The sequence below is a fragment of the Electrophorus electricus genome, unplaced genomic scaffold, assembly GCF_041902795.1.
Source record: "Electrophorus electricus isolate QZ-2024a unplaced genomic scaffold, ASM4190279v1 Scaffold83, whole genome shotgun sequence".
NCBI classification, from domain to species: Eukaryota; Metazoa; Chordata; class Actinopteri; order Gymnotiformes; family Gymnotidae; genus Electrophorus; species Electrophorus electricus.
The window spans coordinates 296,786-368,874 of NW_027658800.1; the positions used below are offsets into that span (position 1 = coordinate 296,786).

At 40.0% G+C, this 72,089-nt stretch overlaps 1 non-coding gene across 1 annotated transcript; it reads right to left on the reverse strand.

Annotated features, from left to right (window-relative positions):
- Positions 1 to 24,527: 24,527 nt before the first annotated feature.
- Positions 24,528 to 24,599, reverse strand: trnae-uuc (transfer RNA glutamic acid (anticodon UUC)). Its single transcript has one exon. It is a non-coding gene; the product is annotated as a tRNA-Glu (tRNA).
- Between the last annotated feature and the right edge of the window lie 47,490 nt (positions 24,600 to 72,089).

Genomic DNA, 72,089 nt, shown 5'->3' on the forward strand with positions numbered 1-72,089 from the left:
TATGCAGAAATCTTAGCTGCCACTGACATAACACAGGTAAAAAATCAAATAGAAATAAATACATGGTCTTTGGCACCCTCTTGGTGGCTTTAGCAGGCTCTTGTTTTGCTTATATGGCAGGACAATTGTTCTGCTGTTATCCTACCTATAGAGCAGTCCTATTTAGATTTAATGCATATATGTACATCAGCGTTAGCCCAGGTTTCTGGTGTTTATTTTAGATGCATTTTTGGTTGTATATATTATAATTAGGCTACTGTGGACAATTTAATACCATATAGCTACAGCACCTGTACTTCACACACATGTAGTAATCGGATCTAGAAAGTTGCCAACCCTATTAAAATATTAGGTTTATAGTATAATATTTGAATTAAACAGACAAAGCGTTAATCACAATCATTTGCATGATGATTAAATCTTGAACCAAAAATGTATCAGAGAGCTCTAGTTTTTTTTACAGACACACACCCAATAAAACTGTGCTTGACCATTTCTTGCCCTCTATATCATTCTCTGCAGTTTACTGAGAAAGACCTGACACTGGGTAATGCCATTGTCTATTCGAAGGCCAAAACAACAACAATCTTGGTTATCAAAGACTCACTCCACCCTGACCACAGCCTCTTCTTTTAGAAGCCATGAGAAAACCACCATTGCAGCTTGAGAGCACAAATCAAGCCTCTTAAGAGGTGTTATGTTCCACAGGCAGATCGATATCTCAATGCGGTCCACATGAAAGCAATTTTCTTTCCATGAGTGCAAATTGCACTTTTAATGCCTGATATTTCAGCCACTCATTTCTCTCACTACATGACAAAACTCTCGAAACTTTTCTCCAAAAGCACTGAATGATATTCTAACCATTTATGGCCTTTCTCCATTCATGTACACAAAGTCCAGTATGATTCCAAATGTCATCAAAAGATATATCTGTTTGTAGCTGAACAACTTATACAATGCGATCTTTCTTCTTTGTGTCAAATGAACTTAACAATTGAAACATCCAAAACTGGCTGTGTTTCTTGCCAACATACTGGTGTTTGGACATGTGGGATTACTTGCATGTCGCTTTCAATAAGTCAGTTGGTAGAGTAGAAGTTAAAACTGTCATCCTTAGGCTGTCGGCTCAACTCCAACTCACACAAACTTTATGTTTTAATGCAGAATCTGTCATTTTATATGAGCATAAAAAGAGGTTTTTCCCTGACCAGGCATCGAACCGGGGCCGCGGGGGTGAACACGCCGAATCCTAACCACTAGACAACCAGGGACAAAGCTACTGAGTTTACATGACAAGATCATTTTTCAAAGTCTGCACTCCTACTATTCTGACAATGTTTGGATGCATAGTGGACTTGGTATGCATGAGTGGAAAAAGGCCATAAAGCGAGTTATTTATCTTTCTCTTTGTTCTACAAAAAAATGAAGTTTGCAAGAGTCAGGGCTCTTTTTTACCATCTGGGAAAAGAGGGAACGCTGGTGTCACTAACACATGGAAAGAGCTGTTATAGTATTCCCCATTTGTCTCCTTAATGTTTCTGACATTTTAGCCACTCATTTCTCTCTCTACATGAAAACACTCTAGAAAACTTTCTCCAAAAAATACGGAATGTTATTCTAAGTACTCAGAAAATAGTCTTTTCCTCCCCCTTCTGACGCGTGAACTTATAGACGCCCTTGATTGCACGGTGTCTCTGTAATTGACAGGGGAGAGAGCGTATGCCACTCCCTCTCTCCCTAAGAGTACAGCCAATTATGCTCTTCTAGACTCCCGGCCACAAATGGCTGTGACACCATCAGTTTCAAAGTTAAACAAAACTCCTATAGTACTAATAAAAGCTTCACACTCACCTCAGCTGGGACATGGCAGACACTGAAGGAAACTCCTCACTTCACTCTCTTCATCTGACCAGTCATTAAGCTCCACTGGTTTCTTCACTGTTTGGAGTTTCAGCACTTCTAGCACTTGTAATATTAGAATAGAATCCCTTTATTTACTAAAGGTACACAGAAATGTACACCGGTACACAGAAACTTACTGTATGTAAGAGTGCAATAGTTCAAAGCTGTATTAGTGCAGATAAATACAACTACAGTGCCATTGCAGCTTTTAATGCTGTTTCAGTATCAGGGTCTTCAGGAAGGCTCCACCTGGCAACCCTGAAGTGCCTTGCTATGCTTAAAACTGCACACACACACACACACACACACACACACACACACACACACACACACACACACACAAACAAACACAAACACTTAACAAGGTGAGTTCTGCTTATTTGTTATTGGAGATTTGTTATGAAGGCTGATCGCCATTTAAAATTAGGTTTCACAAACTGTAATTGTTACACTGGTGAGTTTGAGGTAGAGATGCACTTTCATTAATACTGCTTACACTTTGTTTCTTTACAACACGCATGGACGTGTTGAAGCATCTCATAAGCATGGAACACTAATACTCAGAGGTTGAAAACAGAAGCTATCTGGCTCACACAATGTTTTAAATGTGCCAAGGGAAATTCCAAGTGTGGCCATCCTTGAGTGGAGTGGAAGATAAATATGTTTTTTTTGTATTTCAAAGCGGCTGTAAGAGTATAACAGGCAGTTTAGAACATGTCAGTCCCTCCATGTAATTTGAGAGAAAATATCCTATGAAGATTGGACCAAGATTCCTGCAGAGTATTTTCAGCACATAGTGGAAACTATGCCAGAAAGAATTGCTGCAGTTCTGGAGGCCAAAGAAGGTCCAACATGCTATTAAATGGGTGTACTTAAGCCCACTGTGTCTTATAATAGGATGTTGCTGGAATGTATGTGGATGTTGTTGGAATGGCCGTAGAGTTGCGGCAGCAGTACAGGTAGTCTGTGATCCTTTCCCCCATCCGAGTGAGTTTGCCCTATTGCACGGGGTCGAGTTATGATGTGAATGTTTAATTACACAGGATGGATTGTGGGCGACAGAACCGAACAGCCTTCAGGATTCAAGTAGAGAAAGGTGAAACTTCTCCAGCCTTTGAGTTAATCACAGGACTATTGCATAGCAATTAGAGATAACAGAACAGCTTTCGGGGGGGTTTGGGTGGGTTGCCTTATCCGCCCCTTTAACAGAGTAGTCACAATTCAAATTTCCCTTGTTCCATTGTTTACAAGGCATTATACATGTGGTTTATTTATAGTGCACGGAGTAATATGCAGCAAGTCTGGTCTGTCTGCTTTGGAAGAGAAACATTTGGCCAAAAGAGCAAGACACAGCCAGGAGGATGATTGCTAAGAGCACATCATAATATGCACCTTAAAGCTGTGCTCTACAGCTAGGTCCTGTTCCATGACTGCATATATAAATTTACTACTGACATTGCCATTTATATCTGGCCATTTACAGTGCACTCTTGCTCAGTGCAGCACTTGAAGCTGATTTTCCATTGTGTAGTTATTATGTTCAAGAGATGTTTGACCCGGTCAGGGTGACACACTTTAGTGAGGGCAGCAGTATCCTAGAGGACACTACAGACAGTGACGGAGACATCTCAGAGCGCGAGGTGAGAGGTTGAGTTTTTTGTTACTCTCTCTACGACATACTTTTCATGCCAGGTACTATTGTCCAGTTCAGCCAAATTTAATTTACTGCCTTGTATTATCATATATAAATTGCTGAACATCTTATCACTCAGTTTCAAACATCCCCTCAGCTGTTTTAAGCCATTTCGGTTATTCAGAAGTACTGCTAAATGGATGTGGTGGGAAAATGAGAGCACATCAAACACAGACAGCTTTATGCATTGAGTAGTAAAGAGTAAAATTTTATTGAGTTCTGTCCCCTGTATAACAGAGTAAGAGGACTGACGCGCAGTACGGTCCCCCTCCCCTTATACAGAGAACAGAAGAAAGAGAAAAAAAAGAAAAACGACTCCTACAGAGTATCAGCTAATTCATGTTTTGGTTAGCCTGAGCGCTGAAGGCTTCTTCTATCGCTATGGTTAGAACGGTATGTGAGCAGCTGGTGTACCTGACTCACATGCTTATCTGCAGACTGTTATGCTGTGACTATAGAAACATAAAGCAAAGTAAAATAAAGCAAAATAAATTTCCACAAAATGAAGTAAGGTACATTTCCACAACATTTCCCCCCTATATCACACATTATCACACATTTATTCAGCAAATAGCACTACGATGTCTTCATGTGGATCACCAGCTCCGCCCATCTTGCGGAGCAGAATGTCTTCAAAGAGCTGGGGTTGGTCATTGGCATGGCCGCTGAGCGCTGGCATGGTGAACACACTAGAAAGACGTCTGACACGCAATGACAAAAAAGGAGGTAAACACAGAAGAAGAAGAAAAAGAAGAAGAATGAGTAGCAGAATGGGCAACGCTACAGCCGCTACTGGAACTGTAGGCTGCGGAGTGAAGGCAGATCACATAAGATTCATATAATCAGTAATATTAGCGCTGAGATCTGGAATGTAAAAACAGCAGGAAGTGTTAATCATTTTGCACACTCCTCCTTCCTTCATGGTTAGGAGATTTAATACCATTCTATGTTGAAGCACTGCTGCCCTTATCACTTGTTGTTCTATCTTTAAGGCACCTATTGCTGCTAAGGTGTCATTAACTACTTGCAGTAACTGATAAGCTAAGCCATTGATCTTTTGCAGGGCTGCTACTGTGCCACCGCCCAGGAAAAGGGACCAACCAATGGTTTCACCCGGAGTGGTCCATGGGTCCCTCAGAATTCTACCACAATAGTCTGTGCTGGTTATGTCTCTCCTCACCCTGTGCTGCTTGGCATGGGGAAGTGTATACACCTGCGTCCTTGGGCGCACTACAGCTGGATAACAACAACCAGTCCAGTTCTGTGGCAATTCACCATAGGCCACCGAACCACCGACCCACATTACATTCCAATACCCCTGCAGGGTTGTCATGGAGCAATTCCACAGGGAACTGCTATTGGAGTCACTGCAAGTGCCATTGCTGTGCACCTGCACATAATCGATGCATCTGGACCAGACTTCCGGCACCTGCTGCTTCATCTGCTATACAAATATCTCACCCTTACTAGCTGCCACATGCAGCATCATTTTCGGTGGTGCGGGGTTAGTGGGACTGGGACAGTTTGAGGTCTGGTTAATAACCTGGCACATAGAGATTGTCATATTCACTTCTCCTACGTCTGCGTTTTTCAGAGGGATTACAGTCCTTGGAACACTGGTGTGCTGGCACACCAGGTACTCTTGCTCGATATGTTGGGCATGCACAATGGCTGACATACACGCTGTATTTTGTTGGCATTTAGCTGCTAATCATTCTGCTTCAGTGGCGTTGGGACCCTGAAATGGTAACAAGTCTTCTCATAAGTCATGGGATTCTTCATCCATATTAATATTCAGTCTATGTTCTGACTGTGTTAGCTGTGTCTGATTTTCTCTACCGTCTCTTGACGGTTCCGAGTGTCGAAAGGGTAGGCCTTGCCTTTAACACCCTACTCAACACAGTTCTGACCTAGTCTGTTTGGGTGCTGCTGCTTGGAGTTGGGGCTGGTGTCGGAGCCTTCTTACGGTGTGTGTGATGTACCCAGGTTCCTCGTCCTTCTATTTTGACAGCAGCGTGGGTTGTTAACAGGAGGTTCTAGTTGTCTCCACCTGGTGCCTTCAGTGGCGGTAGCCCCTGACTGAATTTCCCGTTATGTGGCCTGCGGGGTAGCAGCGGTTTCCTGTATTGCTTGCACAGCGGTTTTAATTGCAGCTGCCTTTGCTACTCTATCTGCAAAAGTATTCCCCTTGCTGATTTGGTCTTCTGTAGTCCTGTGAGCTGCACACTTAACAACTGCAATTGTCTTTGGCAGCGAAATGGCTTCTAGCAAGATGGTGATGTCTAATATATTTACCCGAGCTTGTCAGGAATTGCCTATGTTTCCATATGGCTCCAAAATCATTAACAGTTTTGTCTGCAGCTAGTTTGCATGCTTCCGTCAGTGCTACTAGTTCAGCAGCCTGCGCTGAATAGGAGGATGGTAATACTTCTGTTTTAAGTATTTCATGATCTGTTACTACCGCGTATGCTTCCCTATTGACCCCTGTGTCGTCCCTGCATGCTGACACATCCACATAGAGGCATAGGTCTGGGTTACTTATGGCTTCTTCAAAGAGATCAACCCGCGGTATATATACTTCAGCTAAGACTGCTGTGCAGTCTTGTGGATCTCCATCCTCCTCCGTAGGAAGGAGTGTAGCTGGGTTCAGTGTTATACAGCTTTTGACAGTTATATTAGGCATATCTAAGAGGGTGGTGTGGTATCTCAGCTACCACTGGGCTGATAAGTGTGACACTCTTTGGTCCTGCAGTATTCGGTGTAATGCGTGTGGGACTAAAACAGTAAGAGGGGAGTATGCCACTATGGTTTAGGTAGCGAAATTATGGCTTGTGGTCGGTTTTGAGACAGCTTGTGTGTATTTCCCCCTTTAATGATATGCCCCAAGAACGTCACTTCCTCCTTACAATTCTGTAATTTTGCTCTACTAGGTCAGTTACATGTATATTACATCTGAAATATTTCCATGAGCTTTTATGCAACATACTAAACAAAGGTTAGGAACAGGCTAAGTCAAATCAGGCTAACTCTCAGCAGGTCAAAAGTACTTCAGACTGCAATCTATGATCTAGTATTTTTTCCAATTTTATCATAATTGTAACACAGGGAGGCTTGGCAGGATACAAAAGAGGAGCAATGATGCATATAATGATGTTTATTTAGAGACATGGAAGACAACGTAGCACTAAGGCTATCGTGGGATCAAACACTGACAACGTTAACGTTTACACAAAGGACTTATATATGCAAACAATAACAACACAATGAAGGGCAGCCGTGAAACACAAGGGAGCATGGCCACACGGATGAACACACACACACAAGCAAACACACACGGGGAGACGTTTGGGGGGGGGGGGGGGCGTACCGTGACAAGAATATGTTCACACATGCTCGCTCGCTCGCTCTCTCTCTCTCTCTCTCTCCCCATCCTTTCAGCCTTTGGGTTTCAATAATACCCCCAGGGCAGACAGAGCCACTATTCAAGCAATGTAATATTCTGTAATATTCTACTCTGGCTCCTCCTACCTCTGCAATGACATCCTCAGCTTTTATTTCAGTGGGTGGCGTGTGATGTCATAATGCAGCCGCATCAATTAAGCGAATATGATGTAGTCAAAGAACAGATTTTTCAAATGAACAATTTCTGTGACCCATTTTTAGACTACAGATCACAGATAACGGGTACACTAAATTTATTATGGGTCAGTGCGGTAGTTACAATTGCAATCCAAGACGCAAGGAACATGTTCCTTCTGAGAAGCACGGGATATTTGGTAAATATGGGAAAAAGAAAAACGAAAAAACACGAGCCCAGAACCCTTCCAGAATAGAGGATGACTTCTTGGATGAACTGTGTGTGTGTGTGTGTCTGTCTGAGAGAGAGAGATCTACGTAGCAGTGTTCTAAGTATCTATACAACGCTAATAAGACATTTTCTGTTACTTTTTAAACAGATACTAGACCAAAGCGTTTAATGAAGAAGGACTTCACTACTCAGAGAACTCAATCAGCCATAGTAAGTAAAGTAGAACCAAGACAAATGATTTAAAGCCATACTGTGGCAATGGACAAAAGCCACAAAAAATGGAAAAACAGCTATGGTGAACAGTGATGCTAATTGAATGCTTGTACTTAAGTACACTGAAATGTCTCTGAATATAAATTACAAATGCATTTCAACAAATGTTCGAGAAATTAATTAAAAACACTAATGTAAATGTATTTAGAATATATTTAGGACACATACATTTAGCATATGCAATCTTTGTCAGTTACAGGAAAAAAAAATACTGTTGGTGGGTTTTTTGTTTGTTTGTTTTACATTCTCCTTACTATAGAATTAACAGTCGACTGTTCGGTGACTTTGCATGCTGAGTTGTAACACTGATTATTAGTATAATTGTGGCGAGAATCAAAATCAACACTAGCTAAAATGACTGAATGCATTGGAATTTATTATTCCAATAGCACAATTTGAATGGGTCTACGGTACCTTAGTGTGTCAGGTCCTGTTATTTCTGTTGAACATTTGATGTTTGGGGGCACATTTTTACATCATTAGGCCTGCAGGCTATGTGATTACGGCTATGCGATAAAAATTGTATTTGTTTCCTTTCCAGTCCAATACAAATTATAAATTACAAATGTATCAAAATGTAATTAAAGTCATATTTCAATTAAATGTATTTAAATACTGTTCAACAATATTTCTACTCATATCTACAGGTGGAACCTAAAGATATGAATATCAATGAGAGGGATAAGTGTATTGAGGACCTGGAAGCTGTGTTTGCTAAAGTGAGAAAGTCTGCAGTGGAGCAGAGCAATCCTAACACTTGTTTTCCATAAATTCTCACAATGCTATGAACTATGCATTTCAAGTAGATGTAATTAAATATTGCTTAACACTGTTTCTCTTCATAGTTGGAGGTGAAACTGAATTCTTTTATAAAGATGGAATATGGTTCCTGTGAATATGATATGGGCCAACTGATTGAGGAGATGGAATCCACAGTTGCTAGAGTGAGAAAGTCTGCAATGGAGCAGAGCAATCCTAACACTTGTTTTCCATAAATACTAACAATGCAATTAAATATGCATTTCAAGTAGATGTAATTAAATATTGCTCAACACTTTATTTGTGTCTGCAGGCGGCCAAACTGTTAGGATTAGAAGCCGTACTTGCTCGGGAGGATATGGCTGCATAACCTCTGATGACAGCAATAAAGAGCATTAAAAATACTCTGACATTTTTCAGTCTAATCCCTGCCTATGTTGTCTGCAACACAGTCAATTATACCATGGATAGTAATTATATCTTTTTTTTTTTTTTTGTCTCACAAACATTCTGAATGTAACATTTCCTACAGCTTTAAAAATACAATCACCATACTTGGCACCCACACTATTTTTTCCCTTCATGTCCACTTACATCTATGTGACTTAACAATCACAATTCATTTTTAGACAACCAATTTCCAACCTCTATATATATATATCGCTCGGAATTCAACAGACACCTGACTCAAGTATTTTTATTTTAATTTCCTCCATGTTGTTTATAATAGGCCTACAGTAAGAAATCCTTTTAAAGGTGATCACCATTTCTACCACTGTATACTGTTGAAGCATACAAGTTTTTATTCAGTGAGAGATATGTCATTTATGGGGATTAGGTACAGCATGTTTTGTTCAGGACATTCACGACGATATATGTTCTAAATGGGATTGTAAAATAACTAGCTAGCTAGCCATGTATTTAGACAGAACCTGAATTGTGTTACATGGGGATTTTTATCCTATGTTTTTAAGGCTGCATTATGTACAGCCTAGCATAAATAAATACGCAAGAATGCAGAGCACAAATAGTCCATAGTTTATTTTCCCTTCTATATAAGCCCGCAGGTTCATAGGTGACTAGCTTTTATAATGTCATGTGTAATTTGAGCATAATGGTGGAAACTTCAAAGAACAATATGGAAAAAAAAGGAGGGTTGTTTACATAATTGCCCTTGAAAAAGTTTATAAGAATTAAACTCTTGTGTACCCCTCAGACATTCTCCAGAGGGTCCCTCAAAAGCATGTTTATATTTAAGTTGCAATAAAGGACAGGACCAGCTATTCTCTTCAACTAATTCTGATATCAAGTGGAAACAAGTTGTCAGGTTCTGGTCCGCACCCAACCAGGAACGCACACACAGACACGTACACACATATCCGCACAAATCACCTACCACGACCACTGCTCGGTTCACAATCACACACTTATCAACCATCACGATCACCTGCTTCTAATTAACTCTCTCCCTATTTAAACCCCTCATGTACCATCCTCCAGTGTTTCCCATTTAGCATACTGTGGACTAAAGCTGAGCCTGTCTTCATGAGCTTCCCCACATCTGTGTTTTTAAAACTTTTTGGCAGTGCTTTGTGTGACTAATATCCTGCCTTTTTATCCCTCACCCATGTCTTGCTCAGGTGTCAATATGTCACATAACTAAATTAGTGTTCTATTATTTTCTTAGTTTGTACAAGAAGTACAAATATGTAGCTATCTAACATTTATAATGTGTATTGTTTCTTATTTTGTTAACATTAAAATGTAAAACCAAATGAAAACATTTAAATGTAAAAACAGGTTTGACACTGCTTTGGATCTAGTGAAAATACTAGAAGCTGTCAAAACCATGACCTGAGCAGTCTGCATTTTACACATAGAGAGAGAGACAGAGACGATGTACGACAACAACCAAAGGTATTCAGATCTTAAGGGAATCCTTTCACTTAGTCTTCAATTATGCACTCCATAGATGTCATGAGGGACAGCCTCACAAGAAAGGAGGCCTGGTGCATGGCATGCAGTGGTGCCTATCATGCGAACACAGAGAGAGACAGAGACAAGGTAGCAGACAACAACCAAACGTGTTCAACTGCTGTCAGGTCTTTCTCAGTAAACTTCAGAGAATGAAGTACAGGGCAAGCACTTGAACATGCACATGTTCTTCCCTGGATACAGACACTTTGCCTCAAAGACAGTTGCCTCACAGGTTTGTTCCAAAATGACTTCTGTGGTGGAAATTCAGCAAACAAGGAGTCAGATGTGGATAAGAAGATTTTATTGAGTTATTAGTTTCAAAAAATGAGCGTGCCTATTTGCTTCGCTCCCCTTTGGGTGATTTCCCTCCCCTTATATACTAGCCGTAGCGTTCGAGAGAACGAGGGAGGGTTTGCTTCTGCTGAGACCAGATAACTCCTTGGAAGGAGTGTATTTCTTCAAGGACGTTCTCTAGGGAACGTCCTGTTCTTCTAATCTTATGCTAAGCTTTCTCACGCTTTACAATGATAGAGAAAGAAACACAACAATATTTCCTTCACACTTCCCCCCTTTGATTCTTTGTCAATCATCAACATCATCTAGACTTTAATTTTCAATGAATAGTGCCTGGAGGTCATTAAATTCCTCAGAATCCTCATCCACCCCCTCTGGCAGTTCTTGCAACAGTTGATACTGTACACGAGTAAGATTAGTCACCCAGGTGACACAACAATTCATAATACATGGCAGGAAACACATAACCATCAATACGACAATGAGCACAGGAAAAAGCACCGTCATTGCCCAGTGTCCCCACGGGCCCAGGGCCGAGGTGAACCATGAGAACCATGAATTGTCTGCTGGGGACGGCTCCTGGATGTCCTGTTTCATATGTGTAATCAGGTCTGTTATATTATCATAATAATCTGGGATGTGAAAACAACATGATACATTTATCTTCTTACACACCCCACCTTCCTCGGCTAGGAGCAAATCTAAGGCCATTCTATTCTGCAGGACTACTTGGCGAATCTGGTGCAATTCTTGGTTTAGGAGTGTAAAAATCGTCTCAGTCCTATTGGCCAGAGTTAGGACTTGCCACGCTAAACCATTAATCTTATTCAAGGCTGCAGTGGTTGCCGTCACCAATGCCATTGCACAAGCGATATTGCCTTTGCATCTTTCCTCTGGCAGGAGTTGTCGTCCCGCGATCGGGGCGAGAGTAGTGAGTAGGATAGTGACAAACAGAGAATTCATCATGAGTCCTCAGGTCGTTCTGGCGCCTTCTTGCAATGAGTGTGGTGTATCCACGTTGCTCGTCCGTCGGTTTTGACGGCGGTGTTAGTCGTCAGCAGCACTTGGAATGGTCCTCTCCACCTGGGCTGGTTCCACCGCTTCCTTCTGAAGTCCTTTATCAGCACCCAATCACCTGGTTGGTGGGTGTGGAGTGGAGTATCCGTCACCTCGGGAAGAACTGCCTTCACCTGCTTAGACACATGGGAGAGAGATTTGTGCAGAGACACACAATACTGCAAAAGTGATTCATTGATCAGGTTAGTATCCCAGTCGGGCGGTCCTAGCCCCGTGTTGGGAGGCCGTCCAAACACTCTCAAAAGTTGATAAGCCTGTTCGTGCCTGCGGTCTGGTTCGGCATTGCCACAGGACGAGGGGAAGGCATTTTACCCAATTCATGCCTGTTTCCTGCGTTAATTTAGCTAGACCTCCTTTAATGGTGCCGTTTGTCCGTTCTACTGCCCCTGCACTAGCAGGGTGATAGCTGCAGTGTTTTCTCATATCTACCCCTAGGTATTTAGTCAGAGCTTTTAGTCCTTCGTGTACGAAGGGTGTCCCATTGTCACTGGACACTCGTTGTGGTAACCCCCACCGGGGAATAATTTCTCTCAGTAGCGCTTTTGCTACTGCATCAGTATCTTGTTTTCCCATTGGGAAGGCCTCCACCCACTTACTAAACATGCACACACACACAAGCATGTACCTCTTTCCTTCAGCTGGTGTTAGTTCTACAAAATCTATTTGCCAATGTTGAAATGGCTCACTAGGCGGCGGGTGTCCGGCGGGTGCGTGTTTGGTATGATTGTCCCCGTGTGGTGTGTTTTGTGCACATACCAAGCATCGGGAACAAAATTTACTGGTGTGTGTGTTTATTCCTGGTGCATACCAATATTTTGTTATACTTTCCACTATCCCCCCTTTGCTCATGTGACTCCTCCCATGAGCAATCTCAATTAGTCCTTTCATGTAAGCCGTGGGGAGACAGGGTTTGTTTATCTCTGGGTGTACCCATATCCCGCCTATTTGTTTGCACCCCCCTTTTTTCCATTTCACATAATCTTGTGGAGTAGCTTGTTTTTGGATATCTTTGGTTGTTATCCTGGTTCCATTATCTATTTGTGCCATTTGTGTATGGACTGGTTGTGTGGCTGTGAGTTGAGCTACTTTGTCTGCATAAGCGTTTCCTCTCGACACAGGGTCCCCTGCTTTTGTGTGTGCTGCACATTTTATGATGGCCACTTTCTTTGGTAGTTGGATTGCTTCCAACAGTTCTGCTACTAGGCAATGGTTCTTTATCTTTGCTCCTGAGCTCGTAAGGAAGTTACGATGTCTCCAAATAGCCCCAAAGTCATGTGCCACTCCCCACGCGTACCGGGAATCGGTCCAGACGTTCACGGTCTTATCTTGTGCTAGTTTACACGCCTGTATGAGTGCAGCAAGTTCAGCTGCCTGCGCTGAGTAATTAGATGGGAGTGGTTCTGCTTTCACCACTTCTGTGTGTGACACAACAGCATATGCTGCTCGATTAGTGCCTTGAGAGTCACGTTTAGCTGAACCGTCCACAAACAATTCCAGGTCCGCATTAAGTATTGGTTCCTCCTTTAAATCTATTCTGGGAGATGTTGCAATTTCTAACACCTGTTGGCAGTCATGGGGCTCTCCTTCCTCCTCTGTAGGCAATAGAGTGGAGGGGTTTAGAGTTGTGCATCGTTTCACAGTAACATTTGGCATGTCTAATAAGGCAGTGTGGTACCTAAGCCATCGCTGAGTGGACAAATGTGCCACTTTTTGATCTTGCAGTATTCTTGACACTGCATGAGGCACATGTAGGGTAAGCTTGGCGTAGCCTACTATGTCTCTGGAAGCCACTAGTGCCTTCTCGGCGGCTGCCACAGCTCTTACACATAAAGGTAGGCCTGCTGCGACTGTATCTAATTTTCCTGAGAAGTAGGCCACCGGCCTTTGTTTGTCCCCATGTTTTTGTGTCAATACACTTGTCATATATTGCCCTTTAACATCCACTGTCTGTTCAAATGGTTTGTTTGGGTCGGGAATGCCTAACGCTGGCATGACTTGTAACAGCTGTTTCAGTGTTGTGAAGGCCGCCTCAGCTTCCGGTGTCCATTCCGGCTGTGAGGAATTTGACCCTTTGGTCGGTATTATATCTCTGAGTGGTCCCTCATGTTCTGCATAGGATGGTATGAATGTCCTACAATAGGAACACATTCCTAAAAAGGACAACAGTTGTTTTTTCGTCATGGGCTTTGGTATAGTCAAAATGGCATTCACTCGGTCTTTAGTCAGCATGCGCGTTTGTTCAGTGATGTCATGTCCTAAAAAATGCACTTGCTGCTTACAAAACTGTAATTTGGATTTGGATGCCTTGTGGCCTTCCCCTGCTAAATGATGTAGCAGTGCCACCGTGGCTTGTTTACACGCTTCTCGTGTTCTCCCACAAATCAAAAGATCATCAACATATTGCAGCAAGGCTATTCCCTTAGGGAGTTCTAAAGCCTCTAGGCTTCGGTGTAAGGCGGCATTGTAAATGGTTGGTGATTCACAATACCCTTGACACAATCTCGTGAATGTGTATGGCTTTCCTTCAAAAGTGAAAGCAAACCAAAATTGGCTATCCTTGTGCACAGGTACGCTAAAGAAAGCGTTGGCCAAATCAACTACACTGAACCACTTACTGTCTGGTGGGATCTGAGAGAGAATGGTGTGCGGGTTTGGAACTTCTGGGGCTCTAGGGTGTACTGCCGTGTTGACAGCCTGCAAATCCTGCACAAATCTCCATTCATCTCTCCCTGGCTTTTTAACTGGGAAAATTGGAGTACGTACTGGTGAGTCTGGGCATGGTACGATAACTCCTGCTTGTTTTAATGATTGGAACACAGGCCTGATACCCTCCACTGCCTCTGGTTTTAGAGGGTATTGGTGCTGGTGTGGTCTGTAATCAGATTTTGGGGTGATGTGGACAGGCTCACATCCTTTTATTAAGCCCACATCATTTTTTCCCTGTGCCCATAATCCTGCAGGAACTGTTTTCAATTCCTCCTCCTCTTCCTCTGAGAGGGTAACAGAGGCTGCCATAATTACTATATTAGGACTTACAAGCTCAACCCCCCTTTTACAATTTAGCCTATACGGGGTTGGCATTTTCCACACATCTATGCTTGGGCTGTACATGACTTTACACTGGGGTCCTTTTATCCAATCAGTTGTGCTCAACATGCGTTTTGTCCACAACCCTACTCTCTGCCAGTCTGGGTCAACATGTGCGCTAGTCAGCTCACCAGGTAGCGTGTTAGTAACTTCAGTCATAAAATGTGTTAGTACTTCCCCAGCAGTGCACTGCAATTCATACACGTACAAAGGGACTCCTGCCTCTAGCTGGACTCCCTGTGTAGGTGTTTCCCACATAACAAATAACCCCTCTGGGTTGCTGCTAATTGTGCACCCGAGTTTACACATTAAATCTCTAGCTAACAAATTAATTGGACAGGTTTCTGACACCAAAAAGCTGTGTTTGAATTGGCTGCTTCCTAAACTACATTGGAGAGGCTCGGACATCCTTTCATCAATGGGATGACCCCCTACTCCAATTACTGTTATCCCATATCCTGTTCTCATTTTACATTCTATTAAACCTTCTTTTAACACTGAGTGGGTGGCACCACTGTCAACCAAAAACCTAACATTTTTTCCCTCTACTTTCACAGTTACCTCGGGGAGGCCTCTTGGCCCTTTACTAATCTGCTGTAATAGTTGGTAATTTAAATTTGTTACTTCCCTTTTGCCGTCTTCACTCAGTGGTCCGCTGCTGTCCTGCCTCTCCACCGCCCGTCATTCGTGGATAGTGGGATCCAGGTCTGTGCCCCCGTCATATGAGTTATCCTCCTCCGGACAGTTTCTGGCAAAATGTCCAAGCTTTCCACAGTTGTAGCATTCCTGCTCTTTCATCCACTCGTTTTTCCCTCCTTTTCCTCTTCCTCTGCTTCTTCCGCATCATCAACAACCGTCTCAGTTCAGCCTGTGTTGGTCTGCAGGACTGCACGAATGCCATCAGTTCTTGTCCGAAGCGTCGTCCGCCGATGTCACCTGGCTTGCTCAGGCCGTCGGCCGCTTTCATGATGTCGTCTGTAGTCCAGTGACGGTGGACCATAATCACTCCCTCAGGTCCTGACACTTCCACCATCGGGAACTGTGGGGCATAGCCTCTGTCAGGCCCTGCGGATGGCTTTATAGTGGCGTGACTTCGAGTGTGATGAGCCACTGGTGAGGTTATTGTCTCCAGTTGCCGTCTTGGTTCGTCATATGGAGACGGCTTTGATGTTAGCGATGAAGTCCCTGGTTCGGGATAAGGAGGTGGGTTTCCTGATGCTTGTGGTTGTTGAATCAGCTGGGGGCTCTCGGCGGGGCGGCATCGAGGTCAGGATCAGCTAAGGAAACACACTGAGACACTTCATTATTACATTTCTTTTGCCCTTCCTGTTTCTTCTGCCTTTTCTCAGCTTCTTCTAACCACATTTTTGCCTTTTCTAGCATATCCTCACTGTTTTTGTCAAATATTTCCGTGCTTTCTTATCAGCTTCTCTAGGTTTGACCTCGACTCTCTTAATTAATTTTAACAGGTATGCAACACTCAGCGTCCCTGAGGTATTAAACCCATAATGTTTAATCCAAAACGGGACATGTTTGTTTACATGTTCCCCATAATCTTTACTCATTTGAAAGAATAGGCTACTGGAGAGCTTGTCCTTACCGAACTCATACTCCTTACTATTGCCCGCACCCATTTTTTTTTTTTTTTTTTTTACTTTTGGATTCAGGTAACAAACGAACAAAGGAAACTTACCTACTCTCTACAATTTTCCTATTTTTTATCTTATTATCCACACCATCTACCCCCGATATGGATTAGTTCCACTCCAGCAAATCGTGCTAGTATACTGAGTCCACTCCTTTCCCTGCGGGGTGTTCTGTCGGCCCGGGCCTATTTCTTACACTAGTACGTCTACTCAGTGTGCCTATTCTCTAAGGCTGGCGGAGTCCCAGACTCCGGAGTCCTCTAGACCCTATTTTTAAGCCCTAGTATCTCATATACTATGCTACTTTACAGACCCACCCCAGGGTAGACTCAGGCGGATCACTATGTCACTTTCTTCTAGGATTAAATTACTGAACTTCACCACTTACTTTCTGTTCGTTAGATCAGGCGGAGCACACCACCGGAGTCAAGCGGGACATCACTCCCTGGTTAGGTACTTTCCCGTATTCTTGTGGGTTTCCCTCTTCCTCCAGCTCAGTTTTCTCTCTGAGGAGCGTCCTCGAAGTTTAGTCACCGCCGCTCCGCATGGTGCCTCTCGCTGATCCTGCCGACTACGCCAAATTCTGTGGTGGAAATTCAGCAAACAAGGAGTCAGATGTGGATAAGAAGATTTTATTGAGTTATTAGTTTCAAAAAATGAGCGTGCCTATTTGCTTCGCTCCCCTTTGGGTGATTTCCCTCCCCTTATATACTAGCCGTAGCGTTCGAGAGAACGAGGGAGGGTTTGCTTCTGCTGAGACCAGATAACTCCTTGGAAGGAGTGTATTTCTTCAAGGACGTTCTCTAGGGAACGTCCTGTTCTTCTAATCTTATGCTAAGCTTTCTCACGCTTTACAATGATAGAGAAAGAAACACAACAATATTTCCTTCACACTTCCCTTGTCCCTTATTCCCTTATGCAACAGGAATTGAAAAGAAAGGTGTGAGCAAGTATACCCTCCACTGACAAGCTCCTGTTGTTTAAGTTTGAATGGATTCTGTGACTTGAACAAGTCTGCTCCTTCTCTCATCCAATATAGAAATTGCTCACCGAACTACAATGAGTGAACAAGGTCTAATGAACTTGCTGTGAGAATGATCTCAGTAATTAACTCAAAAAGGATAGGCTCAGAAGTGATTTTTTTTTTTTAAGTAGGAAGGATTTTGATATTTCAAGCTTGCCAGCAGAACTAGCTAGCCTAACCTGGGATGACAGCCAATGCACAGCATCACAGCTGGGGGAAATGGATGTGAAATGTCAGTTTAATCGGCAAGGCTCAAGGCAACAGGGTCCTGTCCCTTGACTTAGGTTGATCTAGAGGTATTTCAAGAAACTTCTCAAGCGCACTTTAGTGGCAAAGAACAATATTTTCACTTGAACAGGGACCACAGATTAAAAGTCTGATGCTCTACTGACTGAGCTATTCAGGAGAGAAGCAATATCAGAAACATTACAAGTGCAATGTACATGTATGCAAAGAAAATTCATGTGTATCGCATTAAGATGTCAATCTGCCTATGGAACATAACACCTCTTACGAGGCTCGATTTTTGCTCTCAAGCTGCGATGGTTTTGTCATGTTGTCTAAGAGAAGAGGCTTTGGTCGGTGGAGTGAGTCTTTGATAACTAAGATTGTAACTAAGATTGAAACTGCTCACCGCACTACATCGAGTACACAAGGTGTAATGAACTTGCTATGAGAATGATCTCAGTAAGTAACTCAAAAAGGATAGGCTCATCATGATGCATTAGCTAACAATCGGCACTCATACACAAGTGTGAATGTTCAACATTCATTCAAGCATCTCGAGGTCACAGTCTGTAGTGTGTACAAAAGGAATCTAAAGGAAAGGTTTGAGCAAGTGCTATAGAGCAAGAGATATAACTTTAGACTCCATTTGTAACATTAGAAAAAAGATGTACATACAGTCCATTTGTTTAAAATGTTCTTTGATGTGAAGGTCATATTATTTTGCCCCCACTTACGCAGAACTTGATTGTTGGAAGAATACAACAGGGGAACTTTCAGTTGTACTTCACATGACTGACACTGTGTAGACTTTAACTAATGTCCAGTTGTGTAGCTTTAGAGTTGTGTACAATTGGAGCAATTGACCTAAGCAACATGTATTGCATACACAGTTTGCCTTAACAAACCTATCACTTCATCATGGTCAGAATATGTGTTATAGATACATGTAATGCTTCAGCATTGCTACTAGTTCTAATACACTCAAACTAGTGCACCAGAGTGGGTGATGGTAATGGTACTGTTAGAAGCAAACCTATATGACTGGGGTTGGGCTTCCACACACTGTCCCTTTCTCCCAATTCACAGAGCGGAAACGACTCGTTTTCAGCCTGTTTTTTTTTTTTTTTTTACACAACCAATTTCCAACCTCTATAGATATCGCTTGGAATTCAACAGGCACCTGTTGCTACTGCACCTTTAAGACGGATGTAAGATAAATGAGCTCCTTTATGATTGGCTGCCCTGTATTGTGCTTCATTCAAAAGGTACTCAGAGCTGAAATGCCTGAGAAAGGCAATTTAAGTGGGTGTGCTAAACCTCTATAGGCTGAATAGGCAGAGATAGGTCAATAAAGTGTTCTTGTGACATTAGAAATACAAATTTCAAAAGGGGCATTTTTGGCAGCTTAACTGACATAGTTAAGAATTTTAACATTTAAAATATATATATATTAAAAGGAGAATGTTACTTATTTCACTCTGACTGTAAAACAGTGCATATTTTGTTAAATGGGATTTCCATCCCATGTTTTTTAAGGCTGCCTTATGTATAAATAAATATGCAAGAATGCAGAGCATGAATAGGTCAGTCTTCCATTCTGTATCACATACCTACCCTTGATAACACCGTGGTAACTGGAAAAAAAACAACCCTTTTTACTCAGTTGTCACTACTTCCAATAGACTTCACGCTAATCTCATAGAAGTCCACCCCTTTCCGTGTCCTCCGGAAACTGCACTTCCGTTGTGTTGTGACAGGATTTGTTCCTGAAGTTGTATGCGTTTTCTAAATTTGCACCGCATTTCTAAAGTGTGTTACCACTTTGATGAATATGCTTTGTGTATTTGCAGCACGATGGGTTTTCCAGGACACCGTAATTTATGCATGTTTAATTCCATCTTTTATTCACGTACTAAGCCCAACTCTATAGGCTAATATTTATAAAACCGAGATAACCATAGAAACGTCTTCATCTGTGCTTGATACTTTCACGGAAATACGGAACTGCTGCTTGTCAAGCTTGTTTCATCAGGTTTTATATCATCGTCATGACGTGTTTGAATTGATCCCAGGCATATGCAGTCCTCATCAAAATCCATGCATGTCCTAGGCTGTGAGTAAGGTATGTTCTCTCTCTGGTCACAGTTGGCAAATAAATTATGCATATAGATTGTGGGGAAAACACTTTAGCACGTGTTCTCCAAAGAAGTGTCTTAATATGAGCTATCTAGCTAGTTCCAATGTCAACTGTACTCATAACACTGGGTTTCTCTCTGTGCTCAGGTGTCTTATTCGCATGCCAGTAACATGTTAGCGATATTGCAGTAGTGTGAATTTTTATGTTGCCCGTGATGAAAGGTGACAGGAAATAAAAATCCAAACATTTTTTTTGTTCAGGTCTTTTTAACGGTCATAACTGACACATATTTATCTAACAAAAAAATCAGGTTCCTCTAAATGTGTGGAAGAACTGTTGTGTATATTTTTGTTTCCAGTGGCCTGAGTACCTAAAATATGTCATCATTTTAGGAAGCAGGAAAGCAGGGCTGCTTACAAACATGACATTAGTATATTATTTTTGGGATATTTTCATTTATGATTTTCCCCTTTTTGTTGTTTGTTTGCTTTTTTACTTTCATTTTTTGTAGGGACTGTGATATATATTTTGTTATTTGAATGCATAATATAGCTTTGGGGCTCCCACAGACACTTGTGTATATAAACATATTAGGGGAGATTTTTTCATTGATTTGTATATGTTTGTGAAGGAATGCACATAGTTCTCATGTTTGACCCACTTTAAAGATATTTTTTGACTTGTATCAGAAAGGAATACAAGCATTTATTCATATCAACATTTTCCTTGCAGAGTCATTTCAAAGATGATGCAACAGAATAGTTTTGCTTATCTATTCTGTACTTTGTTTATTGACAGGTAATTCCACCCTCAACTTTTTAGGGTGCCTCCCCATAATTGCTCAGCTCTTCTGTGTAATAAAAGCAGGATTGGTTTGTATATCACATTGGTGTAGGTCATTTTCACCTGTTATATAAAGAACATTCTAATGGCTTTGGGGGAGACAAACCAAATTAGTCCTTTATAATTGTAATTATATATTACTTTGCTTCATTAGAAGTTTGTGATTATTCCTGTTATTCATCAACTTAGGTACCGTGATTTACTGGGGTAGGTCAAATTAAAAGATAATTGCCTGCTTATATTAGGTAAAGAAAGTTTTTTATGTCATAGTTTTCACTTACTATGATTGGGACAATACATCTTTTACATGAGGATGGATTTTATCAAAGCTTATAGGGATCTGTATGCCATGCATAGGACGCTTATGCTTTATTTAGTTCACTAAATACAAGCAGTTCATTTTTGTTTTAAATGTTGATGTTCCACCTGCTCCATCAGACCCTCTGCTTTGACACTATGTCCACCTGGTGTACATCAGTAAGCACAGCCTATAACAAGGTATGTCTTAGCCACTTGTAATCTTCTAAGCATTAACTTTCACAACATTTTTATGACAATGTTAGTCTTTATAGTTTCCATAATTAGGTGCTTAACTGAAATCAGCTCCAGTGTTTCATGTTGATGTCTTTCATTTTTCATACATAGTCATGTATATATTTGTGACATGCTACATTTGTTACTGTTTTCACTTGAACAAGGAAAATCATACTCAAAACAGATATATAAGTGGACAGTCAGGGTGAAATAAGTAACATTCTCCTTTTAATGTTATATTTTAAAAAAATATTAAAGGTCTTAAGTATGTCAGTGTTTTCGTTAGTCTTTTGGCCAATGTTTTTTTTAAAAAGAGATAAGGAGATACCAGAACAAAATAGAAAAGCAAATAATAGAGGAAGATGGCATGGGATGGAGGGATGGAGGGATGATAAAAGACAGGGGTAGTAACGGATAATTTATTCTATTCTCTCAGCTATTCTCTTTAACTAATTCTGAAGTCTGCATCTTTATTTTCTATTTGAATGTTAACTTTACGACTAGCTGATTGGGGATTTAGGAACGACACTAGCGTTGATTTTGATTCTAGCCACAGTTCTAGTAATAAGCAGTGTTACAACTCTGCATGCAAAGTCACTGAACAGTTGACTGTTAATTCTGTAGTAAGCATAATGCAAAAAATACAACAACATATTTTGTTGTGATTGAAAAAATTACGTCCTAAATACATGCGTTGTAAATACATTGACATTAGTATTTTTAATTAATTTCTAACATTCAGAGACATTCAGAGGTGTTTCTATTAAGCCCAGAGTCAGCTAGGTCTCCACTCTCTAATTACTCAATGAACCTCAATGGTTTCCCAATCACATCTTCTCTAACAGTTAAAGATCTTGGAGTTATGGATCCCAGTCTCTCGTTCGAAGCTCACGTAAATAAATAATGTTTCTAGGACCCCCTTTCTCCACCTTAGAAACATTTCAAAGATTAGGAGCATGCTCTCCACACATAATACAGAAAAGGTAGTCCATGCATTTATTGCTTCAATATTGGACTACTGTAATCCCTTACTATCTAGCTGTGCTATTAAGTGCCTAAAGTGCCTAGCGAGTTCAAAATGCAGCAGCCATAGTTTTTAATAGAGCTAGAAAATTTGATCACATCAATCATATCTTAGCTACTTTACTTTGGCTCCCAGTAAAATTTCGTATTGATTATAAACTACTTTTAATAATTCCAAATGTGCATTAGACTTTACAGTAACCTAAGACAACCCTTTTGCATGAAGGGAACTGGTAACTATGCTCACCCTCCATAATGTGCAAAAGATATTTAAAGTGTAGGACAGTCGAAGCATTATGCGTGCGTGTGCGTGATGTTATTAACATGACAGTAAAAGCTTATCATTTTTAAACGGGGGCTGATCGACTTTCCACTTATGCAAGACTTATGTCAAGAGTACATGTCAAAAATTAGAGACGAAATGAGGTGTTAAATGCCGCAATTAGGCATACAGCAGTCAAAGGCAATTTGGAAACACACTTAGAAAACAAAGATCATGATCTTTGATCATGATCAAACTTTCAAAAAGCCTACGAAGTAGTTGTGCTATTTGCATAGCCTAATTAATATCATTAGATCAAGTTCTATATTACCTATATTGTTATATTACAATTTTGCTTTTGCTTTTTTGCTTCACAATTGTTACACATAATTGCTGCACCTGATACAAGGATAGGAATTTAAATTTATTCATACTGGATATAAGAATCATTAATGGCTGCTGAGTGAAGCACTTTCATTGAAAATTCATCCACCAATTTTTTTTTTTTTTTTTTGGAACCAGAAACAGGGCGCATCAACCAGGAATACATTCCAGCTCTGTTTTAGAACACTGGCTGTGATTCATTACATTTTGGCAATTGTGAAAACAAACTGGATGATACTTCTAAAAGTAATTGTGTTTGCAGTTTATTTGCACAGTTACATCAACAACACTGGTAGCATAGTCAACAGGCTTGATGGTTTTCCAGTGCACGACACCGTGATACCAGGGCTGGCCCAAGCCTGTGTGGGGCCCTATGCAGAAATCTGAGCTGCCACTGACATAACATCGGTAAAAAACAAATAGAAATAAATACATGGTCTTTGGCACCCTCTTGGCGGCCTTAGCAGGCTCTCATTTTGCTTATATGGTGGGACAATTGTTCTGCTGTTATCCTACCTATTGAGCAGTCCTACCTAGATTTAATGCACTTATGTACATCACCCTTAGTCCAGGTTTCTGGTGTTTATTTTAGATGCATTTTTTGTTGTATATATTATAATTAGGCTACTGTGGACAATTGTATACCGTATAGCTACAGCACCTGTACTTCACACACATGTAGTAATCGGATCTAGAAAGTTGCCAACCCTATTAAAATATTAGGTTTATAGTATAATATTTGAATTAAACAGACAAAGCATTAATCACAATCATTTGCATGATGATTAAATCTTGAACCAAAAATGTATCAGAGAGCTGTAGTGTTTTTTACAGACACACACCCAATAAAACTTTGCTTGACCATTTCTTGCCCTCTATATCATTCTCTGCAGTTTACTGAGAAAGACCTGACACTGGGTAATGCCATTGTCTATTCGAAGGCCAAAACAACAACAATCTTGGTTATCAAAGACTCACTCCACCCTGACCACAGCCTCTTCTTTTAGAAGCCATGAGAAAACCACCATCGCAGCTTGAGAGCACAAATCTAACCTCTTAAGAGGTGTTATGTTCCACAGGCAGATCGATATCTCAATGCGGTCCACATGAAAGCAATTTTCTTTCCATGAGTGCAAATTGCACTTTTAATGCCTGATATTTCAGCCACTCATTTCTCTCACTACATGACAAAACTCTCGAAACTTTTCTCCAAAAGCACTGAATGTTATTCTAACCATTTATGGCCTTTCTCCATTCATGTACACAAAGTCCAGTATGATTCCAAATGTCATCAAAAGATATATCTGTTTGTAGCTGAACAACTTATACAATGCGATCTTTCTTCTTTGTGTCAAATGAACTTAACAATTGAAACATCCAAAACTGGCTGTGTTTCTTGCCAACATACTGGTGTTTGGACATGTGGGATTACTTGCATGTCGCTTTCAATAACTCAGTTGGTAGAGTAGAAGTTAAAACTGTCATCCTTAGGCTGTCGGCTCAACTCCAACTCACACAAACTTTATGTTTTAATGCAGAATCTGTCGTTTTATATGAGCATAAAAAGAGGTTTTTCCCTGATCGGGAATCGAACCCGGGCCGCGGCGGTGAAAGCGCCGAATCCTAACCACTAGACAACCAGGGACAAAGCTGCTGAGTTTACATGACAAGACCATTTTTCAAAGTCTGCACTCCTACTATTCTGACAATGTTTGGATGCATACTGGACTTGGTATGCATGAGTGGAAAAAGGCCATAAAGCGAGTTATTTATCTTTCTCTTTGTTCTACAAAAAAATGAAGTTTGCAAGAGTCAGGGCTCTTTTTTACCATCTGGGAAAAGAGGGAACGCTGGTGTCACTAACACATGGAAAGAGCTGTTATAGTATTCCCCATTTGTCTCCTTAAAGCTTCTGACATTTTAGCCACTCATTTCTCTCTCTACATGAAAACACTCTAGAAAATGTTCTCCAACAAATACGGAATGTTATTCTAAGTACTCAGAAAATAGTCTTTTCCTCCCCCTTCTGACGCGTGAACTTATAGACGCCCTTGATTGCACGGTGTCTCTGTAATTGACAGGGGAGAGAGCGTATGCCACTCCCTCTCTCCCTAAGAGTACAGCCAATTATGCTCTTCTAGACTCTCGGCCACAAATGGCTGTGACACCATCAGTTTCAAAGTTAAACACAACTCCTATAGTACTAATAAAAGCTTCACACTCACCTCAGCTGGGACATGGCAGACACTGAAGGAAACTCCTCACTTCACTCTCTTCATCTGACCAGTCATTAAGCTCCACTGGTTTCTTCACTGTTTGGAGTTTCAGCACTTCTAACACTTGTAATATTAGAATAGAATCCCTTTATTTACTAAAGGTACACAGAAATGTACACCGGTACACAGAAACTTACTGTATGTAAGAGTGCAATAGTTCAAAGCTGTATTAGTGCAGATAAATACAACTACAGTGCCATTGCAGCTTTTAATGCTGTTTCAGTATCAGGGTCTTCAGGAAGGCTCCACCTGGCAACCCTGAAGGGCCTTGCTATGCTTAAAACTACACACACACACACACACACACACACACACACACACACAAACACTTAACAAGGTGAGTTCTGCTTATTTGTTATTGGAGATTTGTTAAGAAGGCTGATCGCCATTTAAAATTAGATTTCACAAACTGTAATTGTTACACTGGTGAGTTTGAGGTAGAGATGCACTTTCATTAATACTGCTTACACTGTGTTTCTTTACAACACGCATGGACGTGTTGAAGCATCTCATATGCATGGAACACTAATACTCAGAGCATTGGAAGGTTGAAAACAGAAGCTATCTGGCTCACACAATGTTTTAAATGTGCCAAGGGAAATTCCAAGTGTGGCCATCCTTGAGTGGAGTGGAAGATAAATATGTTTTTTTTTGTATTTCAAAGCGGATGTGGATGTTGTTGGAATGGCCGCAGAGTTGCGTCAGCAGTACAGGTAGTCTGTAATCCTTTCCCCCATCCGAGTGAGTTTGCCCTATTGCACGGGGTCGAGTTATGATGTGAATGTTTAATTACACAGGATGGATTGTGGGCGACAGAACCGAACAGCCTTCAGGATTCAAGTAGAGAAAGGTGAAACTTCTCCAGCCTTTGAGTTAATCACAGGACTATTGCATAGCAATTAGAGATAACAGAACAGCTTTCGGGGGGGTTTGGGTGGGTTGCCTTATCCGCCCCTTTAACAGAGTAGTCACAATTCAAATTTCCCTTGTTCCATTGTTTACAAGGCATTATACATGTGGTTTGTTTATAGTGCACGGAGTAATATGCAGCAAGTCTGGTCTGTCTGCTTTGGAAGAGAAACATTTGGCCAAAAGAGCAAGACACAGCCAGGAGGATGATTGGTAAGAGCACATCATAATATGCACCTTAAAGCTGTGCTCTACAGATAGGACCTGTTCCATGACTGCATATATAAATTTACTACTGACATTGCCATTTATATCTGGCCATTTACAGTGCACTCTTGCTCAGTGCAGCACTTGAAGCTGATTTTCCATTATGTTCAAGAGATGTTTGACCCGCTCAGGGTGACACACTTTAGTGAGGGCAGCAGTATCCTAGAGGACACTACAGACAGTGACGGAGACATTTCAGAGCGCGAGGTGAGAGGTTGAGTTTTTTGTTACTCTCTCTACGACATACTTTTCATGCCAGCTACTGTTGTGCAGTTCAGCCAAATTTAATTTCCTGCCTTGTATTATGATATATAAATTGCTGAACATCTTATCACTCAGTTTCAAATATCCCCTCAGCTGTTTTAAGCCATTTCGGTTATTCAGAAGTACTGCTAAATGGATGTGGTGGGAAAATGAGAGCACATCAAACACAGACAGCTTTATGCATTGTTTAGTAAAGAGTAAAATTTTATTGAGTTCTGTCCCCTGTATAACAGAGTAAAAGGACTGACGCGCAGTACGGTCCCCCTCCCCTTATACAGAGAACAGAAGAAAGAGAAAAAAAAGAAAAACAACTCCTACAGAGTATCGGCTAATTCATGTTTTGGTTAGCCTGAGCGCTGAAGGCTTCTTCTATGTCTATGGTTAGAACGGTATGTGAGCAGCTGGTGTACCTGACTCACATGCTTATCTGCAGACTGTTATGCTGTGACTATAGAAACATAAAGCAAAGTAAAATAAAGCAAAGTAAATTTCCACAAAATGAAGTAAGGTAAATTCCCACAACATTTCCCCCCTTTATTCTATATCACACATTATCACACATTTATTCAGCAAATAGCACTACGATGTCTTCATGTGGATCACCAGCACCGCCCATCTTGGGGAGCAGAATGTCTTCACTGAGCTGGGGTTGGTCATTGGCATGGCCGCTGAGCGCTGGCATGGTGAACACACTAGAAAGACGTCTGACACGCAATGACAAAAAAGGAGGTAAACACAGAAGAAGAAGAAAAAGAAGAAGAATGAGTAGCAGAATGGGCAACGCTACAGCCGCTACTGGAACTGTAGGCTGCGGAGTGAAGGCAGATCACATAAGATTCATATAATCAGTAATATTAGCGCTGAGATCTGGAATGTAAAAACAGCAGGAAGTGTTAATCATTTTGCACACTCCTCCTTCCTTCATGGTTAGGAGATTTAATACCATTCTATGTTGAAGCACTGCTGCCCTTATCACTTGTTGTTCTATCTTTAAGGCACCTATTGCTGCTAAGGTGTCATTAACTACTTGCAGTAACTGATAAGCTAAGCCATTGATCTTTTGCAGGGCTGCTACTGTGCCACCGCCCAGGAAAAGGGACCAACCAATGGTTTCACCCGGAGTGGTCCATGGGTCCCTCAGAATTCTACCACAATAGTCTGTGCTGGTTATGTCTCTCCTCACCCTGTGCTGCTTGGCATGGGGAAGTGTATACACCTGCGTCCTTGGGCGCACTACAGCTGGATAACAACAACCAGTCCAGTTCTGTGGCAATTCACCATAGGCCACCGAACCACCGACCCACATTACATTCCAATACCCCTGCAGGGTTGTCATGGAGCAATTCCACAGGGAACTGCTATTGGAGTCACTGCAAGTGCCATTGCTGTGCACCTGCACATAATCGATGCATCTGGACCAGACTTCCGGCACCTGCTGCTTCATCTGCTATACAAATATCTCACCCTTACTAGCTGCCACATGCAGCATCATTTTCGGTGGTGCGGGGTTAGTGGGACTGGGACAGTTTGAGGTCTGGTTAATAACCTGGCACATAGAGATTGTCATATTCACTTCTCCTACGTCTGCGTTTTTCAGAGGGATTACAGTCCTTGGAACACTGGTGTGCTGGCACACCAGGTACTCTTGCTCGATATGTTGGGCATGCACAATGGCTGACATACACGCTGTATTTTGTTGGCATTTAGCTGCTAATCATTCTGCTTCAGTGGCGTTGGGACCCTGAAATGGTAACAAGTCTTCTCATAAGTCATGGGATTCTTCATCCATATTAATATTCAGTCTATGTTCTGACTGCGTTAGCTGTGTCTGATTTTCTCTACCGTCTCTTGACGGTTCCGAGTGTCGAAAGGGTAGGCCTTGCCTTTAACACCCTACTCAACACAGTTCTGACCTAGTCTGTTTGGGTGCTGCTGCTTGGAGTTGGGGCTGGTGTCGGAGCCTTCTTACGGTGTGTGTGATGTACCCAGGTTCCTCGTCCTTCTATTTTGACAGCAGCGTGGGTTGTTAACAGGAGGTTCTAGTTGTCTCCACCTGGTGCCTTCAGTGGCGGTAGCCCCTGACTGAATTTCCCATAATGTGGCCTGCGGGGTAGCAGCGGTTTCCTGTATTGCTTGCACAGCGGTTTTAGTTGCAGCTGCCTTTGCTACTCTATCTGCAAAAGTATTCCCCTTGCTGATTTGGTCTTCTGTAGTCCTGTGAGCTGCACACTTAACAACTGCAATTGTCTTTGGCAGCGAAATGGCTTCTAGCAAGATGGTGATGTCTAATATATTTACCCGAGCTTGTCAGGAATTGCCTATGTTTCCATATGGCTCCAAAATCATTAACAGTTTTGTCTGCAGCTAGTTTGCATGCTTCCGTCAGTGCTACTAGTTCAGCAGCCTGCGCTGAATAGGAGGATGGTAATACTTCTGTTTTAAGTATTTCATGATCTGTTACTACCGCGTATGCTTCCCTATTGACCCCTGTGTCGTCCCTGCATGCTGACCCATCCACATAGAGGCATAGGTCTGGGTTACTTATGGCTTCTTCAAAGAGATCAACCCGCGGTATATATACTTCAGCTAAGACTGCTGTGCAGTCTTGTGGATCTCCATCCTCCTCCCTAGGAAGGAGTGTAGCTGGGTTCAGTGTTATACACCTTTTGACAGTTATATTAGGCATATCTAAGAGGGTGGTGTGGTATCTCAGCTACCACTGGGCTGATAAGTGTGACACTCTTTGGTCCTGCAGTATTCGATGTAATGCGTGTGGGACTAAAACAGTAAGAGGGGAGTATGCCACTATGGTTTAGGTAGCGAAATTATGGCTTGTGGTCGGTTTTGAGACAGCTTGTGTGTATTTTCCCCTTTAATGATATGCCCCAAGAACGTCACTTCCTCCTTACAATTCTGTAATTTTGCTCTACTAGGTCAGTTACATGTATATTACATCTGAAATATTTCCATGAGCTTTTATGCAACATACTAAACAAAGGTTAGGAACAGGCTAAGTCAAATCAGGCTAACTCTCAGCAGGTCAAAAGTACTTCAGACTGCAATCTATGATCTAGTATTTTATCCAATTTTACCATCATTGTAACACAGGGAGGCTTGGCAGGATACAAAAGAGGAGCAATGATGCATATAACGATGTTTATTTAGAGACATGGAAGACAACGTAGCACTAAGGCTATCGTGGGATCAAACACTGACAACGTTAACGTTTACACAAAGGACTTATATACGCAAACAATAACAACACAATGAAGGGCAGCCGTGAAACACAAGGGAGCATGGCCACACGGATGAACACACACACACACACACAAGCAAACACACACGGGGAGACGTTTGGGGGGGGGGGGGCGTACCGTGACAAGAATATGTTCACACATGCTCGCTCGCTCGCTCTCTCTCTCTCTCTCTCCCCATCCTTTCAGCCTTTGGGTTTCAATAATACCCCCAGGGCAGACAGAGCCACTATTCAAGCAATGTAATATTCTGTAATATTCTACTCTGGCTCCTCCTACCTCTGCAATGACATCCTCAGCTTTTATTTCAGTGGGTGGCGTGTGATGTCATAATGCAGCCGCATCAATTAAGCGAATATGATGTAGTCAAAGAACAGATTTTTCAAATGAACAATTTCTGTGACCCATTTTTAGACTACAGATCACAGATAACGGGTACACTAAATTTATTATGGGTCAGTGCGGTAGTTACAATTGCAATCCAAGACGCAAGGAACATGTTCCTTCTGAGAAATATGAAAAGGAAAAGCACGGGATATTTGGTAAATATGGGAAAAAGAAAAACGAAAAAACACGAGCCCAGAACCCTTCCAGAATAGAGGATGACTTCTTGGATGAACTGTGTGTGTGTGTGTGTCTGTCTGAGAGAGAGAGATCTACGTAGCAGTGTTCTAAGTATCTATACAACGCTAATAAGACATTTTCTGTTACTTTTTAAACAGTTACTAGACCAAAGCGTTTAATGAAGAAGGACTTCACTACCGAGAGAACTCAATCAGCCATAGTAAGTAAAGTAGAACCAAGACAAATGATTTAAAGCCATACTGTGGCAATGGACAAAAGCCACAAAAAATGGAAAAACAGCTATGGTGAACAGTGATGCTAATTGAATGCTTGTACTTAAGTACACTGAATGTCTCTGAATATAAATTACAAATGCATTTCAACAAATGTTCGAGAAATTAATTAAAAACACTAATGTAAATGTATTTAGAATATATTTAGGACACATACATTTAGCATATGCAATCTTTGTCAGTTACAGGAAAAAAAAAATACTGTTGGTGGGTTTTTTGTTTGTTTGTTTTACATTCTCCTTACTATAGAATTAACAGTCGACTGTTCGGTGACTTTGCATGCTGAGTTGTAACACTGATTATTAGTATAATTGTGGCAAGAATCAAAATCAACACTAGCTAAAATGACTGAATGCATTGGAATTTATTATTCCAATAGCACAATTTGAATGGGTCTACGGTACCTTAGTGTGTCAGGTCCTGTTATTTCTGCTGAACATTTGATGTTTGGGGGCACATTTTTACATCATTAGGCCTGCAGGCTATGTGATTATGGCTATGCGATAAAAATTGTATTTGTTTCCTTTCCAGTCCAATACAAATTATAAATTACAAATGTATCAAAATGTAATTAAAGTCATATTTCAATTAAATGTATTTAAATACTGTTCAACAATATTTCTACTCATATCTACAGGTGGAACCTAAAGATTTGAATATCAATGAGAGGGATAAGTGTATTGAGGACCTGGAAGCCGTGTTTGCTAAAGTGAGAAAGTCTGCAGTGGAGCAGAGCAATCCTAACGCTTGTTTTCCATAAATTCTCACAATGCTATGAACTATGCATTTCAAGTAGATGTAATTAAATATTGCTTAACACTGTTTCTCTTCATAGTTGGAGGTGAAACTGAATTCTTTTATAAAGATGGAATATGGTTCCTGTGAATATGATATGGGCCAACTGATTGAGGAGATGGAATCCACAGTTGCTAGAGTGAGAAAGTCTGCAATGGAGCAGAGCAATCCTAACACTTGTTTTCCATAAATACTAACAATGCAATTAAATATGCATTTCAAGTAGATGTAATTAAATATTGCTCAACACTTTATTTGTGTCTGCAGGCGGCCAAACTGTTAGGATTAGAAGCCGTACTTGCTCGGGAGGATATGGCTGCATAACCTCTGATGACAGCAATAAAGAGCATTAAAAATACTCTGACATTTTTCAGTCTAATCCCTGCCTATGTTGTCTGCAACACAGTCAATTATACCATGGATAGTAATTATATCTTTTTTTTTTTTTTTTGTCTCACAAACATTCTGAATGTAACATTTCCTACAGCTTTAAAAATACAATCACCATACTTGGCACCCACACTATTTTTTCCCTTCATGTCCACTTACATCTATGTGACTTAACAATCACAATTCATTTTTAGACAACCAATTTCCAACCTCTATATATATATCGCTCGGAATTCAACAGACACCTGACTCGAGTATTTTTATTTTAATTTCCTCCATGTTGTTTATAATAGGCCTACAGTAAGAAATCCTTTTAAAGGTGATCACCATTTCTACCACTGTATACTGTTGAAGCATACAAGTTTTTATTCAGTGAGAGATATGTCATTTATGGGGATTAGGTACAGCGTGTTTTGTTCAGGACATTCACGACGATATATGTTCTAAATGGGATTGTAAAATAACTAGCTAGCTAGCCATGTATTTAGACAGAACCTGAATTGTGTTACATGGGGATTTTTATCCTATGTTTTTAAGGCTGCATTATGTACAGCCTAGCATAAATAAATACGCAAGAATGCAGAGCACAAATAGTCCATAGTTTATTTTCCCTTCTATATAAGCCCGCAGGTTCATAGGTGACTAGCTTTTATAATGTCATGTGTAATTTGAGCATAATGGTGGAAACTTCAAAGAACAATATGGAAAAAAAGGAGGGTTGTTTACATAATTGCCCTTGAAAAAGTTTATAAGAATTAAACTCTTGTGTACCCCTCAGACATTCTCCAGAGGGTCCCTCAAAAGCATGTTTATATTTAAGTTGCAATAAAGGACAGGACCAGCTATTCTCTTCAACTAATTCTGATATCAAGTGGAAACAAGTTGTCAGGTTCTGGTCCGCACCGAACCAGGAACGCAGACACAGACACGTACACACATATCCGCACAAATCACCTACCACGACCACTGCTCGGTTCACAATCACACACTTATCAACCATCACGATCACCTGCTTCTAATTAACTCTCTCCCTATTTAAACCCCTCATGTACCATCCTCCAGTGTTTCCCATTTAGCATACTGTGGACTAAAGCTGAGCCTGTCTTCATGAGCTTCCCCACATCTGTGTTTTTAAAACTTTTTGGCAGTGCTTTGTGTGACTAATATCCTGCCTTTTTATCCCTCACCCATGTCTTGCTCAGGTGTCAATATGTCACAGAACTAAATTAGTGTTCTATTATTTTCTTAGTTTGTACAAGAAGTACAAATATGTAGCTATCTAACATTTATAATGTGTATTGTTTCTTATTTTGTTAACATTAAAATGTAAAACCAAGTGAAAACATTTAAATGTAAAAACAGGTTTGACACTGCTTTGGATCTAGTGAAAATACTAGAAGCTGTCAAAACCATGACCTGAGCAGTTTGCATTTAACACATAGAGAGAGAGACAGAGACGATGTACGACAACAACCAAAGGTATTCAGATCTTAAGGGAATCCTTTCACTTAGTCTTCAATTATGCACTCCATAGATGTCATGAGGGACAGCCTCACAAGAAAGGAGGCCTGGTGCATGGCATGCAGTGGTGCCTATCATGCGAACACAGAGAGAGACAGAGACAAGGTAGCAGACAACAACCAAACGTGTTCAACTGCTGTCAGGTCTTTCTCAGTAAACTTCAGAGAATGAAGTACAGGGCAAGCACTTGAACATGCACATGTTCTTCCCTGGATACAGACACTTTGCCTCAAAGACAGTTGCCTCACAGGTTTGTTCCAAAATGACTTCCCTTGTCCCTTATTCCCTTATGCAACAGGAATTGAAAAGAAAGGTGTGAGCAAGTATACCCTCCACTGACAAGCTCCTGTTGTTTAAGTGTGAATGGATTCTGTGACTTGAACAAGTCTGCTCCTTCTCTCATCCAATATAGAAATTGCTCACCGAACTACAATGAGTGAACAAGGTCTAATGAACTTGCTGTGAGAATGATCTCAGTAATTAACTCAAAAAGGATAGGCTCAGAAGTGATTTTTTTTTTTTTTAAGTAGGAGGATTTTGATATTTCAAGCTTGCCAGCAGAACTAGCTAGCCTAACCTGGGATGACAGCCAATGCACAGCATCACAGCTGGGGGAAACGGATGTGAAATGTCAGTTTAATCGGCAAGGCTCAAGGCAACAGGGTCCTGTCCCTTGACTTAGGTTGATCTAGAGGTATTTCAAGAAACTTCTCAAGCGCACTTTAGTGGCAAAGAACAATATTTTCACTTGAACAGGGACCACAGATTAAAAGTCTGATGCTCTACTGACTGAGCTATTCAGGAGAGAAGCAATATCAGAAACATTACAAGTGCAATGTACATGTATGCAAAGAAAATTCATGTGTATCGCATTAAGATGTCAATCTGCCTATGGAACATAACACCTCTTACGAGGCTCGATTTTTGCTCTCAAGCTGCGATGGTTTTGTCATGTTGTCTAAGAGAAGAGGCTTTGGTCGGTGGAGTGAGTCTTTGATAACTAAGATTGTAACTAAGATTGAAACTGCTCACCGCACTACATCGAGTACACAAGGTGTAATGAACTTGCTATGAGAATGATCTCAGTAAGTAACTCAAAAAGGATAGGCTCATCATGATGCATTAGCTAACAATCGGCACTCATACACAAGTGTGAATGTTCAACATTCATTCAAGCATCTCGAGGTCACAGTCTGTAGTGTGTACAAAAGGAATCTAAAGGAAAGGTTTGAGCAAGTGCATCCTCCACTGATAAGAGATATAACTTTAGACTCCAATTGTAACATTAGAAAAAAAGATGTACATACAGTCCATTTGTTTAAAATGTTCTTTGATGTGAAGCTCATATTATTTTGCCCCCACTTACGCAGAACTTGATTGTTGGAAGAATACAACAGGGGAACTTTCAGTTGTACTTCACATGACTGACACTGTGTAGACTTTAACTAATGTACAGTTGTGTAGCTTTAGAGTTGTGTACAATTAGAGCAAGTGACCTAAGCAACATGTATTGCATACACAGTTTGCCTTAACAAACCTATCACTTCATCATGGTCAGAATATTTGTTATAGATACATGTAATGCTTCAGCATTGCTACTAGTTCTAATACACTCAAACTAGTGCACCAGAGTGGGTGATGGTAATGGTACTGTTAGAAGCAAACCTATATGACTGGGGTTGGGCTTCCACACACTGTCCCTTTCTCCCAATTCACAGAGCGGAAACGACTCGTTTTCAGCCTGTTTTTTTTTTTTTTTACACAACCAATTTCCAACCTCTATAGATATCGCTTGGAATTCAACAGGCACCTGTTGCTACTGCACCTTTGAGACGGATGTAAGATAAATGAGCTCCTTTATGATTGGCTGCCCTGTATTGTGCTTCATTCAAAAGGTACTCAGAGCTGAAATGCCTGAGAAAGGCAATTTAAGTGGGTGTGCTAAACCTCTATAGGCTGAATAGGCAGAGATAGGTCAATAAAGTGTTCTTGTGACATTAGAAATACAAATTTCAAAAGGGGCATTTTTGGCAGCTTAACTGACATAGTTAAGAATTTTAACATTTAAAATATATATATTAAAAGGAGAATGTTACTTATTTCACTCTGACTGTAAAACAGTGCATATTTTGTTAAATGGGATTTCCATCCCATGTTTTTAAGGCTGCCTTATGTATAAATAAATATGCAAGAATGCAGAGCATGAATAGGTCAGTCTTCCATTCTGTATCACATACCTACCCTTGATAACACCGTGGTAACTGGAAAAAACAACAACCCTTTTTACTCAGTTGTCACTACTTCCAATAGACTTCACGCTAATCTCATAGAAGTCCGCCCCTTTCCGTGTCCTCCGGAAACTGCACTTCCGTTGTGTTGTGACAGGATTTGTTCCTGAAGTTGTATGCGTTTTCTAAATTTGCACCGCATTTCTAAAGTGTGTTACCACTTTGATGAATATGCTTTGTGTATTTGCAGCACGATGGGTTTTCCAGGACACCGTAATTTATGCATGTTTAATTCCATCTTTTATTCACGTACTAAGCCCAACTCTATAGGCTAATATTTATAAAACCGAGATAACCATAGAAACGTCTTCATCTGTGCTTGATACTTTCACGGAAAAACGGAACTGCTGCTTGTCAAGCTTGTTTCATCAGGTTTTATATCATCGTCATGACGTGTTTGAATTGATCCCAGGCATATGCAGTCCTCATCAAAATCCATGCATGTCCTAGGCTGTGAGTAAGGTATGTTCTCTCTCTGGTCACAGTTGGCAAATAAATTATGCATATAGATTGTGGGGAAAACACTTTAGCACGTGTTCTCCAAAGAAGTGTCTTAATATGAGCTATCTAGCTAGTTCCAATGTCAACTGTAGTCATAACACTGGGTTTCTCTCTGTGCTCAGGTGTCTTATTCGCATGCCAGTAACATGTTAGCGATATTGCAGTAGTGTGAATTTTTATGTTGCCCGTGATGAAAGGTGACAGCGAATAAAAATCCAAACATTTTTTTTTGTTCAGGTCTTTTTAACGGTCATAACCGACACATATTTATCTAACAAAAAATCAGGTTCCTCTAAATGTGTGGAAGAACTGCTGTGTATATTTTTGTTTCCAGTGGCCTGAGTACCTAAAATATGTCACCATTTTAGGAAGCAGGAAAGCAGGGCTGCTTACAAACATGACATTAGTAAATTATTTTTGGGATATTTTCATTTATGATTTTCCCCTTTTTGTTGTTTGTTAGCTTTTTTACTTTCATTTTTTGTAGGGACTGTGATATATATTTTGTTATTTGAATGCATAATATAGCTTTGGGGCTCCCACAGACACTTGTGTATATAAACATATTAGGGGAGATTTTTTCATTGGTTTGTATATGTTTTTGAAGGAATGCACATAGTTCTTATGTTTGAGCCACTTTAAAGATATTTTTTGACTTGTATCAGAAAGGAATGCAAGCATTTATTCATATCAACATTTTCCTTGCAGAGTCATTTCAAAGACGATGCAACAGAATAGTTTTGCTTTTCTATTCTGTACTTTGTTTATTGACAGGTAATTCCACCCTCAACTTTTTAGGGTGCCTCCCCATAATTGCTCAGCTCTTCTGTGTAATAAAAGCAGGATTGGTTTGTATATCACATTGGTGTAGGTCATTTTCACTTGTTATATAAAGAACATTCTAATGGCTTTGGGGGAGACAAACCAAATTAGTCCTTTATAATTGTAATTATATATTACTTTGCTTCATTAGAAGTTTGTGATTATTCCTGTTATTCATCAACTTAGATACCGTGATTTACTGGGGTAGGTCAAATTAAAAGATAATTGCCTGCTTATATTAGGTAAAGAAAGTTTTTTATGTCATAGTTTTCACTTACTATGATTGGGACAATACATCTTTTACATGAGGATGGATTTTATCAAAGCATGCTACATTTGTTACTGTTTTCACTTGAACAAGGAAAATCATACTCAAAACAGATATATAAGTGGACAGTCAGGGTGAAATAAGTAACATTCTCCTTTTAATGTTATATTTTAAAAAAATATTAAAGGTCTTAAGTATGTCAGTGTTTTCGTTAGTCTTTTGGCCAATGTTTTTTTTAAAAAGAGATAAGGAGATACCAGAACAAAATAGAAAAGCAAATAATAGAGGAAGATGGCATGGGATGGAGGGATGGAGGGATGATAAAAGACAGGGGTAGTAACGGATAATTTATTCTATTCTCTCAGCTATTCTCTTTAACTAATTCTGAAGTCTGCATCTTTATTTTCTATTTGAATGTTAACTTTACGACTAGCTGATTGGGGATTTAGGAACGACACTAGCGTTGATTTTGATTCTAGCCACAGTTCTAGTAATAAGCAGTGTTACAACTCTGCATGCAAAGTCACTGAACAGTTGACTGTTAATTCTGTAGTAAGCATAATGCAAAAAATACAACAACATATTTTGTTGTGATTGAAAAAATTACGTCCTAAATACATGCGTTGTAAATACATTGACATTAGTATTTTTAATTAATTTCTAACATTCAGAGACATTCAGAGGTATTTCTATTAAGCCCAGAGTCAGCTACGTCTCCACTCTCTAATTACTCAATGAACCTCAATGGTCTCCCAATCACATCTTCTCTAACAGTTAAAGATCTTGGAGTTATGGATCCCAGTCTCTCGTTCGAAGCTCACGTAAATAAATAATGTTTCTAGGACCCCCTTTCTCCACCTTAGAAACATTTCAAAGATTAGGAGCATGTTCTCCACACATAATGCAGAAAAGGTAGTCCATGCATTTATTGCTTCAATATTGGACTACTGTAATCCCTTACTATCTAGCTGTGCTATTAAGTGCCTAAAGTGCCTAGCGAGTTCAAAATGCAGCAGCCATAGTTCTTAATAGAGCTAGAAAATTTGATCACATCAATCATATCTTAGCTACTTTACTTTGTCTCCCAGTAAAATTTCGTATTGATTATAAACTACTTTTAATAATTCCAAATGTGCATTAGACTTTACAGTAACCTAAGACAACCCTTTTGCATGAAGGGAACTGGTAACTATGCTCACACTCCATAATGTGCAAAAGATATTTAAAGTGTTGGACAGTCGAAGCATTATGTGTGCGTGTGCGTGATGTTATTAACGTGACAGTAAAAGCTTACCATTTTTAAATGGGGGCTGATCGACTTTCCATTTATGCAAGACTTATGTCAAGAGTACATGTCAAAAATTAGAGACGAAATGAGGTGCTAAATGCCGCAATTAGGCATACAGCAGTCAAAGGCAATTTGGAAACACACTTAGAAAACAAAGATCATGATCTTTGATCATGATCAAACTTTCAAAAAGCTTATCAACGTGACGAGAATGTGAGGTTTAGGTTCATCTATAGTGTTACAGTATCAATGTGAAATATGGATATCGAGGTCAGCATCACGTAAGAATGTATATGTGTGAAACATCTTCGTCGCCATAAATGTTGTGTTGTTACATAATTAAGCAGTCCATCCAGTTTCATTTACTTGATTTATTAGCAACCTGTGTCCACTGTCTAACTCAAGTATTTTTATTTTTATTTCCTCCATGTTGTTTATAATAGGCCTACAGTAAGAAATCCTTTTAACTGATTAATAATTAAAAAATATCTTTCTTGACTATAAGAATATAGCTTAACCACTAGAAAGATTAAACATCCAGTGAGTGTGTATCCTGGCATGTTAATGTAAAAGGCAGCTCCTACTGGATTTGGGGAAAGATTTGTAAAAGATTTCAAGTATCTGCAAAGCAGAAAACTGCCTATTCAACAGGCATAAATGATGTGCTACCGAAGTAGTTGTGTTATTTGCATAGTCTAATTAATATCATTAGATCAAGTTCTATATTACCTATATTGTTATATTACAATTTTGCTTTTGCTTTTTTGCTTCACAATTGTTACACATAATTGCTGCACCTGATACGAGGATAGGAATTTCAATTTATTCATACTGGATATAAGAATCATTAATGGCTGCTGAGTGAAGCACTTTCATTGAAAATTCATCCACCAATTTTTTTTTTTTTTATTTATTTTTTTTTATATAACCAGAAACAGGGCACATCAGCCAGGAATACATTCCAGCTCTGTTTTAGAACACTGGCTGTGATTCATTACATTTTGGCAATTGTGAAAACAAACTGGATGATACTTCTAAAAGTAATTGTGTTTGCAGTTTATTTGCACAGTTACATGAACAACACTGATAGCATAGTCAACAGGCTTGATGGTTTTCCAGTGCACGACACCGTGATACCAGGGCTGGCCCAAGCCTGTGTGGGCCCCTATGCAGAAATCTGAGCTGCCACTGACATAACATTGGTAAAAAACAAATAGAAATAAATACATGGTCTTTGGCACCCTCTTGGCGGCCTTAGCAGGCTCTCATTTTGCTTATATGGTGGGACAATTGTTCTGCTGTTATCCTACCTATTGAGCAGTCCTACCTAGAATTAATGCACTTATGTACATCACCCTTAGTCCAGGTTTCTGGTGTTTATTTTAGATGCATTTTTGGTTGTATATATTATAATTAGGCTACTGTGGACAATTGTATACCGTATAGCTACAGCACCTGTACTTCACACACATGTAGTAATCGGATCTAGAAAGTTGCCAACCCTATTCAAATATTAGGTTTATAGTATAATATTTGAATCAAACAGACAAAGCATTAATCACAATCATTTGCATGATGATTAAATCTTGAACCAAAAATGTATCAGAGAGCTGTAGTGTTTTTCACAGACACACACCCAATTAAACTGTGCTTGACCATTTCTTGCCCTCTATATCATTCTCTGCAGTTTACTGAGAAAGACCTGACACTGGGTAATGCCATTGTCTATTCGAAGGCCAAAACAACAACAATCTTGGTTATCAAAGATTCACTCCACCCTGACCACAGCCTGTTCTTTTAGAAGCTATGCAAAAACCACCATCGCAGCTTGTGAGTACAAATCTAGCCTCTTAAAAACACTCGCCTGGAATTAAACCTAGTAGAGTTCCACAACGAGGTGCAATTTGTAAAATGACGTCTTTTTCTCTCAGAGTTAGAAATCTGCAGAAATAAATACATCAGTTAAATGTTTAAATATGTAGGTTAGAAATCCAAGTATAAAGAGCAGATATATTATCTGTGCTAATTAATGAATGTATTTAAAGTATACATTTAGTAGGCCAAAAAATAGAACTCGTATGTAAATCATATCTAAATATTTTTATTTAGAGTAAATTACATGCGACATTTTGAAGATTTTGATTTTTTGGCCCGCTACCACCACACCGCCTCATCGGGAACTGTTACACTTTATTTTTATTTATAACTTAAAAATAATCACCTGGAATGTAAACCTAGCCGAGGTCCACAACGAGGTGCAATTTGTAAAAGGACGTTTTTTTTCTCTCAGAGTTAGAAATCTGAAGAAATAAATATATGAATTTATTACCCCCCATCAGTGGACCTTTAGAGCTTTATTATTAAAAATAAGACAGACAGATGAACAGACAAACGCAAAATGTATATATAATATTTTTAAGTATTCGCCATCTGCACCATTACAGGAATGATGTGTGTGTGTGTGTGTGTGTGTGTGTGTGTGTGTGTATGTATGTATGTATGTATCTATGTATATGGTTATGTGTGAGTACATGTATGTTGGATTGTATATGTACACGTATTAGAGTGTGATATTTAGCGTTTATGGATTGGCTCTGTATGGATTTTATCAAAGGTGTCCAGTCTGGATTATTGGTTCTGTTATTTATTAATTCTGAGAATTATTCGATTGATATATATACTCTATCAATAGATTTTTCTATTGGGTGACACTAATATTATTTTTTGTTTTCCAGTTCATGAATATGTTTTTTTGTTTGTTGTTTTTTTGCAAGAATATTTTTATTATATCAATATAATAATGTTATACATAGTATCCTGTCATATTGGTTGATGATATGTCTCCTAGGAGACATAAAGATGGTGTTGGATGGATATGGTTATTTAAAGCATGGGATATGTTGGTGATGCACTATATTGGACTGTTTGCACTTGTGTAGCATGTTGTCTGTTGCACTGTTGTTTTTATGTTGCACCATGGCCCTGGAGGAACGTTGTCTCGTTTTTGTTGTGTACTTGTGTATATATACCTGAAATGACAATAAAACCACTTGAACTTGAACTCGAACTTGATGACGACTTGCCAAAATTGCTTGATAGGTGTGCTCTGCCACGTGGCGTGAATGTAATCGTCAACTGTGATTTGAGTAAAGTATGTACAGATTGCTGAGCTTGTGAAACCAATTTTAAACATCCAATGTGTAGTATAATGTACTCTGTATTATTTTGTACTGAATGCATTGTAGGTTAGTGTTGCTGTCATGTGGTAATTATTATTACACATTTTAATCCAAACTGCAGCGTCGGGGGCATAGTAATAAATGTTCCTCCTATTGTCTCGATGGGAGAGTAACTGTGAGATTTGATTTCACTATTATTTTGTATATCTTAGATAATAGATTTTTTGTATTAAGAATGCTTGTTTATAAATTCTGATATGGATGTAGGTATCAGAATTGATTTTTGAACACATAGGTGATCTTAGCTGATGGTATTGTAGGAACTGGGGGCTTTCTATAGCATATTTTGGGGCTAGTTGTGGGCGTGACATGAAACAAGTCTTAGGATAAATATGTTTAAGGTTTGTAATGCCTTTTTCTATCCAAGATGTAAAGTTTAATATTTTTGTTCATGGTAAAGCCTGGATTGTTCCAAATGGGAGAATGAATAGTTCGTGTGAGTGTGGAGTTTGATATCTTGTGGAATTTCCACCAGACTGTTAGTGTCATGGCCACCTTCAAACTGTTGAAACATGGATATTTTTGAATATGAGTCTGGGCACATTTGAAACACCTGCCGCAAACATTACTGACATTATATCTTGTTTATGTGATTGGCTGTGCTTCTCTAGCCACAAGTACTTTTTGATTTATTTATTTTTTAATTTGGTAATTTTATATATAACAGCAACAAATGACATCTTAAGTTTTATGACAAAATGTGCAAACAAGCTGGTCTGAGAGGTGTGTAGTGGGATATGACTCAGTGCATCTCTGGTGCTGCTTTTGATGAGTACAGTGTCATAAGTGTGTCTGTCCAGCAGCGCAAAGAGGGGATACAGCTTCTTCTCCCAGAGGTTTCCGATAAATATGTAGATATATTAGTATGTAACAGAAAGACAGCTGTCCATCCTCATAGTCTAGGTACATGCCCACATTCCTGGGCAGTTGTGTCAGGGGCAGAGGGGTCTCAGGCATGGTGCAGGTGTACAACTTCTGGGTGTTCCTCCAGAGCACCCAGAAACACTCACAGTGGCTTTCTCAACTTGCTCAGACTCAAATCTGAATATCGGCATCCGAACCGTCTTAGAGAGGACCAAAAAACACAACTCATTTGATTAAATTGTTCCAGTATAAATATGGTTATCAAACATGCTTTTAAAAATATACTTCCATGGAGATGGTGCCCTACAGGGTAGTGTTGGAACAGTGTGTACAGGCTTAGTGTCATGTTGTAGCCCCGCCCCCTCCTCAAAGATCTTGGTGTGTGTGTGTTCGTCTGTGTTGCCACACCCTCTCGTGTCGTTCGCCTGTTCTCTGTTATGTGTAATCGGCTTGGGTGTATATATGTCTCGTGTGTCATAGTACGTGTGTTGGTGTTTGAGATGTGCATAGTGTTTGAGCTTTGTTGTATGTTTTGCATGTTTGCAAAAACAAAAGTGCGTTTCATCGTGCCTCGTCCCCGCATCCTGCTTATCCTCGCAACGTCACAACTAGACCACTTTAGATGTAACTTAGAACCTCCAGTGACCTCTGTATGTGTTTCTTTAGTTGTATGAGCTCCACTGGAGGACTCTGAATAGTTGACAATGGAAGAGGGGTATATCAGATTCACCCCTTCTGCCTCGGTGTGACAGATTAACACACTGCATTAACGTTTAGAAATAAAAACATATGGTAAACACAGTCTAGAAAATATTACCTTGTAACAATTCATTCAGTATATGAACTGTTTTCTGTGTCCTTATGTCTATAAATTAAAAGTAATAAAACATTTAAATGATAAATAAATTACAATGAATGTATAAATGTTCACAAATAAGAAACTACATTGATCTGCACTTTTCTCCACAGATTCAAGGAACTCATGAAAGTTGGAAGCTATAGAAACACATAATACAGAATTATAGACTGACTGATGTGTGAGCAGAAAGATCACTGTGATGTTCTCATATCTAAAGCACTCAAAGCATTGATGTTATGTAAATTAACTGTGATCTGATTGGTTTAAGGGAATAGATTCACCTACTTTGAAGTTCAAGTTTTGATCTAAAGGTTAGAACTGGTTGACTATACTTTGTCTGTTCTGCAACAGGAAATTGAAACATTTATATCCAAAGTATTACGCGATAGAAATCAAGTCGACTACCCGTTATTGACCGCTAGATGGCGGAAGATACGAAGAAATAAATGAGTCCAGATCCTCCTGCCCGACTGTACGGTGCGACTCTGCTTTTACGTCATTAAAACGCTAAAGAAAAAAGGCCGCCATATTTGTAGTTCCACAACGTGAAAAGGCGTCATTTTGTATGCCAAAGAATGAATAAACACTATGCCATGCCTTGAAGACGACGAAATTGCAATCTATTTAGCTAGCCATAAGAATAAGAATAGCTGTTTGATTTACATTCTCACAAATATATTGCATGTACATACATCTACATTTCAGTCGATCAAAATGTTTCACGTACTTAGAACCGCAACTTTATGTTACAGTGGTCATATCAGAGATATAATATAAAATATAAAACGCAATAGGTGTCGTGTTCTGTAATAGAACATTTTAACATTTATATCCATATTACACTGCAGAAATCAATTCAAGACTGTAGAGTCGTCGTACCAAATGACGTAAACTCAATATAAACCGCTGACTTAATTTAATGAACAGTATTAAGATAATGAGTGAGTACAGCGAGTATTGTCTTACTGATGCCTGTTCTAACTGAACATAGGCAGACTCCTGCGGGACCTAGGCATCGGCTGCCAGATCGAACATAGCTCACATTTTATAGTGTTTGCATAGCATATCAGAATTTGGTATGATCTCCTAGAGAATTGCCATTCCACTGTGTCTTCAGCTTTTGTCCGATCTGCAAACAAGTCCCACTCTAGGAGAACTAGCTCAAGTGGTAGAGTGCTCTTTTAGTATGTGAGTGTTACTGGGATTGATGCTCACATTCTCAAGTCTAGAATTTGTAGTTTTTTTCTATGATGAAATCATTTCTGATAGCAAATGTTTTTGGGATCTGCTGATATGCTTATGCCATGCACACATTACGTAACTTTCAAATTTTCAAATTGATGTATCGCTCACACTGCACAACTCTATGTCTTGGAATCTGGAGTGCTTAATTTGTGGTATTTCAGTGGCCATGCACACATTACGTGACTTGAAGTTTTCAAATTGATGTATGGCTCACACTGCACAACTCTATGTCTTGGAATCTGGAGTCCTTAATTTGTGGTATCTCAGTGGCAGGCATAATCAGTGATAAACCACTGATATGTCAACTGGTCTTAACACAGACAGATTTAACTTACTCTGTGGAGACTGTGTCTAACTTAAACCTTTCCTTCAAATAGAAGAGATCCTTGTTGCAGAGGTAATGTTTTTACCTTTATATGGTTTTTCCACTCATAGTCATGCAACACACACAAATGCAAACCTCTCACAGACTGTCTCACACACATCCAGTTATTCATCTGAACACATGATGTTTCTGTCTCTGTACCGCTATTAGTTATGCAATGTTTCGTCAATACTAGCACTAACTGAACAGCGTTCTGTATAAATATGATCTTTATAACAGCTGCCATAACAGCAAAAATGTAATGTCTGATTCTGTGAGCCAAGGAAGTATTATTGATATTGTGAATATTTAATAACTTCCAATGCCAGCAAATTAAATTTTCACAATATTGTGAAAATTGTAAAGGATACTTTATTCATGTCCTCATTGCTAAAGATTGTATCGCTTTATCACAGCGATAAGCTAGTTAGCTAGCTAATAGTTGAGGTCAGCGAGTGTCAAACTCGGGGCTATAAACCATTCCTTGTGGAACCATTTCATTGTTCAGCTTTCAACTTTGATCGTTTAGGTGCTGGTAGTTTGTTAGCTAGCTAACTGTTCAGCAATAGAAAACCTACTTTTGTATGATTTAGAGACCCAAATTCACAAACCTGTGGGTTTTCAAATTGATCGTTCTCTCTAAATAAGCAAAATGAGTTAAGCCATTACTACAGATATTGGACTGTTTGAACTACAATATTCGACTGTTAATTTATTGTTAATTAGATTAAATTAACTTTCATAAACACTCTGTATTAATAGAATGTAGTTTTTAATGACTGATTAACTGTGTATATTCAACATGAAGCTATTCATATAAATTTTCAAGTTTGGTTTATTTGTAACATACATTTATTTGTCACTTTCATTTTTAGGCTGTAGAATGAAAGATCCTTGCTCACAATCATTGCTACAGTTTGATCAAATTCAGTTATATATATAAACTCCCTATTCAATGGGAAGAAACCAGTTCATGCCATTGTGAATTGCTTTTTCTGTAATCAAAACACTGAGGTTCCATATCGGAACAGAAACTGCTGGGACTGTCCATTCTGTGTGCAGTACAATGGCTTCTAAGAGGTATTGCTGTATTTGAGACATGGTGAGGACATATTTTAGTGAAAGTCTTCCAATGATGCACCCTTAACTGAACCATTTTATGCTGTTCCTGCTGTTAAAAAATGCAGAATGGTGATTATAACGAACCGATCCTTGCACAATATATGGAGCACCTCAACCATGGGGTATCAGCTGGTGTCCCTGTGCTTGATGCACCCAAGACTCAACCAGACACTGAAGATCAAGCAGCTGGCTTCCTTCACTCCCAGAAAGGAAGTAGGTTTTCCATTTGAACTGTTGCCTTCTTAGTTAAGACGTATGCAGGGTTCATTGCAGGGCCAGAGTTGTGAAACTGTGCAAGGTAATGCATGTCCAGTGCTGGAATTAAGATCATAGCTCTAAATAGTCTCTGACTTGGGCAGAGATTGTGAGTGGGTCTTCAAGGGCAAACACGATCTGATGGCCCACATGTAGTTTGATATTATTCCTAAATAACTAAGTTGACTAAGTTTACATGGCTATTTGAAAGAAGCTGATCATGTAAGCAGCAAAGACAGAATATCATTCTCTGACTAAGGATTTAGTTGACTCATGTTTAGCCCAACTAAACTGTGGTCCTGGCTGATTTTAGTTGGACTATTGAGCCACTGACTCATGCACAGAGTTCTCTGAGTATTTTGCAGTTTCTTACTGTACTGAGTTCTTACTGAGTATAACGCCAACTTTGATGCATTTGTTTTCTTTTCACCGAACAAAGCCTTCAACTTTGACTGTGGTGACATGAATTCCAGATCTGCAGAGTATTTTTTTAGTAATGCATCTTTTGCCCGTGCATTTTGATTGCAGTGTTAGGAGGTCATAACTGCTGATCAGAACTTTGGACAAGAGGGCTTATCCTCATGGCTCTCTGACTTTCATGTACAACAACAAACAATATTTTCTTATTTATTTTTTTCCAGTTGTAACAAACCGTTCTGCTGTTTTTTAACTTCTGTCAAATTTTTAATGGTTGTACAGGACAATTACGATGGAAATTGAGGTGTACAAGTGCCACCTTGAACAGACCTACGAGTTGTGCGGGCCTGTCAGACAGCTAAGCAGTATGACATCCAGCACCAGAACCGACAGCTGCGGGCCCTGCTTTTCAACCACCAGCTCAGATGCAGCCAAGATGCAGACAAAGCATTCATTAAGGTGAGTAATTATTGTCAATGGTTGTCTTAGAATGGTGCTGAAGTGCTTAAGATACTTTTTGGCGATTCCATAGCCAAGAATTCTCAAGGTCACAACTAGCTGCATTCCTGTTGGGTGTGAATGACAGTTGCTCCTTCCCGGTTGATACAAAGTCACGATAGAAAAAAAGGCGTACACAGAACTGCAGTGAATACTGTCCTTCAAGTGCATATAAGTGCATACAGTGTTTGAGCCTGCAATCCATTTCATTACCCTGTCCAACAGCCTCCCAGGTTCCCCTCCACATCTTCCTTGTCAGAGATGAAAATTGATATAAAACAAATGGGGAGCAGTTGAAATGACTGAGCCAATACACTGCACATTTCACCTTGAATACTTTTGGTTACTTTTTTGTTCCTGGCTACCATGCTTTTTTAAGCATTGATTATCTCAAACATTGATTTATCTAAGATAAGCAAAGACCTGTTCTCTCTTGCTGCATTTTGTGGGTTTTTTGTTTTTTTTTGTTTTGTTTTGTTTTGTTTTTTTCCAAATGAAGCTGTTGTTTTCATTTTTGGTGGGTTTCATACTATCCACACCAGCTTCCAGGTTTCTGTCCTTTTACATACCAAGCAATCAGCTTCCTTTCTCTTTGCTACAGAGCACCTCTTTTCTGTCCACACCTGCTTGGCTGGTAGCTCTCAGAAGCCTTACCTTCCTCACCTGTGCTTTTCTGGTTGCGGTGGCCATATGTGGGTCTGGATGTGACTCTGGAGACACATCCTCTCTCCACAACAGCCCGCACACTCTCAGCGGGGGAATCATCCCACCCAAAGAAGCCCACCAAAGTGACATTGAAGCCAAAGCAAAGAGCATCACCAAAACTATGCAAATGTGGAATGACCTGGTGGGTCTTCTGCCAGAGAGAGGCAATAGAGAATATCAAGCTGATCTGGTAGTCTGGAAGCAACCACCAGATGGCTGTTGCTTCTGTTGCCCTTTTGACTTCCATCAACATCTACTCAGGCAGTAAAAAGAAATGGTGTACTGGGAGGTAGTAAATCTTGCTAATCAGTACTTGTTTTTGGCCTGTGAAAATACAAACAAACAATACACATATTCAAACACTTCTGAACTACAATTGCTTATCAGGATTTACACAGGCTTATGTTCTTAATAGCTCTTTGCTTACAACTTCATCAAAGCGGTTTTGTTCTACAGTATGTGCAAAGTCTACTTTCCCACACAGTTCACATCAGTCTTGGTTCGTCCTGCTGGTTCTTCATGTCTGTGAATGTGAAAAATCAAACTTTTTTGCTTGGCTTCAAGCAGTGATCTTTTGATTGCATCATTCATGATTCATTTAGGATTACAACCAAGTGGTTCAATATCCAGCCAGAGGTGTACTCAAGTGAGGTAATAAAATGAAATTATTAATGTAATAATATGATGGCAGGAATTGTAAAAGACCAAATTAGGCTTTTGAAGTAAGCAGGAAGTGAGAATGACCAAATATGGCCTCTGTGGCAAGTCCCGCATTGAGGCCAGGATACCACCTAAAGATACAATTTTAATAAAAAAATGGTTTTGTAACTTGATGAAAATGTATAAAGATTGAACCCACCTGAGACTGTTAGACATTCTGTGGACAATACCTCGTCTGTATGCAACATTGAGCTCAGAATAAAGATGGCACCAGCTATTCTCTTCAATTAATTACTGCATCTATATCTTTATTTACTTGAGAAAATTAATGGAATGTGGGAAAAATCTAGTAACCACACAAGAATGTCTGGAGGTAAAAAGTCAAGGCGGCATAGCCATACCTTAATGTGAGAGATCCTCCATTTCAGAGTCTACTGTGTGATAGTCCTGTGCCTTTTTTCTCTAGCTTGGAATAGGACTGTTGCTTCTGCTTCTTAAGGTTTTCAATCAACAAGGACGGTGGCTCCACCTGCAATGAACCATGAGCTTGTTATATTGACTTGCACAAGACACTAAATTAACTCTTGTATTCATTCTCAAGTTTCAAGTTTCAAGTTTCAAGTTTGGTTTATTTGTCACATACACAGTACAACACGCAGTGAAATGGTGGAGAGTGCTCTGTCCAAACTGAGGAAGAGAACCAGGGGTGCATAGAGAAAAAAATATATATACAGATAAATATATATTCTATGTATGTACAAAAATATATTAACAATGTATGTACAATATATGTATATTATGATTATATACACAATGTACAATGTATATGGTTGAGTATATATGTACACAATCTACAGAATGTACAGATCCATTGTATAGTACCATATCTACAGTTGTTGTAACAGGTTAATTGAGTATAAATCTAAATCTATATATACAGATGTACAGATATACAGTCATGTTACGTGGTGGTGGTCCCCACAGTTTATCAGTTTCCCTGATTCAGGGCCCGAATGGCCTGTGGGAAGAAGCTCCTCTTCAGCCTCTCTGTCTTGGCCTTCAGGGAGCGGAAGCGCCTCCCTGACCTCAACAGAGAGAAGAGTCTATTGTTGGGATGGGTGGGGTCCTTCACAATTTTCCTGGCCTTGGTTTGGCACCGCTTGTAGTAGGTGGTCTGCAGGTCAGGAAGTTCCGAGTGAGTGATGCGCTCTGCTGAACGCACTACCCTTTGTAGTGCTTGTCTGTCCTGCTTGGTGCTATTTCCAAACCAGACTGTGATGTTCCCCGTGAGGATGCTCTCGATAGTGCAGGTGTAGAAGTTCCGCAGTACCTTGGAGGGCAGTCTGAAGTCCCTTAGGCGTCTGAGGTGGTAAAGACGCTGACGAGCCTTCTTTGCCAGGGAGCTGGTATGGCGGGACCAGGACAGGTCCTGCGAGATGTGAACACCAAGGTACCTGAAACTATCTACTCTCTCCACCGTGGTTCCACTGATCGTCACAGGTTGGTAGTGCCGCTCCTGCTTCTTGCTGCAATCCACGATCAGCTCCTTTGTCTTACTGACGTTTAGGAGGAGATTATTTTCCTGGCATTCTGTATGAAGTGCGCCTCAAAGACCAAATTAGGCTTTTGAAGTAAGCAGGAAGTGAGAATGAACCCACCTGAGACTGTTAGACATTCTGTGGACAATACCTCGTCTGTATGCAACATTGAGCTCAGAATAAAGATGGCACCAGCTATTCTCTTCAATTAATTACTGCATCTATATCTTTATTTTCTATTTAAAGTGTACTTGAGAAAATGAATGGAATGTGGCAAAAATCTAGGAACCACACAAGAATGTCTGGAGGTAAAAAGTCAAGGCTGCATAGCCATACCTTAATGTGAGAGAGCCTCCATTTCAGAGTCTGCTGTGTGAGAGTCCTGTGCCTTTTTTCTCTAGCTTGGAATAGGACTGTTGCTTCTGCTTCTTAAGGTTTTCAATCAACAAGGACGGTGGCTCCACCTGCAATGAACCATGAGCTTGTTATATTAAACTGCACAAGACAGTAAATTAACACTTGTATTCATTCTGTATGAAGTGCGCCTCACTTGAGATGTCAGCCAAAGTTTAGCAGTAAATATGGTTATCTGCAGTTAAGTGTGTTGCTATTGATAGACATCTTCAGCTAAAAATAAGTCTTCCTTGACCCTAATCCACCAAGCCCAGATACAACACAGACATGCATGTGCTGTAGTTGGCTTCAAAACATTCAATGAACTTGTCAGCAACATGGTCCAGATTCCTGCAGCATGTGACATGCGTCTGCACGCATCCTGCCCCCACAGTCTCTGCCTGGCTCCCCCCACCCTCCTCCACCCCCAGTTTGCTCTCTCATCCTGCCCACCAGCAGCTAATGTCCGCCGCCGCAGCGCAGCACCTCCCACTGTATGCTGCATGCTCCTCTGTGTGCCTGTGGTAAAACCTCGCCAAGTTTAGTGTTCTAGCCACTGCACTCCCCTCCCCAACTCACACATCAATCTCAGAGGCAGATGGATTCCTGTCTCCCAGCCGCATCCCAACTTTTTGACCAGTACACATACTTGGATAAATGTTCTCTGTGAATACAAAACAGCAACATTTGTCTAGTGTACCGGAGACCTCTTGGAAGTTTTGTAGACAGATGAGGCCGGGCTGTGCTAGCTGAGAGAGACGATATTTGAGCTTGAATCTGACTAGCACATGCACAGAAGCATAGGGTATTATGAAGGCTCTGCATGATATCGTGACCCAAGGTTGAGCTTACAGTAGGTGGCCATATTGCCTCATATCAAGGGCAGTGTACGTTGGAAGACCATAGCAGAGACGTGTGACCGAACTATGTGCACGAGCGCATAACATGCCGCATTCCTTGTTTTCTCCCATTTTTGAGTGAAGCTAATTGATAGTGCCATCTGCCATCTCCTTTTAGAAAGGCAGTGCAGTGCCTTGGCTGCTGATGTGAGTTGTTTTGTCAAAGGAAAGAATTGAAAATGTGAGCGGTGATCTCCATGTAATACTTAGGCTTTAATGCCCTTTACCACTCATTCAGTGCTTGTCTGTGTTTATGTTTTCAGTGTTGCAGTGTGATTTTATTTAGGTGAAATTTGTTTTCAGTCTATCTGCAGTAGTGCACTTAAAGGGCCAGGAAGGTTAGTGGAACACATTTGCTCTGCCTCTGACCTCACAATTCCACTGTAACAACAGTGTTCAATTCCGTCATTTAAAAAAAAACAAAACTTGGTTTGGTTTAAATTTGTTTAAAGATTTGTTTAAATTGTGTGTGCCAGTGTATGTGAGCGTGTTGAAGTCTCTCTGACCCTCCACACCCATTAGTGCGTTCTTCCACTAGCTTCTCTCTCGTTCCTGCTTCAATATTCAAGGGAGGATTGAGATCCATTCAGGTAATTTTGCAGTCTTCAAAAAATGCATTGAAAGACATTCCAGTAGCTCAGTGGTGCACCTGCGCGCCACTCTGCTCCCCAGTTCGGAGGATGCCAGCACCTATGTTTAGTCTTTTATGTTTAGTCTTTTTTAGTCTGTTTCTCTTTATTTCCTTTGGACTCCAGTGCTTTTTAATAATCTGTTTTGGACATGGTATGGCTGCTCCATTACCCAGGAGCCCATACAAAGGTTCATTTCTGCCTGCCTGCATAACTGCTGGAGGGAGGATTTTATGTCCAGAAAATGTTAAGATGGCAACAGCTCGGTGGGAGACAGTATGTGAGAATCACCTCTTAGGCTCATTTTACTGTTTCTCATGTAGAAGGAATTCCCTCACTATGTTCCCATTCTGAGCATCAAAGCCAACTGGGATGGGGTTTTGTCACATTCTGAATTCTAGCTCATGTCATATTTTGTCAGCATTGGCTTTGATAGACTCAGGTTATCGGTACAAATTTACATTCAAGATTAGTTGTTTTTTACATATATATCCCCTCTCCTGCAATCATGGCTAATTAGCTGCATCCATCATTGTAATTGTTTAATTTTTCATGCTAGTTCATTCACCCTTGTATTAGTGCCATGCATGTGAAACAGACTCTTGAAAGGTTTTCTTTTTGTATCTTGCATGCCTAGCATAATAGGACATTCAAAATCCCTTGAAAATTTTAAACTTTTTTTTTTTTTATGTATATATCTCCTCAACATTCCCAGTACAACTGCTGTAGAGTCCACGACTCAACTCTTGACTAAAGTCTTCACTCCGAGCGTCTGAGCCGGCTGCTGCGGCATACGCCACGCTGCTCTGTGACCCTCACTCTCCACTCCTCTCCTCTCCCAGCTTTTCCAGATCCCTCAGATGCAGACAGCCCAGCCTGCCATTCCAATTAACAGCGCTTCCTTTCGACCGGTGTCCGGCCAGCCCATCATGATGTTCCTGACACCCATGCCCTTCACCTCATCCCAGACCGGCCAGTACTACGTACTCCAGTACTACGTGCCTCAGGTACCCAGAGCAGAGAAAAGCGCCTGTGCAAATATGTACACAGTGTAGCAAATGGGTTGAAAATCTGTCTATAAACAGGTTGGCCAGCAATAAATAAACTGCTCCTAAAATGTGTAGATAAAAATATGTTTTATCTTGGAAGCAGAAATGAGAAGTTCTAGTTTAGTTTTTTTTCAGTGTAAAAACTAAAAGTTTTTGTATTTTTTGTTTGTTTACTGCTTTGAATATCTCTTAGGAGTGTCCTATATGAATGGCCATGTCTGGTGCTAGGCCCTTTACCTCTGCTGTTCTGTTTCATTCTCAGTATCACCACAGTGGCCTTCCTTACGTGGGACATCCCCAGCAGTACTCCGTCCAGCCCACAGGACCCAGTACATTCTACCCTGGGCTCTTTCCTGCAGACTGCCCACTAGCATATGGTGAGTTTGGACTTCCCTTTCTCTACCCCCACCTGGGAAACCCACATGCGTGCTCTCACCGATAAAGAGACCTTTCTTCTGGGTATTCCCGCTGGCTGAAACTGGTTTTTCGTTTGCTCTTTAACTGAAACCAGTGCTTTTTTTTGGTCACCACTAGTGGCAGGGCCTTCATACTATCCTGGCCAGACCATATACACCAAATCTCCATCCATAATAGTGCATACAGCTCAGCAGCCTCCACCCACTAAGAGAGTAAAGAAAACAGTGAGTATTCCCCCTGCCTCAGAGGTGAAATTAATTTAATTGTGGATTGACTTAATAGATGCAAATAACTTGCTGTTCGCTAAGATCCGTATCCGAGACCCTAACCAGGATGGCAAGGATATCACAGAGGAGATCATGTCAGGAGTAGCCATTAGCCAGAACACAAGCCCACCAGTGGGACGTCCCTGCACTACCCCTACTGCTCCACAGGTAAGCCATTCAGTCCCACAGCCCGAGCCCCTGATCGGCTGCAGGCCGCTGCTTCGCGTGATCCACTCCACAGGTCAAAGTACTCTCTCATCTAGTCCTCCCTCATAATAAGCTCTGAGCTGATTGTTTGGTTGTTTGGCTGGCTTTCATTGTCTTGTCCTATTAAAAGCATCATACAATCAGCAACAAAATCTGATGGTGTAGTTTGATTTCCGGCCATTCTCTCTTCCTTCTTCAGTGATTCTCGGTCACACCGTTGACCCTCCTCCGTCATATTTGACTGGTTGCAGTAGCTTGTGTGATTGTGGCTGTTCTGATTTAAGAAGGCTTCTCAGATGTGTTTTGATGTTCCGACTTGCCGTGCCTATTCTTTCGTCTGCCTCCATCTTAGTTCTCCCTCACAGCCACTCGAATCCTCCTGATCTTCCCTCGTGTTCCCTCTACACAGACAGCCCACGTAAAGGCCCTGTAAGAAGGATTCAGCCAAACCCTGAGCACCTCAGCTCCTCTGAGGAAAGGCCTCTCTGTAAAGGGAACACTCACTACTGCGATGTTGCACTTACTTTGTGTCCTCTTTCCCTAAATGTTAACAGTGTTCCTCTTTCCTCTCTTTCTCTATTTCTCCTGCCCATTTATTTAAGCACCCCATGCTTGTCTGCTGTCTCTTGCTGTCTTTGTGTCTTCACCCCCCCCCCCCACCTCCACACACACACACATTTTGTGCCTTTGCGGCTGGATCTTTTGCCCTCTTGTGCTTTTTCTTTGCCTCTTTCTCTACTCACTTCTCTAATTATGCTGTGCTGTGCTGTGCTGTGCTGTGCTGTGCTCACCCCCCCACCCTCATTGCCATTCCCCTTCTTCTGCATGTGTGTGCAGTATCTCTCTCTCTCTCTCTCTCTCTCTCTCTCTCTCCATCTTTTCTGTCTTTTGCTAGTTTTTATGTCCACACCCTCATTATCCTCGCATTTTCTACCTCAAATCCCAGCAGCTGAACAGCCAGGTAGCAGAGCAGGGGAATGTCAATGTCGGCCTGGCCCTGGAGGCCCACTGTCCGGCGAAGGCTGCAAGTCCAGCAGCCGGAGAGGCGGTTGCCTCAGGCACGCTGACGCCCTCATTGCCTTCCAGCACTGCTGCTCCTTCAGGCCTCACTCTCCCAGGCCAGGCTGTTATAGAGGCAGTCCAGGCCTGTGGAGCCTCCACTGGGGCAGAGCTGAAAGAGACTGGCGAGGAGCCAGAGGTCTTGCTGGAGGATAAAGTGGAGCCCATTTTACAGTCCAATCTTAGGCAAAGCTTGAGTCAAGGTAAATAACCACATGCATGACATGCTATGTTAGGACACTAAAAAGACACCAGACTGATTTATGATTTACAGCTATTAGTTTATCCAACACCTGGAAGAAGCCAAAAGAGGACACTCCTGTGGGGCAGGCCCAGTGTCCTGACAGAGAGGTGATTCCTCTCTCCAGGTGCTCACTGTACCCCTCTCTGCATGCAGAGCCAGAGCTGAAGGATGGGAAGAGGCAGTATGATAGAGACTTCCTGTTGGCCTTCCAGTTCATGCCTGCCTGCATGCAGAAGCCAGAGGGGCTTCCTCCCATCTCTAATGTGGTACTGGACAAGGTAAGCCTGCTAAAACATTGGCCTTAGGGGACCTTTAAAACCATTCCATGGAGAGGGGCTGATGGACTTCGACTTGACTCTGTTGTTTTCTAGATCAAACAAAACAAGCTGCCCCTGCAGCAGGTGGGCCCTCGCATTATCGCCAGAGACCCAGGCTTCAACCCAGCCTCTGCAGACTTCAGCAGGGCAATTCCTGGAGGCAGGGGTGCACCGGTGGGTCTCTCCGCTCATCCCTTCTCTTCTGTCACAAATGAATGAGCGCCTGGTCATCTTATGTGACCGAGGTCTTTGTGACATTGTTACCGCCCATAATAAAGAGCACCCATTCGTTGCTTCAGCTGCTCAGTGTAGGCCCGAGACGGCTGCCTCCCCGCAAGATCATTACCAACGTGTCCGTGAATGACGAGGTGCAGCTGAAGAAGGCTGAGAATGCCTGGAAACCTGGCAGGAAAAGGGAGAACACCCAGAACCCCGAGACCCAGAAAACTCAGGTCAGCACCTCACTCCGCTGTGGCCTGTTTTCAGATTTCAGAGTCACAGCCTGTTATGGTGGTCTTGAAAGCTACTTAATTTTTTTTGCGATATGCTCTTCAAGAATTGGATATTTAAATTATAGAGTCGTTGTTTAATTGGGTGGGTGTGCGGGGAGTGTGCAGGAATGTAGCTATGCAGGGGGACATTGGTTTCTAGTGTAAACAGGGGGTGTGATGATACTGAGGACCAGATCTTGTGTGCTTGTTGTTCCTTGTGTTGATTGTGGTGTTGATTTTGGTGAGAGAGTATTGTAGATATTGTAGTGTATTCTGTGGATGATCTTGTATATATTATAGGTTAACACCCAGTGGTTGTGTTAAAAATATTCTTGCAAATTTGTGTGCAATTCAGCATTTGGAGAGATTGACAGATCTTCATTGCATTGTCTGGTCGGTAGGGTTATTATTGGATCAGATTTGGTTATTATGTATATATTTTTTTTGTTTGTAGGAGTTATATATTGATTAAATCTAAAATTCTTGTAGCTGGTTCTAATGGGTTTTCTTTTAATTTGAATTTGGAGCACATGAGGGGTTTTAGTTGATAAGATTTGATAAACTGTTTGCTGCCAGTGCTACACTTCTCGGAAAGTGTGATTGATGTATGATGCCTTTATCGGTCTATATAGCAAAGTTGAGTGATTTTTGTTCATGACGAAGTTCCAAATGGCAGAGTAAATATATGGTGAAAGTGAGGAGTTAGTCATTATGTGGAAGAACTGCTGAATTTAACAAAAGATTGGGATCTTTGTAATGGAAAGCTTAGTCGGTAGTCTGTTTTCCTCTCCAGGAGCTTTTCCAGAAGGTGCGCAGTATCCTGAACAAACTGACACCGCAGATGTTTAACCAGCTGATGAAGCAGGTGATGGACCTCACCATCGACACGGAGGAGCGCCTCAAAGGCGTGGTTGACCTGGTTTTTGAAAAAGCCATCGATGAGCCCAGCTTCTCTATGGCCTATGGCAATATGTGCAGCTGCCTGGCTATGGTGAGTAACATGTTCCCATACATTGCTGCTGAAGTTCCATACAAAAGCAAATACCACACAGAAGTGAACTCTGTTTGAACCACTCTAAACTGACATGGAGCTTTAATCAGCTTCTATTTAGTAACAGAACTCTCAACACTGTCTTATACCCAAGTGTTTCTCCTACATGTCTTTCCTGTGTAGTTAAAAGTGCCCATGGCAGACAAGCCCACCAGCACTGTGAGTTTCCAAAAGCTGCTGCTGAACCGCTGTCAGAAGGAGTTTGAGAAGGACAAGGTCAAGGATGATGTTTTGGAGAAGCTGCGGCACCAGCTGGAAGCGGCCACTTCAGTAAGCAGCACTCCTGTCTAGTTTACCCGACTCACCAACCCACAGATCAGGAGAAAGGGGACTGAAATCGGCAGCAGTGCTGGGAGGCGGCCTGGTCGTTATCGGGTCCAAACGCACTGTTTCTTGCTTTTGTCTTTGTTCTGGTTACTCCTCGCAAGGCCAGCGAGCGGGAGAGGCTGGAGGAGGATCTGGGGGAGGCGAAGGACAAGGCCCACAGGAGGTCCATCGGCAACATCAAGTTCATCGGGGAGCTGTTCAAGCTGCACATGCTGTCAGAGGCCATCATGCACGACTGTGTGGTCAAGCTGTTCATGAACCACAGCGAGGAGAGCCTGGAGCATCTGTGCCACCTCCTCACAGCCATCGGCAAAGACCTGGACTTGGAGAAGGCCAGGGTAAGCAGGCCGCGGGCCTGGTCTGGGTTGATTTAATATTCTCAGCAGATGCTCAGCACTTGCATCGGTTTATCTTTAATATGTCATGTAAAGGTTTACGGCGCATGTGTACATGAGTGCTAGTGTGCAGTGCAGCGACTGTGCGGATTTTGTCCAGATTTGGTCTGTGTTGCGTTTTTCACAACAAGTACTTTACACATCGAAACTGGATGAAGAAGTTTTGGATATTGTATATTGACTGTCAATTTTGTCTCTAGTAGGAATGGCAGTTGTGATGTTGACAGTTCAGTCACCAACTAGTGTGACAGTTATTTGTGTTCAAGTTTCCTGGTCTTTTTTATTGTATTTTTTTTTCTCCATGCACGTTTTTAACCAAAAAACAAGCATGTTGAAATGTTGTTTATAAAAGTTTATAAAAGCCTGCACTCTGACTACAGGGTAGCCAACTAATTAGGATCATCATCTATAGTGCGACTAGCATGCTGTGCTGATATCAGTGTATTATTAGGCCTTGGCAATGATTTTAAAAGTGTCCAAGTTCATGTTGTTTAGTGAAGTTGTTAGTGTGGTTGTTAGCTCTGCTCCTACTGCAGCTGACAAAATGAAAGGCTTTTATTGAGGACTGGTCAGCTGTTAGAAGGTTTTGCTCTCACAGCCTCCTCCACGTTTGCCGCCTCCTGCTGCTGCACCCTGGATTCCCCAAAGCCAAGTGCAGCTGATGACAGCACAGCTACACCCACAGTGGCAGTGAACTGCTTTACAGCACTGACCAACGTGCAAGGCAGCAGGGTTTACATAAGAGTCATAAACGTCTTGTGACATGAGTTCAGCTGAGAGCACACCTGATCGAATCGAAAGGTGAAGAACATCTGAAATTTGTCGACGTTTCTCTTACACTCTCTCTCTCTCTCTCTCTCAGCCAAAAATGGATCATTACTTTAAATATATAGAAAAGACAGTGAAGGAGAGGAGGGGTTCCTCACGCATTCGGTTCCTGCTCCAGGACGTCATCGACCTGCGACTGGTTAGAGACTCTGCCTGTGTTTGTGTGTTTGTGTTTGCCATTCCAGCGCATGGTGATGCAAAAGTATGCATCTGCTGATTTTGCTTTTCTAGAATAACTGGGTGTCGCGGCGAGCTGACCACGGGCCCAAGACCATTGAGCAGATTCATAAGGAGGCCAAACTTGAGGAGCAGGAGGAGCAGAGGAAGGTGCACCAGCAGCTGCTGTCCAAGCACAAGAAGACAAGTCCAAGGACAATCGACAAGAGGATGGACACATTTGCCAACGTGTGCTAAAAGACAATGCAATAATTCAAAAAAAATAATAAAACTGTGTGACAAAGAAACAAGTTCTGAGTCTAATGTATTTTTGCTTTTTCCTTTATGAACAGCAGACAAAACTATATTTAACATTTGCAGATGTTCAAAAGAAAAGACAGAGGTGAATATAGAAATAATATTTATTTTTTATTTTATTCTTCCTTGGCTTCTCGTGAATTCAGATAGGCTCTGCCCATTAGATTTCACTTTTTTGTTTGGTTTTTTTTTTAATTTTTTTTTGCTAATTTCAAACCTGTCCTAGGATTTTCACACAATCTGAGTGAAATTGGTGTCAAAATATTTGCAAGAGTCTGAATCTCAATAATTATTTAAACAAAAACCTGACATAAAAAATACAGTTGTCCTATTCCACTCTAATATTAGTAGTACAAATTAGTAGTACAAAGGTCAGGCTTTAACTTTAACTAGCTGTCACTCCTGAAGGACATGTTCAGATTTCATGAAATTTAAAAGACTTATACCAGTATTGACTTTGAGGTAGCTTACCAAATGTAGCAGTTTTGTCAATATGGGGCATTATAATATTGCAAATAACTGTTTCTCAACGACTGCTCTTCTGATCAAGATGAAATTTTGCATACTGCTTCTGTAAGCAAGCTGAAGGATTCCTAAGGATGACTCAAACATTGGCTAATGTTTTTCAGGTAATTGGCTAATCATAGAACTGGCTTCAGTGGACTGCTATAACGTTGATTCTTGTAGAAATTACTTTAAATTTAAATATCCTACTACTTTTTATGTTGCTGATGAACTGTAACACACTAGTCGTAGGACCTTTCTCCAATCTTCACCAATTTGGTATCAAAATGTTGATGAGACTGAAACATGTTGATATTTGTATGGTATATGGCCCTTACATACCTATCAATCCTTCCAAGGTGTACTGATTCATTCAAAACAGCTGAAAAAAAATTAAGACTTCTTTGAGTAATTCTTATGAAACTTGACATGAGTATTGATTTATGGACTTTGAGCTAGAATGGCAATTATAGGACATTTTTGCCAACAGAGCCCCTCTGACATATGAAAAGGTATTTAAAAAAAGAAAAAATGAGTCAATCCCATTGTGTACCAATTGTGCATGAGAAATGCAGTTTATACAGTGCAATACTTTGTGACTATTTCATAAAAAAAGTTCAATACGTTTCGTAAACCTTTTTTTAGCCTGATTTTTGATACCTAAATTAGTTGGGCAAATGCACCTTTCAAACAAGTCAGTGACCTTTTGATCTAGAGATACCTTTTAAATATAAAAAATGCAGATCTTCTTGTAAATAATGATCAAAAATATGTGTATTTAACTATCAATCCCCAAGAGCAGGATTTTTATTAATAGGCTAAAACTTAGCCATAGAGTGTTAGATTATCACCAAACTTCAATGGTGTATATGAACATACTGTGAATGCAAGTACATTTGGGGTGAACTGACCTTCTGGGGAAACTATATTTCTTAGTCATGTCGAATCAGAAAAATAATATTTATATAAAGCAATTCAGCAGAGAAAATTGAGAGATTGGTTTCAAAATACAACATTCCTGGAAACAAAACCTCAAAACCAACCACAAAGGCTGGTGAACTTTATATGGGATGTCATCAGCAACCAAGTTGTGCAGATGTGATAAAATGATTGGACCCTTTACTTGCCACCTGCAGCTATAATAAATGTAATTCTAATGTATGTCATGAATTCCCTAGATGAAGGAAGTTAGACATTTCAATAGCAACACACCTCCCTTGATGAAATGACTGGGTACAGAAATTAGTTGACCAGAAAGGCCAGAAAAATAGCACAACCACAGCCTTCAAACCTGACAACAAACCTGCTTAATGCTGACAGTTTTATTTTTTTTCAAATACAAAATACAGACTCACTCTCAATAAATAACCATTTGATGAACTAATGCAGAATATAAATTAAGACACTGACACAAGCTTTACTTTAGTTACTAAGCATTTAGGTTTGGGTGTTTTTAGTACTTGGTGGGATGGTTACGAGAAAATATTGGCATATTAGATAAGCAGAAAAATACTATGGATGGGTTCAACACATGATGTGCGTACTCGTTTGACTTTGGATCTATTGGATCACGCCAATAACTGTTGAAAAGAAAAATGACCACCTGATGGCTAAAACATATAATGGAAATAAATGTCTTATGCAATACGAGAATTATGGAAATCGTGTCAGCTTTGGAATAGAGAGGAGCGTTAGGCACATACTAATAATATTAATACATTTTCAGAGATACACAATATCCATCCTGCCAAGGACAGGCAGTGATCAGTGAACCAGGCAGCCAGTAAGAGAAATAAAATCACCAAGAAAGTCAGGCTTTTTGCTGTTTGTTTTCAAAACAATGTCCTTGACAGAACACAAGATATGACTGAATGAGCAAAGTTACATTTACATAGAGCCTTTCAAAGAACATACAATGTTTGAACTAATAACAGACACCTGTTCATTTCAACACAATGGGAGAAATGACTCTGCTCACAGAGCTTAGTAACGCGTTAGATCAAAATTCGCTGCTGCTCTTTAAAACACTGAGCGTTTTTCTTAAAACACATAAAAGGTGCAAGATCACGCGTTGTCGTGTGAGCACCTCAGTCGTAAAAAGGGCTGAGTTGTCATGAATACGTTATGATCAGGAGTAGTCGGCCGTACTGCTGCGACATCCGGTCAAATCAACTGTCCTCTAAGAATCAGCGCAGTACTAGTTTTGGTAATAGCAGCATCTATGGACATAAACGGCGGCGAAACGGATGGTTTCTTTCTCGTCAACTTTATAGTCCATCACACCTGCTCCTATAGATCGGGATAAAATCTCCATACCAAAACCTCTGTGCATTGGCATGATGAAAATTTAGAGCACGCAAATCCTTCACTTCTGAAACAGCAGAAATTATGTAATTTTACACAGATTAAAAAAACCCTCAACGCTGAAGACTGCTGTTGACGGAGTTTTAATGTAAATATAGTAGGTTGGGGAAGTGTAACGATGAGCAGTGTGTGGAAAAGAGTGAGATTTATTAGGGGCAAATCCAAAGTCCAGGGTCAAATTATTAACATGGAGAGTCCGAGAATTCATGATAAACTAAAGTAAAGAAAAGTGCACGAAGACAAACCAGGGATGCGGGCTATAACATTGGGGCGAGGATAAACATTCAGGCTTATATTCACATGCACGGAAGCCTCGATTAACAAACAGCAGCTGGACTTACAATAAATAGCAACAAGACTAAACTAAAACAGGGCTTCAAAACATGGTCACATGAGCATTAAACCAGACACAAGTGCAAATTATGAGGGGTGCAGAAAACGAAACGAAGGAATGGAACCACAACAAGGGAGTAAATCAAAATAAAGACACTAGACAGGGAAACCGTGGAGACATGAACGCTAGGAGGGTGGTCAGTGGTGACAGGAAGCTTGTTTCAGTCATGGATGTCTTTGGCAAAATGAATGCAACTAAAATGCTTTCCTCATGTGTTCTAATAACCAAATAATAACCAAGTTCTTCTTTATTTCTAAATAATATGCCTTTCGGAAATTGTATAACTGCTTGTGTTATATTACTTTCTTTTATTCAGAAACACAGGAGACTCAGGTGAAAAGTGTGATGGAAATTATACACTTATTATTATATCCTAAAACTTGTCTCACCTAATCGTAGTCATCAGTTTATTAGATAAATGCATACCTATTTTTATGTTTGTGTTTCACATGTTCCATCCCTTTTCTCTTCTTTGAAAGAAAAATTCCTTAACTTAATCAAAGACTAGGATTAAAAAAATAAAATAAAATAAAATCATAGACAGGTCAGCTGAGCCCACTCCCTTGTCGTAATGTCCCCATATTGACAGTTAAATACCACATATTAAATACAATAGAGACTGGAGTGTCTTGTTTTTCTCTGAACATTCCACAGTGCATCTAGAATTTTAATAGTTGTTTATTTCTGCTCAGTTTTTCTGCTCTTATTTTAATTTGTTTTTGTCTTAAGGAGAAAAAAAAGGCGACAAACGAGACCTGTGACCCCAGGGGGAAATCATGGATCAGATGCCTCACACCAAGTCACTGTGTAAACAACACCAGGTTCATGTTTTAGTGTGAGGAATGAGTGCAGGAGTGTTTTGAAAGAGCAAATACAAACACTAACAAGAAGAGAACAAAGAAAACAGGAAGGAGAAGCTCCTTTCCTTTTTGAGTTACTTACTGACATCATTCTCATAGCAAGTTCATTACACCTTGTGTACTTGTTGTAGTGCAGTTTGCTGTTTCTATATTGGCTGAGAGAAGGAGCAGACCTGTTCCATTTACATTTAAACAACAGAATCTTGTCAGTGGAGGATGTACTTTCTCAAACCTTTTTAACTGGTATCTCGCCTCTGTGTCTCTCTGTGTTCGCAGGACAGGGACCACTGCACGCCTCGCACCAGAACACCTTTCCAGTGATGACTCCCCTCGTGTGGAATTAGTTCACAGCTGTTTAGTCTTATACTTATCCACAACTAGGATTAGTCCATTTACTATTTCTTAGAAGTGGGGATCAAGAACATTGGAAGACGTGAGTAGTTTTTTGGAGCAATACAGATCAATACATAAAAACAGGCAAATGACCTGGTTATACTCAAATACATCCATAAACATATCAAACAAAGTAATGCTTAGGTATGAATTTTCTTGACTTTGTGACCTATTATGAAGCTTAACTTGTTATGAACTGACACGTGATAATGTTCACACATTTAGCTGCAATTCTTTGTTTAACTTCAGAGGGTTAAATGGAGCTCACCCAGATGATGGTGTTGACTGCTTCAAGGATTTTCACTAGAAGTTATATAACTGCAAGTTATATTACTGATGTCTAAGTGTATGCAGCGCAGAATTCTTTATTCGTAATGTAATACATGTCCTATTTAATTCTACAAGATAAACAGGTTGGAAAATATTTGTGTAAAATAGATTATGATTATTTTTGGAACATAAAGCCATGCAAACATTGTAAGTGGACATCAAGGAAAAATATAAAATAAAAGAATAGTATAGCATACAGTTACAGGGTATGCCTGTTTTCATTGATTACTAGGGAAGCTCTTTGTCTCCCTCTTGTGGCCATTGTTGTCTGAGCCAACAACCATATCAGCATAAGTGACATGAAGTTACAGAAATTAATTAAAACTAAAACGTATTTTTATAAACACGATTTGACAGTGTGTTTTACATATTCTGGTTGAATATGACATTTATGTGTACAAGATTATAAAAAACACAATCATACATTTACCTGATACTTATATCCAAAGTGACTTACGAGTGAGTATAACTTGAGCAATTGAGGGTTAAGGGCCTTGCTCAGAGAAGCAACAGTGGCAACTTGGCAGCAGTAGGGCTGGAACAGGTAAGCTTCTGACTACATGTCAAGTATCTTTACCACTGAGCTACCACTGATCACTGCTGGGGGTAACCATAAATGTTAGAATTTAAAATGTTGGATACTAAACTATTTAAAAAACATTTTGGAACATTTATTTATTTCATTTCCCCTAACCTTTGACAGCACGGCTAGTCCAGACCTCTGTATATGCATCTTCTTACCCCTTCTCTCTGCACACAAAAAATAAAACGCATTGAGAAGAGACTAATTGCCCAAAGGATAAAAAATAAAATGACATATATAATGATAAAAGGAAAAGGTAAATAGATAACAGTAGATGTGTTAATATAAAATCAAAAGTCACCTAAACAGAACTCAATGCAATAAGTGTGTTTTGAGATGTTTTTGTTTTGCTGTTGGTTTTTTTTTTTGTTTTTTTGTTTTTTTTTTCCTTTCAAGTGCTAATGCCATTATGAGTTGCTAGACCATGAAGACATTTAAAGACATTTAAAGAATAATAAAATAATTTGATTTTGCTGTAAAAGACAGATGTCATGTTCACACTGCACAACTGCACTGCTTAATGTGAGCAGACATCTGGCAGACACGCTTATCTATAGCAACTTACAGTTTCAACTATATTACAGAGCTAGGTCCATATAGCAGTAGGAGTTTGATTCAGTTCAGTTCAGCTCACTCAGGCTTTCATTTCTGTTTTCTTGTCTTCAGGTTTTGTTTCATTGTTCCTAATAGGTCCAACTTGTGCTTGTCTACTCATGTCTCACTGTCCTCCTTTGCTTGATGTCACAACTTCATTGATACCTAAAGTGAATGTTGGAAATATCACATGTTCTTTGAGTAGGAATCAAACATCATTGCTCTAATACACTGGACTGATAGTGGACTCTGCCGAGGTACACCTACCCCTGATGTTGTGATGTTACTGAGCCTCATCCTGTCTCAGATGCCTTGGCTACTCCCATCATCCCCTGATGTCCCCTGTTGTAGCCCACACCACCTCCTCCCCAACCAGCTACTCTCTGTTGCCCTTAATGGACGTTCTCTTGCGACTTGGGTCTCGGACACATGCACACAAGTCTAGAACCTCCAGAAAGTTGGACTAAACATTAAATGCTTATTTCATTTTTTAATTTATGTCTCTCTTTAAACAGCCAGAGGAGGATGGGACCCCCTTTGAGTCTTGGTTCCTCTCGACGTTTCTTCCTCATGCTCTAGGGAGCTTTTCCTTGCCACTGTCACCCTTGGCTTGCTTACTGGGGGCTTGGACTTGGACATTTGAAAAGCTGCTTTGTAATAGCACCTGTTGTAAATAAAATAAAATAAAATACAATTTTAAAAAGTACTTTATAAATAAATTTTGAGTATTTGATTTTTATATGTAATCTTAAAATGTATAAGATAACTAAAATTTGTTTTTTAATCATTACATTTTTTCACTTAAAACAAAAATATAATTTGGATAGTCCCAATAATCTAGAAAAATCAAATCTCATCATTACAGTGCCAACAACACATCAACATCACCAGACTTCAAAGCACTTGTCTGAGAGGAAGATTTGTATGCGTGTAATTCTGTTGTTGAAGAGCCTATAAAATCAAAATACGCTTTTAAATTTGAAATTTTAAACTAAAATAAATACAGCCTTATTTTAAATGCCTAAACACACACACACACACAGTTACCTCACAGTGTGAATATTGTTGTTGGTGGAGAAAGTATCATAGATCCTCTTTGCTGACACATCAGTGGTGTCATTGTGACTGAGGTTGAAATTAGATGGATTATAATTACCACATTGTTCAGGATTCCCAAACACACCTCCCTCTACTAAATCACCGTGTAGTAGTACAAACACCTGTAGATTTATATATCAATGAATTAAAGTAATGAACGAATGAATGAATAAACGAATGATTGAATTAGCAAATGAATGAATAAGCAAAGCAATAAATAGTATATTTGTGTCAGTGGACCTGAGTCATTAATGGCCAGATAATTATGCATTTTGACATTTTAAACAAAATATCATTTCTTTCAGTTCTTGTACACTGTTATCTATCAGGCATGAAACTGTAAATCATAAAGAGTCTGTTATGCCTTATTTCTCTTTTTAATGAGAACATGTGTTTCTACAAGCAGTCTGGATATTCTGTAGACCACAGAGATCCATCCTGCCAAGTACAGGCAGTGATCAGTGATCCAGGCAGCCAGTGAGAGAGGTCGTCATTTCCAAATAAAATCACCAAGAAAATCAAGCTTTTTGCTGTTTGCTTTTGAAAAATAAAGTCCTTGAAGGAACAAAGGATATGACTGAATGAGCAAAGTTACATTTATATAGAGCCTTACAAAGCTGGAGCTCAGCCTGGGGAGAAGGCACACACACACACACACACACACACACACACAAAAACACAGACACAGACACACATTTCCAGGTCTCATACTGTACAGTATAATTAAAGTGTTTGGACTGTTACTAACTGTGTGAACAATCTGAGCCACACAACACATGACTGTATTCTCTCACCTTCTGATCTGAAGTCTGGCCAGCACAGGCAGAAGGTCTCTGGGATTTTGTTACTTAATGTTGGGGATGTGTAGTGGTCCCATGAGCTGGTGGAAGCTCGTCTACTTTGCCGTAACGTCACCCTTTCGCCTTGCTGTCTGGATGCGTACTGTCTGTCAGACTAGCAATTCATCTACACTTCTCACAGATAAAACTGCCACTAATGACGAAGAATAAACATGCTGCATTCAGTGCTCTGAAGCAGAACATAAGTCATGATGAAAAAGCAAAATGTTAACATTACTTATGTTTGTGGTAGTTCCTTAGATATAGTTTGTGATGATAAAATAGTTTTCCATGGAAGTTGCCAGTTTCCAGGTAGAAAGTAGTTAAATCCAACAAAACATTTGTTAAACAGATAGAGAGCAGTAAGAGCTAGTATGCTGAAACTACCTGTTTCAAAAACAGGAAGCTTCCTTATGAAGGAAAGAGGTTCTTATGAACCTCAGCATTTTGACAGCAAGTATTAACCATGGCTATAAAACCATGTGAATAATTCAGTTATGGGATTAATCCACAAAATAGAACATCAAATGTAATTATTTGGCCAGTACAGGGTTATATAGAATATAGCTTAACCACTAGAAAGATTAAACATCCAGTGAGTGTGTATCCTGGCATGTTAATGTAAAAGGCAGCTCCTACTGGATTTGGGGAAATGTGAGGTTTAGGTTCATCTATAGTGTTACAGTATCAATGTGAAATATGAATATTGAGGTCAGCATCATGTAAGAATGTATATGTGTGAAACATCTTCGTCGCCATAAATGTTGTGTTGTTACATAATTAAGCAGTCCATCCAGTTTCATTTACTTGATTTATTAGCAACCTGTGTCCACTGTCTAACTCAAGTATTTTTATTTTTATTTCCTCCATGTTGTTTATAATAGGCCTACAGTAAGAAATCCTTTTAACTGATTAATAATTACAATATATCTTTCTTGACTATAAGAATATAGCTTAACCATTAGAAAGATTAAACATCCAGTGAGTGTGTATCCTGGCATGTTAATGTAAAAGGCAGCTCCTACTGGATTTGGGGAAAGATTAGTAAAAGATTTCAAGTATCTGCAAAGCAGAAAACTGCCTATTCAACAGGCATGAATGATGTGCTACAGAAGTAGTTGTTTTATTTGCATAGCCTAATTAATATCATTAGATCAAGTTCTATATTACCTATATTGTTATATTACAATTTTGCTTTTGCTTTTTTGCTTCACAGTTGTTACACATAATTGCTGCACCTGATACAAGGATAGGAATTTAAATTTATTCATACTGGATATAAGAATCATTAATGGCTGCTGAGTGAAGCACTTTCATTGAAAATTCATCCACCAATTATTTTTTTTTTTAACCAGAAACAGGGCACATCAACCAGGAATACATTCCAGCTCTGTTTTAGAACACTGGCTGTGATTCATTACATTTTGGCAATTGTGAAAACAAACTGGATGATACTTCTAAAAGTAATTGTGTTTGCAGTTTATTTGCACAGTTACATGAACAACACATGTAGTAATCGGATCTAGAAAGTTGCCAACCCTATTAAAATATTAGGTTTATAGTATATTTGAATTAAACAGACAAAGCATTAATCACAATCATTTGCATGATGATTAAATCTTGAACCAAAAATGTATCAGAGAGCTCTAGTGTTTTTCACAGACACACACCCAATTAAACTGTGCTTGACCATTTCTTGCCCTCTATATCATTCTCTGCAGTTTACTGAGAAAGACCTGACACTGGGTAATGCCATTGTCTATTCGAAGGCCAAAACAACAACAATCTTGGTTATCAAAGATTCACTCCACCCTGACCACAGCCTCTTCTTTTAGAAATCTGCAGAAATAAATATATGAATTTATTACCCCCCATCAGTGGACCTTTAGAGCTTTATTATTCAAAATAAGACAGACAGATGAACAGACAAACGCAAAATGTATATATAATATTTTTAAGTATTCGCCATCTGCACCATTACAGGAATAATGTGTGTGTGTGTGTGTGTGTGTGTGTGTGTGTGTGTGTGTGTGTGTGTGTGTGTGTGTGTGTATGTATGTATGTATGTATCTATGTATATGGTTATGTGTGAGTACATGTATGTTGGATTGTATATGTACACGTATTAGAGTGTGATATTTAGCGTTTATGGATTGGCTCTGTATGGATTTTATCAAAGGTGTCCAGTCTAGATTATTGGTTCTGTTATTGATTAATTCTGAGAATTATTCTATTGATATATAGTCTATCAATAGATTTTTCTACTGGGTGACACTAATATTATTTTTTGTTTTCCAGTTCATGAGTATGTTTTTTTGTTTGTTGTTTTTTTGCAATAATATTTTTATTATATCAATATAATAATGTTATCCATAGTATCCTGTCATATTGGATGATGATATGTCTCCTAGGAGACATAAAGATGGTGTTGGATGGATATGGTTATTTAAAGTATGGGATATGTTGGTGATGCACTATATTGGACTGTTTGCACTTGTGTAGCATGTTGTCTGTTGCACTGTTGTTTTTATGTTGCACCATGGCCCTGGAGGAACATTGTCTCGTTTTTGTTGTGTACTTGTATATAGCTGAAATGACAATAAAACCTCTTGAACTTGAACTTGAACTTGATGATGACTTGCCAAAATTGCTTGATAGGTGTGCTCTGCCACGTGGCGTGAATGTAATCGTCAACTGTGTTTTGAGTAAAGTATGTACAGATTGCTGAGCTTGTGAAACCAATTTTAAACATCCAATGTGTAGTATAATGTACTCTGTATTATTTTGTACTGAATGCATTGTAGGTTAGTGTTGCTGTCATGTGGTAATGATTATTACACATTTTAATCCAAACTGCAGCGTCGGGGGCTGGTAATAAATCTTCCTCCCATTGTCTCGATGGGAGAGTAACTGTGAGATTTGATTTCACTATTATTTTGTATATCTTAGATAATAGGTTTTTTGTATTAAGAATGTTTGTTTATAAATTCTGATATGGATGTAGGTATCGGGATTGATTTTTGAACACATAGGTGATCTTAGCTGATGTTATTGTAGGAACTGGGTGCTCTTTATACCGTATTTTGGGGCTAGTTGTGGGCGTGACATGAAAGAAGTCTTATGATAAATATGTTTAAGGTGTGTAATGCCCTTTTCTATCCAAGATGTAAAGTTTAATATTTTTGTTCATGGTAAAGTCTGGATTGTTCCAAATGGGAGAATGAATAGTTTGTGTGAGTGTGGAGTTTGATATCTTGTGGAATTTCCACCAGACTGTTAGTGTCATGGCCACCTTCAAACTGTTGAAACATGGATATTTTTGAATATGAGTCTGGGCACATTTGAAACACCTGCCACAAACATTACTGACATTATATTTTGTTTATGTGATTGGCTGTTTGTCTAGCCACAAGTACTTTTTGATTTATTTATTTTTTAATTTGGCAATTTTATATATAACAGCAACAAATGACATCTTAAGTTTTATGACAAAATGTGCAAACAAGCTGGCCTGAGAGGTGTGTAGCGGGATATGACTCAGTGCATCTCTGGTGCTGCTTTTGATGAGTACAGTGTCATAAGTGTGTCTGTCCAGCAGCGCAAACAGGGGATACAGCTTCTTCTCCCGGAGGTTTCCGATAAATATGTAGATATGTTAGTATGTAATAGAAAGACAGCTGCCCATCCTCATAGTCTAGGTACATGCCCACAATTCCTGGGCAATTGTGTCAGGGGCAGAGAGGTCTCAGGCTTGGTGCAGGTGTACGACTTCTGGATGCTCCTCCAGAGCACCCAGAAACCCTCATAGTGGGTTTCTCAACTTGCTCAGACTCAAATCTCAATATCGACGTCCGAAAGGTCTTAGAGAGGAACAAAAAACACAATTCATTTGATTAAATTGTTCCAGTATAAATATGGTTACCAAACATGCTTTTAAAAATATACTTCCATGGAGATGGTACCCTACAGGGTAGTGTTGGAACAGTGTGTATAGGCTTAGCGTCATGTTGTGGCCCCGCCCCCTCCTCAAATATCTTGGTGTTTGTGTGTTCGTCTTTGTTGCCACACCCTCTCGTGTCGTTCACCTGTTCTCTGTTGTGTGTAATCGGCTTGGGTGTATATATGTCTCGTGTGTCATAGTACATGTGTTGGTGTTTGAGATGTGCATAGTATTTGAGCTTTGTTGTATGTTTTGCATGTTTGCAAAAATAAAAGTGCGTTTCATCGTGCCTCGTCCCCGCATCCTGCTTATCCTCGCAACGTCACAACTAGACCACTTTAGATGTAACTTAGAACCTCCAGTGACCTCTGTATGTGTTTCTTTAGTTGTATGAGCTCCACTGGAGGACTCTGAATAGTTGACAATGGAAGAGGGGTATATCAGATTCACCCCTTCTGCCTCGGTGTGACAGATTAACACACTGCATTAACGTTTAGAAATAAAAACATATGGTAAACACAGTCTAGAAAATATTACCTTGTAACAATTCATTCAGTATATGAACTGTTTTCTGTGTCCTTATGTCTATAAATTAAAATTAATAAAACATTTAAATGATAAATAAATTAAAATGAATGTATAAATGTTCACAAATAAGAAACTACATTGGTCTGCACTTTTCTCCACAGATTCAAGGAACTCATGAAAGTTGGAAGCTATAAAA